The sequence below is a fragment of the Zea mays genome, chromosome 9 (assembly GCF_902167145.1).
Source record: "Zea mays cultivar B73 chromosome 9, Zm-B73-REFERENCE-NAM-5.0, whole genome shotgun sequence".
Lineage (NCBI taxonomy): Eukaryota > Viridiplantae > Streptophyta > Magnoliopsida > Poales > Poaceae > Zea > Zea mays.
In genome coordinates this window covers 81,628,307-81,700,395 of record NC_050104.1, presented here as the reverse complement: position 1 = coordinate 81,700,395, position 72,089 = coordinate 81,628,307, and the positions used below count along the sequence as shown (strand labels likewise).

General features: G+C 48.2%; 2 protein-coding genes across 4 annotated transcripts; one reads left to right on the top strand and one right to left on the bottom strand.

Moving 5' to 3' along the window:
• Positions 1–39,983: 39,983 nt before the first annotated feature.
• Positions 39,984–43,271, top strand: LOC100216929 (BES transcription factor). Its single transcript, NM_001143314.1, is given in 2 exon segments — positions 39,984–40,565; positions 42,038–43,271. Coding segments are annotated over 2 exon segments (1,068 nt in total). The 5' UTR covers positions 39,984–40,319; the 3' UTR covers positions 42,860–43,271.
• A 9,639-nt stretch (positions 43,272–52,910) lies between these two features.
• Positions 52,911–59,262, bottom strand: LOC100280689 (uncharacterized). 3 transcript variants are annotated; one of them, NM_001408123.1, is made up of 6 exons: positions 58,828–59,262; positions 57,262–58,128; positions 56,285–56,485; positions 56,020–56,215; positions 55,378–55,436; positions 52,911–53,320 (listed from the first exon to the last, which is right to left on the bottom strand). In NM_001408123.1, the coding sequence occupies exons 1-5, from the start codon at positions 58,987–58,989 to the stop codon at positions 55,381–55,383; spliced, it is 1,482 nt and encodes a 493-aa protein (NP_001395052.1). In that variant the 5' UTR covers positions 58,990–59,262; the 3' UTR covers positions 52,911–53,320; positions 55,378–55,380. The 3 variants fall into 3 exon arrangements, with proteins under 3 accessions (NP_001395052.1, NP_001147080.2, XP_008658543.1); NM_001153608.2 differs by lacking the exon at positions 55,378–55,436; XM_008660321.4 differs by lacking the exon at positions 52,911–53,320 and having other exon boundaries at positions 54,860–55,436; positions 58,828–59,217.
• Positions 59,263–72,089: the final 12,827 nt, after the last annotated feature.

The window sequence follows — 72,089 nt, the reverse complement described above, 5'->3', positions numbered from 1 at the left end:
GTGTGTCCTAAGGAATCCGAAGAGCCTCCAAATGCACAAGATCAACCATCTTCCTCCACACAAGCATCTCCACCAACTCAAGATGAGGATAAGGCTCAAGATGATGAAGGAGAAGATCAAGAAGATGAGCCACCTCAAGAGGAGGAAAATGATCAAGGGGGAGATGCCCATAATCAAGACAAGGAAGATGAACAAGTTCCAAGACCGTCACACCCAAGAGTCCACCAAGCAATCCAACGAGATCACCCCGTGAACACCATCCTCGGCGATATTCAAAAGGGGGTAACTACTCGATCTTGTGTTGCTCATTTTTGTGAACATTACTCTTTTGTTTCCTCTATTGAGCCACACAGGGTAGAGGAAGCACTTCAAGAATCGGATTGGGTGGGTGGCGATGCAAGAGGAGCTCAAAAATTTCACAAGGAATGAGGTATGTCATTTAGTTCCACGTCCTAACCAAAATGTTGTAGGAACCAAGTGGGTTTTCCGCAACAAGCAAGACGAGCATGGTGTGGTGACAAGGAACAAAGCCCAACTTGTGGCCAAGGGGTATTCACAAGTCGAAGGTTTGGATTTCGATGAAACCTATGCACCCATAGCTAGGCTTGAGTCAATTCGCATTTTACTTGCCTATGCTACTTACCATGGCTTTAAGCTTTACCAAATGGACGTGAAAAGTGCCTTCCTCAATGGACTAATCAAGGAAGAGGTCTATGTTGAGCAACCTCCCGGCTTTGAAGATAGTGAGTATCCTAATCACGTATATAAACTCTCTAAGGCACTTTATGGGCTCTAGCAAGCCCCAAGAGCATGGTATGAATGCCTAAGAGATTTTCTTATCACTAATGGCTTCAAAGTCGGAAAGGTCGATCCTACTTTATTTACTAAAACTCTTGTAAATGATTTGTTTTTATGCCAAATTTATGTTGATGATATAATATTTGGGTCTACTAACGAATCTACATGTGAGGAATTTAGTAGGATTATGACACAAAAATTTGAGATGTCTATGATGGGGGAGTTGAAGTACTTCTTGGGATTTCAAGTAAAGCAACTCCAAGAGGGCACCTTCATTAGCCAAACGAAGTACATTCAAGATATACTCAACAAATTTGGGATGAAGGATGCCAAGCCCATCAAAACACCCATGGGAACCAATGGGCATCTCGACCTCGACACGGGAGGTAAATCCGTAGATCAAAAGGTATACCGGTCGATGATAGGTTCTTTGCTTTATTTATGTGCATCTCGACCGGATATTATGCTTTCCATATGCATGTGTGCAATATTCCAAGCCGATCCTAAGGAAGCTCACCTTAGGGCCGTAAAACAAATCTTGAGATATTTAGTTTATACTCCTAAGTTTGGCCTTTGGTACCCTAGGGGATCCACATTTGATTTAATTGGTTATTCGGATGCCGATTGGGCAGGGTGTAAAATTAATAGAAAGAGCACATCAGGGACTTGCCAGTTCTTGGGAAGGTCCCTGGTGTCTTGGGCTTCAAAGAAGCAAAATTTTGTAGCTCTTTCTACCGTCGAAGCCGAGTATATTGCCGCAGGCCATTGTTGCGCGCAATTGCTTTGGATGAGGCAAACCCTTAGGGACTATGGTTACAAGTTAACCAAAGTTCCTCTTCTATGTGATAATGAGAGTGCAATCCGCATGGCGGATAATCCCGTTGAGCATAGCCGCACTAAACACATAGCCATTCGGTATCATTTTATAAGGGATCACCAACAAAAGGGGGATATCGAGATTGCATATATTAACACCAAAGAACAATTAGCCAATATCTTTACCAAGCCATTAGATGAACAAACTTTTAACAAACTTAGGCATGAGCTAAATATCCTTGATTCTCGGAATTTCTTTTGATGTTTTGCACACATAGCTCATTAATATACCTTTGATCATATCTCTTTCATATGCTATGACTAATGTGTTTTCAAGTGTATTTCAAACCAAGTCATAGATTGAAAGGGAAAAGGAGTCATCGGCGAAGACAAAGGCTTCCACTCCACTCCACTCCATCGAATTACTCATCCTTCGCCGTCACTCCGAGCAACTCTCCAACTTTGGTATAATCTTCACTCATATTTCGTTCGCCAAAGGGGGAGAAAGTAGTTAGGAAAGGGCTTATATTTCACTAAAGTGTCCGTTTTTGGCGATTCATGCCAAAGGGGGAGAAAGTATTATCCCAAAGCAAAAGGACCGCACCACCACCAATTTTCAAATTTGAGTTAAGAAAAGATTTTTGAAATGATAAAAATTTTCAATTGGTATCTAGAGTTTTAAATTGGATCACCCTCTTCAAAAACTAATATCTAAAACCCTCTTGAACACTAAGAGGAGGATTTTATTGAGGGGGAGTTTTGTTTAGTCAAAGGAAAAGCATTTCAAACAAGGGAGAAAACTTCAAATCTTGAAAATGCTTCTCAAAACTCTCATTCATTTACCTTTGACTATTTGCAAAATGACCTTGAAAAGATTTTCCAAAACATTTGCAAAACAAAACAAGTGGTGCAAGCGTGGTCCAAAATCTTAATATGAAAAGAAAGCTATCCATGCACGTCTAGTAGAAATATATATTGGTTTCATTCCAAGCAACCTTTGCACTTACAATTATGCAAACTAGTTCAATTATGCATTTCTATATTTGCCTTGGTTTGTGTTGGCATCAATCACCAAAAAGGGGGAGATTGAAAGGGAAATAGGCTTACACCTTTTCCTAAATTGATTTTGGTGGTTGAATTGCCCAACACAAATAAGTGGACTAACTAGTTTGCTCTAGTCTATAAGTTTTACAGGTGCCAAAGGTTCACAACAAGCCAATAAAAAGATCAAAGATGGGTTCAAATTAAGAGAGCTATAGACATCCCAAAGGCACCCTGGTTTGGCACACCGGACTGTCCGGTGTGCCACCGGACTGTGTCCGGTGCACCAGGGAACTTGACGCTGAACTCGCTACCTTCAGGAAAATGGGAGGCTGCTCCACTATAATTCACCGGACTGTCCGGTGAAGCACCGGACAGTGTCCGGTGTCACACCAGACTGTCAGGTGTGCCAGCGGAGCAACGGCTACTTCGCACACAACGGTCGACTGCAACGCATTTAATGCGCGCCTGCGCGCACAGAGGTCAGAGCACGCGCAGAAGGCGCACCGGACAGTCTACAGGACCTGTCCGGTGCACCACCGGACAGCCCAGAGGCCCCACCTGTCAGAGCTCCAACGGTCAGAACCCAACGGCCGGCTGACGTGGCTGGCGCACCGGACTGTCCGGTGCGCCATGCGACAGACAGCCTCCCAACGGCCACTTTTGGTGGTTGGAGCTATAAATACCCCAACCACCCCACATTCAATTGCATCCAAGTTTTCCACCTTCAACACATTACAAGAGCTATAACATTCAATTCTAGACACAACCAAAGAGATCAAATCCTCTCCCAAGTCCGGAATCACTCCAAATCAAATAGTGACTAGAGAGAGCGACATTTGTGTTCATTTGAGCTCTTGCGCTTGGATTGCTTCTTTTTTTCATTCTTTCTTGTGATCAACTCAATTGTAACCGAGGCAAGAGACACCAATTGTGTGGTGGTCCTTGCGGGGACTTTGTGTCCCGTTTGATTGAGAAGAGAAGCTCACTCGGTCTAAGTGACCGTTTGAGAGAGGGAAAGGGTTGAAAGAGACCCAGTCTTTGTGACCACCTCAACGGGGAGTAGGTTTGCAAGAACCGAACCTCGGTAACACAAATCATCGTGTCTCACTCTTTATTTGCCCGCGATTTGTTTTCACCCTCTCTCTCGGACTCGTTCATATTTCTAACGCTAACCCGGCTTGTAGTTGTGCTTAAGTTTATAAATTTCAGATTCGCTCTATTCACCCCCCCCTCTCTAGGCGACTTTCACTATCCACTAAAAAAATTTCAACATTTTTATTGATTGTCTCCGCTCTCCGTATAATATTTTTTTAATTTGGCTAACTGATGTTATTATTTACTCCATTCAATATGTCTTGGTACAACACGGCCAATGAAGTGAGCGATTAAAAAAGAGTTCACAACGATTGACTGAACGAACAAATATTATAAAATGACATAATTCCACCGTACAAAGACCAAATAAGAGAAAGTTTGTGAGCTCAAGTTTCTAAAATTAAGTCACATGAACTCAAACTTATAAAAAAGATAGATCGAAATATGAAGTGATTGCTAAAGTCAGGTATCAATAAAAACTGGATGTGCTCCATATAAATTATGCTACTTCGTAGCAATTACTAACGTTTAAAACCAACAAATAACCTTTCATTTTATTGTTAGTGTGACAAATTATTGTTGCTCCATCCAATGCAGCAACCTCAAACACCATTGAGTCCATTGCACCAATGTGTTCTCAGAAATAACCTAATGCTTGCAAGAGCCGAGAATGTCGTGTCGTGCTTGGTCTGTAGCCTGACCCATAGTGCTGGCCCGGCCCGACACAATTATATATTTTTTTATTTTAAAAACGTATATACATATATATAGAATTTATATTCAATATTAAAAACACCTGAGCATGATGTTTCTACTGGTTAGACAGCTTCATCCAGTGTCTCTCGCCCTTCATCCATCAGGGCATGGGTTCTCCTGCACCGTTTTTTAACATTTTGCGTTGATTTAATTAAATGGGCCGACGGGCTACCGAGCTGGCCCGACACAGTCAGCAGGTCGGCATGACGTGTCTGGGCCAGAGTTATAGGTGTACATTTGGGCCGGCCCAGGCACGGCACTGCACGAAATATTTTAGTGCCGGGCCGGCACGGCCCGATATATCGAGCCGGGTTTGGGCCGAGGTCGCGGCCCATACGCGGCAACGAGCACGGCGCGTTTAAGGCAGGCACGAAATGACCCATATACAGGCACAAAAAGGCCCATATATTTATTAAAATCACACTTCATTCCACACTTTCATGTACTTGATAAAGAACACAAAGATAGAGATAATGTTAGTTGGATATTTTTTTAGCTTTGAATTAGAGTATGTGATGTAATTTTATTTTTGTTATGAACATTACATAATGAACTGAACTTACGAACTTTATATAGAGCTGATTATACTTGTCGGGGACCATAATTAGGGGTACCCTCAAGACGCCTAATTCTCAGCTGGTAACCCCCATCAGCATAAAGCTGCAGAGGCCTGATGGGTGCGATTAAGTCAGGGATCAGTCCATACGAGTGACTCGATCACGCTTCACCCGAGCCTAGCCTCGGACTCGGGCAGCCGACCTCGAGGGACTTCCGTCCCGCCCGAGGCCCCCCTTTTAACGGCGGACACATCTCCGGCTCGCCCGAGGCCTTGGCTTCGCTAAGAAGCAACCCTGACTAAATCGCCGCACCGACTGACCAAGTTGCAGGAGCATTTAACGTAAAGGTGGCCTGACACCTTTATCCTGACGCGCGCCCCCGGCAGAGCCGAAGTGACCGCCGTCACTCAGCCGCTCCACTGACCGGTCTGACGGAAGGACAGCGCCGCCTGCGCCACTCCGACTGCAGTGCCACTCAACAGAGTGAGTCTGACAGGCAGTCAGACCTCGCCAGAGGCGCCATAGGAAACTCCGCTCCGCCCGACCCCAGGGCTCGGACTCGGGCTAAGACCCGGAAGACGGCGAACTCCGCTCCGCCCGACCCCAGGGCTCGGACTCGGGCTAAGACCCGGAAGACGGCGAACTCCGCTCCGCCCGACCCCAGGGCTCGGACTCGGACTAAGACCCGGAAGACGGCGAACTCCGCTCCGCCCGACCCCAGGGCTCGGACTCGGGCTAAGACCCAGAAGACGACGAACTCCGCTCCGCCCGACCCCAGGGCTCGGACTCGGGCTAAGACCCGGAAGACGGCGAACTCCGCTCCGCCCGACCCTAGGGCTCGGACTCGGGCTAAGACCCGGAAGACGACGAACTCAGCTCCGCCCGACCCCAGGGCTCGGACTCGGGCTCGGCCCCGGAAGACGACGAACTCCGCCTCACCCGACCCCAGGGCTCGGACTCCGCCCTGGCCTCTGCCGAACGACTTCCGCCTCGCCCGACCCAGGGGCTCGGGCTCGGCCTCGGCAACGAAAGACAGATTCGACCCCAGCTTCGGAGGAACGCCCACGTCGCCCGGCCTCGGACGCGGGCCCGCCACGTCAACAGGGAGCGCCATCATCGTCCTACCCCAAGCCGACTCGGGTCACAGAGAACAAGACCGGTGTCCCATCTGGCTAGCTCCGCCAGATAGGCAATGATGGCGCCCCACAAGCTCTGTGACGACGGCGGCTCTCAGCTCTCTTACGGAAGCGGGGGGACGTCAGCAAGGACTCGACCGCCCCGACAGCTGTCTCTCCGCCAGGCTCCGTTGCTCCTCCGACAGCCACGACATCACGCCAGCAGGGTGCCAAGATCTCTCCGGCTGCCACATTGGCATGTACTTAGGGCGCTAGCTCTCTCTCCGCTAGACACGTAGCACTCTGCTACACCCCCATTGTACACCTGGATCCTCTCCTTACGCCTATAAAAGGAAGGACCAGGGCCTTCTCAGAGAAGGTTGGCCGCGCGGGACCGAGGACGGGACAGGCGCTCTCTTGGGGCCACTCGCTTCCCTCACCCGCGTGGACGCTTGTAACCCCCCTACTGCAAGCGCACCCGACCTGGGCGCGGGACGAACACGAAGGCCGTGGGATTTCCACCTCTCTCACGCCCGTCTCCGGCCACCTCGCCTCTCCCCCCTTTGCGCTCGCCCACGCGCTCGACCCATCTGGGCTGGGGCACGCAGCACACTCACTCGTCGGCTTAGGGACCCCTCGGTCTCGAAACGCCGACAGTTGGCGCGCCAGGTAGGGGCCTGCTGCGTGCTGACGAACAGCTTCCCGTCAAGCTCCAGATGGGCAGTCTCCAGCAACCTCTCCGGCACGGGACGGTGCTCCGTTTCGGGAGTCTTGAGTTCATGTCCTTCGACGGCAGCTATGACATGATACTCATTCCACCGCCGCGCGACAACGACAATGGCGGCCGACAACCCGCCCGCCGGCGGCGGAATCGACGACATCTTCCCCGCGTGGTGGAAGAACAACATTCGAGCTCGCTCCGTCCTCTCCCCCGCCAACGGAGGAGGAGGCGGGGCAACCAAGGCCAAGCGGGAGGCCGCGCTTCGTCGGCCGTCGAGCGAATCGACGCCCCCGACGCCCCGACGGAAGGCACGCCGGGCGTCGACCTCGCGTTCAACACGAAGGCAAGCGCCGTCCCCCCGCGACACGCCGATCCCAAGCAAGAAGACGACGCCAGCGCGCTCGCGGAAAGCCTGCAGGACGTCGCCCTCGTACCTGGGATGACGGTGCAACCAGTCCCCGATGTGACTGCGTCGCTCCTCGTCGACCAGAAGGTACCGACTAACTCCCATCTTACGTCATTTCGACTCGGCCTCAACCCGCCTAGCAACCTTGCTTTGGCAGGCGCTCTCATTGAGGCGAGTGCAACCCCACTGGGGTTTCGTATGCGGTCGCCTTGGGACCGGTTGACGGACGTCTCGACCTACGGGCCCTCTGGGTCCGAGGAAGATGACGATCCCAGCATCTGTTGGGATTTCTCTGGACTTGGCAACCCCAGTGCCATGCGGGACTTCATGACCGCATGTGACTACTGCCTCTCCGACTGTTCCGACGGAAGCCGCAGCCTTGACAACGAGGACTGCGGCCCGAGCCGCGAATGTTTCCACGTCGAGCTAGGGGATCCCTCCGAAGGCAACCATCTCGGCATGCCGGAGGACGGTGACCTTCCTAGGCCGGTGCCTCGCGCCGACATCCTGCGGGAGCTAGCTGTGGTCCCCGCTCCGGCGGGGGGTTACGACCCACAACTCGAGCAAGTCCGCGAGGCGCAGGCCAGGCTCAACGAGGGAACAGGAGCGCTTGAGCCGATCCGTCGGGACGTCGGGCAGGCATGGGCGGGCCAACCCCCGGCCGGAGAAATACGTCACCTGCCCCAAGGTCTCCAGCACCGCGTCGCCAACGATGTCAGGGTCAGGCCGCCGCCCGCACCCAGCGGGGTTGGTCAGAACCTGGCAGCCGCAGCGATGCTCCTCCGCGCGATGCCGGAACCATCAACTACCGAGGGTCGGCGAATCCAGGGAGAGCTCAAGAATCTCCTGGAAGGCGCTGCGGCCCGACGGGCTGAGAGCACTGCCTCCCGAAGGCAGGGATACCCCTCGGAACCTCATGCCGCGACTTCCCGATTCATGCGGGAAGCCTCGGTCTACACCGGGCGCACGCGCAACACCGCGCCTGCGGCCCTAGGCCACCTCGGCAACGAGCACCATCGACGCGACCGTCGGGCCCACCTCGACGAAAGGGTGCGCCGAGGCTACCACCCCAGGCGTGGGGGGCGCTACGACAGCGGGGAGGATCGGAGTCCCTCGCCCGAACCACCCGGTCCGTAGGCCTTCAGTCGGGCCATCCGACGGGCGCCGTTCCCGACCCGGTTCCGACCCCCGACTACTATCACGAAGTACTCGGGGGAAACGAGACCGGAACTGTGGCTCGCGGACTACCGCCTGGCCTGCCAACTGGGTGGAACGGACGACGACAACCTCATCATCCGTAACCTCCCCCTGTTCCTCTCCGACACTGCTCGCGCCTGGTTGGAGCACCTGCCTCCGGGGCAGATCTCCAACTGGGACGACTTGGTCCAAGCCTTCGCCGGCAATTTCCAGGGCACATACGTGCGCCCCGGGAATTCCTGGGACCTTCGGAGCTGCCGGCAACAGCCGGGAGAGTCGCTCCGGGACTACATCCGGCGATTCTCGAAGCAGCGCACCGAGCTGCCCAACATCACCGACTTGGATGTCATCGGCGCGTTCCTTGCCGGCACTACCTGCCGTGACCTGGTGAGCAAGTTGGGTCGCAAAATCCCCACCAGGGCGAGCGAGCTGATGGACATCGCCACCAAGTTCGCCTCTGGCCAGGAGGCGGTCGAGGCTATCTTCCGAAAGGACAAGCAGCCCCAGGGCCGCCCATCGGAAGAGGCCCCCGAGGCGTCTACTCAGCGCGGCGCCAAGAAGATGGGCAAAAAGAAGTCGCAATCGAAACGCGACGCCGCCGACGCGGACCTTGTCGCCGTCGCCGAGTACAAGAACCCTCGGAAGCCCCCCGGAGGTGCAAACCTCTTCGACAAGATGCTCAAGGAGCCGTGCCCCTACCATCAGGGGCCCATCAAGCACGCTCTCGAGGAGTGCGTCATGCTTCGGCGCCACTTCCACAGGGCCGGGCCACCCGCGGAGGGTGGCAGGGCCCACGACGACGACAAGAAAGAAGATCACCAAGCAAGAGAGTACCCCGAGGTCCGCGACTGCTTCATGATCTACGGTGGGCATGCGGCGAATGCCTCGGCTCGGCATCGCAAACAAGAGCGCCGGGAGGTCTGCTCGGTGAAGGTGGCGGTGCCAGTCTACCTAGACTGGTCCGACAAGCCCATCACCTTCGACCAGGCTGACCACCCCGACCATGTGCCGAGCCCGGGGAAATACCCGCTCGTCGTCGACCCCATCGTCGGCAACGTCAGGCTCACCAAGGTCCTGATGGATGGGGGCAGCTGCCTCAACATCATCTACGCCGAGACCCTCAAGCTCATGCGCGTCGATCTGTCCTCCGTCCGAGCAGGCGCTGCGCCCTTCCACGGGATCATCCCTGGGAAGCGCGTCCAGCCCCTCGAACGACTCGACCTCCCCGTCTGCTTCAGGACGCCCTCCAACTTCCGAAGGGAGACCTTGACGTTCGAGGTGGTCGGGTTCCGAGGAACCTACCACGCGGTACTGGGAAGGCCATGCTACGCGAAGTTCATGGCCGTCCCCAACTACACCTACCTGAAGCTCAAGATGCCGGGCCCCAACGGGGTCATCACCGTCGGCCCCATGTACAAACACGCGTTCGAATGCGACGTGGAGTGCGTGGAGTACGCCGAGGCCCTCGCCGAGTCCGAGGCCCTCATCGCCGACCTGGAGAACCTCTCCAAAGAGGTGCCAGATGTGAAGCGTCATGCCGGCAACTTCGAGCCAGCGGAGACGGTTAAGGCCGTCCCACTCGACCCCAGTGGCGACACCTCCAAGCAGATCCGGATCGGTTCCGGGCTCGACCCCAAATAGGAAGCAGTGCTCGTCGACTTTCTCCGCGCAAACGCCGACGTCTTTGCGTGGAGTCCCTCGGACATGCCCGGCATACCGAGGGATGTCGCCGAGCACTCGCTGGATATTCGGGCCGGAGCCCGACCCGTCAGGCAGCCTCTGCGCCGATTCGACGAGGAGAAGCGCAGAGTGATTGGCGAAGAGATCCACAAGCTAATGGCAACCGGGTTCATCAAAGAGGTATTCCATCCCGAATGGCTTGCCAACCCTGTGCTTGTGAGGAAGAAAGGGGGGAAATGGCGGATGTGCGTGGACTACACTGGTCTCAACAAAGCATGTCCGAAGGTTCCCTACCCTCTGCCTCGCATCGATCAAATCGTGGATTCCACTGCTGGGTGCGAAACCCTGTCCTTCCTCGATGCCTACTCAGGGTATCACCAAATCCGGATGAAAGAGTCCGACCAGCTCGCGACTTCTTTCATCACGCCCTACGGCATGTACTGCTATGTCACCATGCCGTTCGGTTTGAGGAATGCGGGTGCGACGTACCAGCAGTGCATGAACCATGTGTTCGGCGAACACATCGGTCGCACAGTCGAGGCCTACGTCGATGACATCATAGTCAAGACAAGGAAGGCTTCCGACCTCCTCTCCGATCTTGAAGTGACATTCCGGTGTCTCAAGGCGAAAGGAGTCAAGCTCAATCCCGAGAAGTGTGTCTTCGGGGTGCCCCGAGGCATGCTCCTGGGGTTCATCGTCTCCGAGCGAGGCATCGAAGCCAACCCGGAGAAGATCGCAGCTATCACCAGCATGGGACCCATCAAGGACTTAAAAGGCGTACAGAGGGTCATGGGATGCCTCGCGGCCCTGAGCCGCTTCATCTCACGCCTCGGCGAAAGAGGCTTGCCTCTGTACCGCCTCTTAAGGAAGGCCGAGTGCTTCTCTTGGACCCCTGAGGCCGAGGAAGCCCTCGGGAACCTGAAGGCGCTCCTTACAAAGGCGCCTGTCTTGGTGCCCCCAGCAGATGGAGAAGCCCTCTTGGTCTACGTCGCCGCTACCACTCAGGTGGTTAGCGCCGCGATTGTGGTCGAGAGGCAAGAGGAAGGGCATGCACTGCCCGTTCAGAGGCCAGTCTACTTCGTCAGCGAAGTACTGTCTGAAACCAAGATCCGCTACCCACAAGTTCAGAAGCTGCTGTACGCTGTGATCCTGACAAGGCGGAAGTTACGACACTACTTCGAGTCTCATCCGGTAACTGTGGTGTCATCCTTCCCCCTGGGGGAGATCATCCAGTGCCGAGAGGCCTCGGGCAGGATCGCAAAGTGGGCAGTGGAAATCATGGGCGAAACAATCTCGTTCGCCCCTCGGAAGGCCATCAAGTCCCAGGTGTTGGCGGACTTCGTGGCCGAATGGGTCGACACCCAGCTGCCGACGGCTCCGATCCAACCGGAGCTCTGGACCATGTTTTTCGACGGGTCGCTGATGAAGACGGGAGCCGGCGCGGGCCTGCTCTTCATCTCGCCCCTCGGGAAGCACCTACGCTACGTGCTACGCCTCCACTTCCCGGCGTCCAACAATGTGGCTGAGTACGAGGCTCTGGTCAACGGGTTGCGGATCGCCATCGAGCTATGGGTCAGACGCCTCGACGCCCGCGGTGACTCGCAGCTCGTTATCGACCAAGTCATGAAGAACTCCCACTGCCACGACCCGAAGATGGAGGCCTACTGCGATGAGGTTCGACGCCTGGAAGACAAGTTCTACGGGCTCGAGCTCAACCACATCGCTCGGCGCTACAACGAGACTGCGGACGAGCTGGCTAAAATAGCCTCGGGGCGAACGACGGTTCCCCCGGACGTCTTCTCCCGGGATCTGCATCAACCCTCCGTCAAGATCGACGACGCTCCCAAGCCCGAGGCACCCTCGGCACAGCCCGAGGCACCCTCGGCATAGCCTGAGGCACCCTCGGCACAGCCCGAGGCACCCTCGGCTCAGCCCGAGGTACCCTCGGCCCCTGAGGGCGAGGCACTGGACGTCGAGGAGGGGCAGAGCGGGGCCATGCCTGATCGAGATTGGCAGGCCCCGTACCTGCAATATCTTCGCCGAGGAGAACTACCCCTCGACCAAGCCGAGGCTCGGCGGGTAGCGCGACGCGCCAAGTCGTTCGTCTTGCTGGGCGATGAGGAGGAGCTCTACCACCGCAGCCCCTCGGGCATCCTCCAGCGGTGCATCTCCATCGCCGAAGGTCAGGAACTCCTGCAAGAAATACGCTCGGGGGCTTGCGGCCATCACGCAGCGCCCCGAGCCCTTGTCGGGAATGCTTTCCGGCAAGGCTTCTACTGGCCAACGGCGGTGGCTGACGCCACTAGAATTGTCCGCACCTGCGAAGGGTGCCAATTCTATGCGAAGCAGACCCACCTGCCCGCTCAGGCTCTGCAGACGATACCCATCGCCTGGCCCTTTGCTGTATGGGGTCTGGACCTCGTCGGTCCCTTGCAGAAGGCGCCCGGGGGCTACACGCACCTGCTGGTCGCCATCGACAAATTCTCCAAGTGGATCGAGGTCCGACCCCTGAACAGCATCAGGTCCGAGCAGGCGGTGGCGTTCTTCACCAACATCATCCATCGCTTCGGGGTCCCAAACTCCATCATCACTGACAACGGCACCCAGTTCACCGGCAAAAAATTCTTGGATTTTTGCGAAGATCACCACATCCGGGTGGACTGGGCCGCCGTGGCTCATCCCATGACGAATGGGCAAGTGGAACGTGCCAACGGCATGATTCTACAAGGGCTCAAGCCTCGGATCTACAACGGCCTCAACAAGTTCGGCAAGCGATGGATGAAGGAACTCCCCTCGGTGGTCTGGAGCCTGAGGACAACGCCAAGCCGGGCCACGGGTTTCACGCCGTTCTTCCTGGTCTACGGGGTCGAGGCCATCTTGCCCACTGACCTGGAATACGGCTCCCCGAGGACGAGGGCCTACGACGATCAAAGCAACCAAGCTAGCCGAGAAGAATCGCTGGACCAGCTGGAAGAGGCTCGGGACAAGGCCTTACTACACTCGGCGCGGTACCAGCAGTCCCTGCGACGCTACCACGCCCGAGGGGTCCGGTCCCGAGACCTCCAGGTGGGCGATCTGGTGCTTCGGCTGCGGCAAGACGCCCGAGGGAGGCACAAGCTCACGCCCCCCTGGGAGGGGCCATTCGTCATCGCCAAAGTGCTGAAGCCCGGAACATACAAGCTGGCCAACAATCAAGGCGAGATCTACGACAACGCTTGGAACATCAAACAGCTACGTCGCTTCTACCCTTAAGATGTTTTCAAGTTGTTCATATACCTCGCACCCACGCAAAGTTTAGTCATCAAGGAAGGGTCGGCCTCGCCTCGGCAAAAGCCCGACCCTCCCTCGGGGGCTAAAAGGGGGGAGACCCCCTCTGCGTCGAATTTTTCCTCGAAAAAAGATCTCTTTTTAGCAGAATTTCTTTCGTGCTTCTTGACTACTTCGGAAAGCGGATCCTGGAAACGACGGAGTACACGTAAGCAGCCAAGGCTGACCGAGCCGAGGGACTCCTACGCCTCCGGGATACGGATACCTCACTCATCACCTTCTGCGATAAGTAACTCGCGTTCGGATAAAGCGACCCCGTGGACCGAACAAGTTTTCACGTTCGGAAGCTCTTCTGCCAAAGCGGTCCTTCAAGCTTTCTCGACTAAGTCGGGGACAGGGCCTCATGGACGGGCGAAAGTACGTGTAAGCGGCAAGGCCGACCGAGCCGAGGGACTCCCACGCCTCTGGGATACGGATACCTCACTCATCACCTTCCGCGAGAAGCAACTCTCGCCCACACAAACATCCCTGTTACCGACGGAAAGTCCAGATGCTCGAAACAAGAGGAAAAAAGACGCAGCTTCACAAGCGCAGCGAGGGTGTGTTTTCTGGCCTCGGCGGCCGCTGAAGGCACACGCTACAAGACAATCTGATTCTGCAGGCTCGGATCTTCACGCTGAAGGGGGCCGTAGCACCCTCGGCATCGACGACGTCTTCAGCAAGGTCCGACCTAGCCTCGGACGGCGACGCGGTCCAGGGACTTCTCCGGGAATCCGGCCCGAGCAGGCGGCTCGGCCGGTTACCCCTGGGGCCTCGGCCAACCGACTTCCAAGGGTGCCAGCCCGACCCGAGGCCTCGGCTGATCGACTCCGGTGTCGGCTCCGCTGACGGACGGCCCGGCTAGGCTCCGGCCAACCAGGTTCCCATTTTCGAGCCAACTCCGCCTCTGTTCGTACTGATATCGCTACCCCTGGCCTCGGCTCATCGAAGAGCGGCCGAGGGGTCTCTTTAACTAAGCTAGAGGAGCCTCAGACAACAAGGCCGATCGAGCCGAGGGATTCCTACGCCTCCGGGATACGGATACCTCACTCGTCACCTTGACACGGGGCGACTCATGCTTGGTGAAGCGGTTCAGATAATCAACAGGCGAGACTTAGTGCTCGAAAATGAGGAAAAAACGCGGCTCCGTGCCGAAATTACATACACGTTCAGGCCTCGACAGCCGCAATGAACAAAAAACACTGGCATTCGAAATGCCATTACAAATGGAACTCCGGTTCCCCCTCCGCAGGTACGAACAACCCCACTCCGAGGGGGAAGGCCTGCGGAGCAACAGAAGACTGACGAGCGGCTCGCCGCCGCCCGTTCTGACTACGACGACAACCACCCCCGCCCCGAGCAGCGAAGCGGCTTAGGCAGCAGCTTCGGGGCAGGTGTTACGACAGGAGGGCTCTCACCCGCAGAGGACGAGAACCAGCCATTCAGGCCGGGAGACGGAGACCCAGGGCTACTGGCGCCCTACCTATCCCGGCATGGCTGGAGGAAGTCCCCGTGGGACTCAAGGATGTCGTTCTCCCCCAGGCGCGGGGGGAAGAAAAAGGCAGCCGACCCATGCGGGGGCAGCCCCCCGACTCGCCTCATCTTCCATCTTGGCCTGGATGACGAAAATCCTTGAGGCCGAGGGAGGGGTAGAGGCCGCAGCCTGGCCGCTTTCCCCACCGTCGAACTGGAGGTCACCATCTTGGGTGACCGCCGGTGGAGGGGTGCGGCCAGGCTGCACGATGAAAATCCTTGAAGCCGAACGATGGCTGAAAGGTACCAACTCCCATGGAGTTGCGTTCCTCCAACGAGGAGGCGGAAAGACGGCGGATACCCCCCATCCGGGGGCTTGGAAGATGGAAAGACACGACGCATAAGGGAGGAAGAAGACATGGTTGCCTTCTGAAAGGAGTCTCCCTCCTTTTAAAGGCAACTCTCCCTACGTGCGCCCCCAAACGCCACGGGCTGAGTCTTCTCCAACACGCTCCAAGGCCCTCCCCTGCGACTCGGGGGCTGGGTCCCGCATGTCAGGCAAACCGGCTCAGAGCAGAAGAAGCCAAACCGCCGCGCGTGGTGCGCACAACCGCCCAGCGGTTACAAGCGACCCCCCACTTTTGCCCAGACCAACGGGCGGAAGGGGCGGGCAGCCATGCAGGCGGCATGCAGCCGCGCCAGGTGGACGCGCTTCTCCGACTTCTGACACGCCAGCTTGGAGGCCCAGGCCCACGCGTCATGCAACCGGCGCGCCAGTCACTGCATGCAAGCAACCGCGCCACCACTTGTGCCACTGTCGCGCCTCTTCGGTTGCGGAGCCTATGCCGCGACTCGAGGCGACCCAGCGCACGACCCAGCGGCGCCAGCCTGGCGCGACGGTCAATGCGGCCGAAAGTGGGCCGGCAGTAATGACGGTGGCAGGCGGGCGAGAGCAGCAGTCACGTCGTCAGCCAGGCTCACGTCCCGTCCAGGGACAGCAAGAGAGCCTCCTCCCACGGCGTGAAGACGGTGTGCCCGTGATCCGTCCCTCGAACGGCTCGCGCATGCGCAACGGCCGCCCCGCCAACCACTCGCCCCGTCGCATTAACTCCGCGGCGGGACAGGCGGCGCTTCCGGCAGGAGAAGCGGGCGACGCTTCGCCTTCGCCATAATAACTGTTGGGTCTATGCTTCGTCGCCGAAGGTCTTCAAGGGAGAAGCGGCTTAAAATGTGTGAGCAGGTATCTTCGGACTCGTATCAGAAAGCAAAAAGCTACAAAGGTTGACACAGCGCCGAAGCTGTGAAGCAGGAAAGCTTCGGCATGTTCGCAGAGAAGGGAACCGACTTAAAGATGAAAAGACCATTTAGACTTCAATAGAGTGCTATAGAATTATCACCAAATGTAAAGGGCATGTATGTAATTTTGTATGGGTTGTACCTCGTGCCTATAAATAGGTGAACAGTACCCCCGTACTGTTCACGTTGACTTGGCATTTGCTTTTGCGTCACACTTGTATTTTCATCTCCTTCCAAACCGAAGGTACATTTACAATTCGATATTGTCTCTATTTCTCTATGATGATATAATAAAGTTAAATGAATGATGTTATATGATTATTCATGCTATCTTTTATTTTTCATATGCTTCGTCTTTCATTAATATATACTGTGCTGATGAAGGTTCGTCCTTCATGACCTTCGTCCGGAGATCGTTATATCCTAAGGGAAATAATGCCTCAAAGGACGAAGGACTTTATCGTTTAACATTCTCTGTGTTGCCTTGTTCTTAATTCATAGCATTTGAGAACAAGTCCCCAACATTGGCGCCCACCTCCGGTGAACTCACTTCCACTTTTTGAGCTGATGGCTTCGTTCAGCGACCAAGCTGGAGCTGCTTCGGATCCGAAGCTGGTACTCCCGATCACAGGTGGCTCGTCCTCAGAGCCAGCTAACAAGAAACAGAAGAAGGAAGCACAGAGAAGGGTACAGCATGTTGGGGTGCAAGGACCCTTCATCAAGTCAAGATGGTCTCACATTCCTATTACCTTCTCCCAAGAGGACCTTCAGCTCAAAGATTACCCACACAACGATGCCATGGTTATCTCTTGTGTTATCAAAGGATTTCTGGTCCACAATGTCTTGGTTGACACAGGCAGTGCAGCTGACATCATATTTGCTAAGGCCTTCAGACAAATGCAAGAGCCAGAAGATAAGATTCATGATGCTACACATCCTCTCTGTGGCTTCGGAGGAAGACAGATTGTAGCATTGGGCAAGATCACCATGTCAGTGACCTTCGGGTTCATCAACAACACTAGAACTGAGCAAGTTGTGTTTGACATTGTCGACATGGAATACCCTTACAATGCAATTATTGGTCGTGGTACTCTCAATGCCTTCGAAGCAATCCTTCATCCTGCCTATCTTTGCATGAAGATACCTTCGGATCAGGGACCCATCGCTATCCATGGAAGTCAGGAAGCTGCAAGAAGGGCCGAAGGTAATTGGACTGACTCAAAAGCAATCCATAACATCGATGGAGCTGAAGCTTGTGAACAGTACAAATTCAGAAGGGAGAAAGCAGCTTCAGCAGACCAGCCGAAGCCTATGCTCTTATGTGAGGACATAGCAGAGCAGAAGGTGCTGTTAGGCTCTCAGTTATCCGAAGAGCAGGAGAAAACCTTGATAAGGTTTTTGTTCAATAACAAGGATGTTTTTGCATGGTCAGCCAATGATCTTTGCGGAGTTAATAGAGATGTTATCGAGCACTCACTCAATGTCGATCCATCCTTCAGACCCAGAAAGCAAAGGCTTCGGAAAATGTCAGATGATAAGGCCGAAGGCGCTCGCAACGAAGTCAAAAGACTCCTTAGTGCAGGAGTTATCAGAGAAGTGAAGTACCCAGAATGGCTAGCTAACACTGTTATGGTAAAAAAGGCCAATGGCAAGTGGCGAATGTGCATCGATTTTACAGATCTTAACAAAGCTTGCCCGAAGGATGAATTCCCACTACCAAGGATAGATTCTTTAGTTGATGCAGCAGCTTCTTCAGAGCTCATGAGTCTGTTAGACTGTTATTCAGGCTATCACCAAATTTGGATGAAGAAGGAAGATGAGCCGAAGACTAGCTTCATAACTCCAAGTGGCACATATTGCTATCTTCGGATGCCTGAGGGGCTCAAAAACGCTGGAGGAAGTTTCAGCCGAATGACTGCGAAGGTTCTCCAATCTCAAATAGGCAGAAACATGCTAACTTATGTTGATGACATCATTGTCAAAAGCACGAAGCAGGAGAATCATATTGCTGATCTGCAGGAGACCTTCGCCAGTTTCAGGCAAGCTGGCTTGAAGTTAAATCCAGAAAAATGCGTCTTCGGAGTGAAGAAGGGGAAATTTCTTGGATGCTTGGTTTCAACAAAGGGGATTGAAGCTAATCCAAGTAAAATTGAAGCTATACTTCGGATGGAGCCACCAACTACAAAGAAGGGGGCTCAAAGATTGACAGGAAGATTGGCATCTCTCAATAGATTCATATCCAGATCAGCAGAGAGAAACTTACCATTCTTCGAAGTGCTGAAGTCAGCCGAAGTCTTTCAATGGGGACCAATCCAACAGAAGGCCTTTGAAGAGCTAAAACAGTATTTAATAAATCTAACAACATTGACTCCACCAATGCCAGGGGCTCCTTTGTTATTATATGTGGCAGCTTCGCACTCAGCGGTAAGTGCAGCGCTTGTCCAGGAAAAGCTTGATGGTCAAGTCAAGAGGCAGGCCCCAATATATTTTGTATCCGAGGTTCTTAGTTTGTCAAAGAAAAATTATACAGAACTGGAGAAGGTATTGTATGCTGTCTTGATGGCCTCCAGGAAGCTTCGACACTATTTCCAAGCTTACAACATAATTGTTCCTTCATCGCAACCTCTGAAGGATATTATGAGGAATCGAGAAGCTACTGGAAGGATTGGAAAATGGGCTGCAGAGCTCAATGAATTTTGTATTGAATATGTTCATAGATCTTCGATTCAGTCACAGGCGCTGGCAGACTTTATTGCTGATTGGACGCCAGGGGTTCAGGAGGAGGAAACGAATAAAGACAACGAAGCCTGGACAGTGTTTTGTGATGGATCTTGGGGAACCTTCGGAGCAGGAGCGGCTGCTGTGTTGGTTTCACCTTCCAAAGTCAAAATTTGTTATGCGGCAAAACTTGATTTTAATTGCACAAATAACATTGCTGAGTACGAAGCATTGGTTCTAGGTCTTCGGAAGTTAAAAGCAATGGGAGTCAGAAGGGCCATACTTAAAACTGATTCCCAGGTTGTTTCGGGTCATATTGACAAAAGTTGTAAGGCTAAGGATCCGAAGCTTGAAAAATATCTGGATATGGTTCGAAGAGTCGAAGCTTCCTTCGAAGGGTTTTCTGTCAAGAATATTCCTCGAGGACAAAATGAGCATGCTGATCTGCTAGCCAAGTCAGCAGCACAGGGGCTGCCTTTACCTTCGGATGTGTTCTTCGAAACAATAAAAGCACCTTCGGTGGAACTTCTTGAAAGAGCAGTTCTTAATATATCTCCTGTTTTTAGCGAAGATTGGAGAACCGAGATCATCTCTTACCTTCAGGGTAAATTTCTTTCAGATGACGAAGCTTATAACAAGAGGATAGAAGCAAGAGCTCGTCCATATGTCATGATAGAAGGGGAGTTGTACAAACATGGAGTTTGTGCTCCGCTGCTCAAATGCTTATCCAGAACCGAAGGTATAGAGTTAATGAAAGAAATACATGCAGGCCTGTGTGGATCTCACATCGGATCTAGGCCGTTACTCGGAAAAATTTTCCGTCAAGGGTTTTATTGGCCGAAGGCAGCTTCGGATGCAGCAGAATTGGTTCAAAAGTGCGAAGGTTGTCAGAAATGTGCAAGAGATCAAAAACAACCTTCGTCCTTAACACAGCTCATACAACCCACTTGGCCATTGCAAAGGTGGGGCCTTGACTTGTTAGGTCCGTTACCACCGGCCCAAGGAAACCTGAGATATGTTGTAGTAGCTGTGGAATATTTTTCTAAATGGATTGAGGCGAAGCCTTTAGCAACAATAACTTCGGCCACCGTCCAAAAGTTTTTCTGGCAGAATATTGTTTGTCGTTTCGGGGTGCCAAAGGCCATCACTGTGGACAATGGGACACAGTTTGACTCCGAAGCTTTCAGGGATTTCTGTGACCAAATTGGTACGAAGATCCATTTTGCATCAGTTAGGCACCCGGAGTCAAATGGACTCGTTGAAAGAGCCAACGGCATTATAATGACAGGAATAATGAAGTTAATCTTCAATCAACCCAGAGGAAAATGGCCAGATCAGTTAATCAAAGTGGTGTGGAGCCACAACACGACAACATCAAGGTCTACAGGCTTCACTCCATTCAAGTTGTTATTCGGTGATGAAGCAATAACTCCAGAGGAAGCTAAAGCCGGATCAATAAGGATAGTAGCTTCGGCAGAATCAGATTCCGAAGCTGCTTATTCTATAGAAAAAGATGCTTTAGAAGGGATCAGACTGCAAGCCGTGGAGAATATCAATAAATATCAAGCTGAAACAGTTAAATGGCGGGATAGAAAGGTTCGGCAAAAAAATATTGGGCCAGGGCACTTGGTGCTTCGGAGGGTGGCCAACTCGGAAACAGTGGGCAAATTGCAGTTGAAATGGGACGGGCCTTTCTTAGTAGCATCTTCGTCAAGACCCGGTTCATACAGATTGAAAGATATGGACGGCAATGACATTCCTAGATCTTGGAATGCGGATGAGCTTCGGCGATATTATGTTTAATTCGATGTAATTTTTCATATTTTTTATTTTTTAGTTCTTCTTTCATGGCACCCTTTTCCTTTTCGAAGGGGGAGAAAGGTTTTTAATGGGGCCATCACGTGTAATTTTCTTTTTTAGTTCTATAAGAACAAAATCCCCCAAAGAATGTAAATGTAAAAGCTGAGAATGCACCATCGAGTGCCAAAAAGAAAAAAAAAGAAGCTCCAAAGACGTTCCTAAGGGAATGCAGAGCTTACAGCGAAAAGTCAACGCTGATTCCGCCAAAAGTAAAGGCGAAGAAGTTCCAAAGACGTTCCTAAGGGAATGCAGAGCTTACAGCGAAAAGTCAACGCTGATTCCGCCAAAAGTAAAGGCGAAGAAGCTCCAAAGTCGTTCCTAAGGGAATGCAGAGCTGAGGTGTGATTGTTTTTAAGAAAATAATGGCTATGAATATGGCTTCGGATACGTGTTTGGCCATTCATTTGCACATCACATTACATCATAGCATTTGCATTCATAAACATTCATCTAGGCATATGTAGGATAATCATCTTCATCGCATAAAATGGTTGCTTCGGCAAGAAGAGAAAAAAGAAAGGGAAAAACTTCTATGAAGGAGAGCTTCGGAGAAAAGGAAAATGTTGTTTTCTATGAAGAAGAGCTTCGGAAAAAAGGAAAATGTTGTTTTCTATGCTTCGTTGCGTACGAAAAGAAGGGAAGGTGTTTTTTCGCCTTCGGCTCAAAAAAGGAAATTTCGTCCACACCAAAGCATTTCTCATACATCAGTGAAAGGTTAAGAATATATTACAAGGTATGAACAGCATACATTAAAAACAAGTTTTTGTTTACATTTGCAAAAGTTATCTCAAAAGTTTTTCAAGTACTGTCTGCAGTCTGCTATCTAAATCTCCAAGGAGCTTCGGCTTCGGCGTTATTTTTGATCATCAGCTTCGGCTTCGTCATCCTACATGAATAAGGTCGTTGGAAGTCAGAATCAAGTTTACAGGAAAAGGTAAGCACAAGGTATGATTTCTTACTGGATCAAGGTGGCTACGAGCTTCGTCTCCCGCTTTCTCTCGACCACCTTTTGTCCATATCATTTTTACAAATCGATTCGAGATGCTTCGGGCGAGATCAGGGATGTCATCCAGGATTGATGGTGACAAAGTAAAATTTGGCCTATAAACAATTTTCCCATGATCACAGCCAGCCTTCATGAAGGCTGCAGCAGTCCCTCGAGAAGCCACCCAGGCACAGAAGTCACCATGCCCAGCTATGACTTCGTCGAGCTCGTCAATTTCCCCCTCAATGTGTTCGAAGGTTTTTGGTAGATCTTCAGCTGAGGGGGTAAATTTTTCGCTGCTAGCTCCAACCGAGTAAAAAATCTTTCTTAGTCGTTGAATGCACTTGTTGCCAAATTCCAGGCATTTTTCTTGAAGATTTGTCAGTAGTTTTCTCAAATCCGAATTTTGCTGAGCTTCGGCATCAAGTTTTGCATTGAGATCTTGTTTTTCTCGTTCGAACTGCTCAGACTGGCGGAGAAGCTTCGAGTTCAGTTCTGATATTTTTGCTTCAGCTTCCGCCAGTAAGCCTTCGGCTGCCTGGAGCTCAAAATTCTTTTTCTCAAAAGCATCTGATTGCTCCTTTATTTTGTTTTCCAAATTTCCGATTATAATTTCATGCTTTTTATCTTCAAGATCTTGCTGCATTTGCAAGGCTTTGCTCAATAACATACTCTACACAAACACAACCTTCGTCAGACGTGTTTTTATTAGAAGCAATAAAGGTTAAGGGACAAGTCATTCACCTTGAAGTTGGAGTAAAATAAACTACCAACGACATGTTGTCGTCGGTAGCGGCTGATGTCTGCTTCTAGCTTCGGGAATCCAATACTCTTGGACAGAGTACTGATAACTTTGGCCCCTGTTTGGTCCCGAATACACTCTAATTTCTCGTCATCAACGCCTCCGAAGAGGAGTGCCCCAGGTTTGTATCCACAGGATTGGGCATACTCTTTAAGCTCTTCTATTTCAGCTTTTGTTAGATGTTCTCCAACTAAGTTTTGGAACGCGAAGGCTTCGATTTCTGAAGCTTCATCAGCAATTTCTTTTCCTTTCTGTGACGCTGCGGTCACAGTCTCTTCGGCAGCAGTGGCAGCTTCTTCTGCAGCCATGTCTAGCAGCATTTGGTCAATATGTTCAATTGTGCTCTCTAAATTCAAATCTTCAGCTGAGGTAACTTCGGCGGCTGCGGCCTCCGAAGGTGCAATTTCAATATCTGCCCCCTCTAAAGTTGCTCGAGTTTTTTGGGCCGAAGCTCTTGGCGGCGTTTTGTCAATTACCTCTGTCACGGTAATGATTCTTTGTTTCCTTGCCTTGATTGTTTTCTTCGATTTCTCGGGCTCCTTGTCCTTCTGAAAAAACTTTGTCAGTTGAGGACCCAGTGGACTTAGCTTCGCAGGTAAGGATTCAGTCATTACCTTCAGAATTTCCTCAACAACAGCAGCAGAAGGTGATGCGGGAGTTTCTTCTGCTTCGGATATTTGTTGCTTCGGAGAAGAAGCTTTCCTTTTCTTCGGAATTTTCTTCGTTACTGGCTCTTTTTCGCCTTCATCTAAGGTTTCAGTTACCCTTTTCCTTTTTTGGCCTCCGGCACCTCTGTTCAGATTTTCGTAGTCTGGGTATTCGAAATCCAAGGCGTCCAACACTCGATTTAGCCTTCGTTTCGGACGAGTGCCGAAGGCTGCGGTCATCAATTGATCTTCTTTTTTGGAATAATTGCCAAGTATTTCATTACACATTGCTTCAATCGTATCTAGCCACTCTTGGCAAGGTGCTTTAAAGTACTTTTTAAACTTGAAATAGTAAGGTAAACGTACGAGTTCACCTTCTTTCTTTTCCCCCTGTAGCTTCGGCATTTCCCATTCTCTCAAACTGGGAAAAACTTTGAATGCTAAAAACTCTTGAACCAGGTCCCTTGTGCTGATATGCTCTGCAATAATTTTGAATTCACTCATTGCTTGTTGTGTTGGACCTTTGGGTGTCATATTGCAGCGAGGTCGGGTTTCTCCGAAGATTAATTCCAGCGGGCTTTGAACAAGCTTTTCCTTGTCGTCATCAACCTTGACATAGAACCACTTTGATTTCCAGCCTGCTGCCCACTTGCTTCGGTAGCTAATTACAGGGAACTTTGTAGTTTTCCGATAGGCAAAGTTATAGCAACCAAAATTATCGTGTAATCCATCTTTTCTAGCCTTTGTTTGATAATGTAGCTCGTGAACCCGGCAGAAGCTGTCTGCAAATGGTTCCACTGCTTGGCTTCGGAGTGCCCAGATATAAACAATAAGCCTAACGATAGCGTTAGGGGTCAGCTGATGAAAATAGATACCGAATCTCTTCAGTACCTCTCCAATAATCCCATGCAGGGGGAACCTTAATCCAGCCTTTAGAAAACTTTTAAAAATAACAATCTCATCCTTCTCTGGCTTCGGGGTAGTCTCTTCTCCACCGAAGCGCAACAGCTTCTTCTGATTTTCAGTGAAAAAGCCCGATTTTACCATCTTGGATAGATCAGTCTTCGACACAGTAGATTTTCCGAAGTCCAAGTGGCTCGGCTTGCTTGGCATGGCAATGCGGTAATCATCTTCGGAATCAGTTTCCTCAATATCTTCTTCCTCTGCTTCAGCGATTGCTTGTTCTGCTTGTTTTGCATCATCATGAGGGATCTTTTCTGAAGTCACTAGACCCGATCGTTGCATGGCTTCGGAGATGGGAAGAGTCTCCGAAGCTTCAGTTTCCTCCCCCTCGCGCTCAACCCTGGCGGTAGAACGGACTCTGGCCATTCAATTATGAACTTGTGAAACTTTAAAATTTTCTTCCTCCGAAGCAGGTTTCAAACTGGAGCTTCGTTCGTTTCTAACAGACAAGCTTCGGCGATGGTTAAAAATTTTGGCAGGAAAACAGTGCAAATAGCAATGAATGCTGTGGTAACTTCACACCTACTCGTCTGTTTATATAGTGCTGCAGGTAAGAAGGCGAAGCGCCAGAGTTTTTACACCAGGCGCGCACCCGCTTGCGCTCGCTGCGCAGTGGACCGCAGGGACGAACAGTAAACTCTGCAAGGTGGGACCGCTGCGTGCTGGGAAATTAAATCGTTTCTCGGCAACGAGCTCAGGGAAGGTGTTTTTTGGACCTTCGGCTCCCCGAAGCTTAAGAGACTTTTTTCACGGATCAAGCTCGTTACGAAAAACGATCTAGCACCGCGAAAGGGGCTACTATTGGGTCTATGCTTCGTCGCCGAAGGTCTTCAAGGGAGAAGCGGCTTAAAATGTGTGAGCAGGTATCTTCGGACTCGTATCAGAAAGCAAAAAGCTACAAAGGTTGACACAGCGCCGAAGCTGTGAAGCAGGAAAGCTTCGGCATGTTCGCAGAGAAGGGAATCGACTTAAAGATGAAAAGACCATTTAGACTTCAATAGAGTGCTATAGAATTATCACCAAATGTAAAGGGCATGTATGTAATTTTGTATGGGTTGTACCTCGTGCCTATAAATAGGTGAACAGTACCCCCGTACTGTTCACGTTGACTTGGCATTTGCTTTTGCGTCACACTTGTATTTTCATCTCCTTCCAAACCGAAGGTACATTTACAATTCGATATTGTCTCTATTTCTCTATGATGATATAATAAAGTTAAATGAATGATGTTATATGATTATTCATGCTATCTTTTATTTTTCATATGCTTCGTCTTTCATTAATATATACTGTGCTGATGAAGGTTCGTCCTTCATGACCTTCGTCCGGAGATCGTTATATCCTAAGGGAAATAATGCCTCAAAGGACGAAGGACTTTATCGTTTAACATTCTCTGTGTTGCCTTGTTCTTAATTCATAGCATTTGAGAACAAGTCCCCAACAATAACCGCGCCAAAAAAGGTACGCCACGTCGTTCGATTTCGTATCCTTTTCCCTTTTTCCTCTTTTTCTATCTCTTGCAACAGGGACCGGGAAAGGGGGATACCCCGAAAAGGATCCTTCCCTGTGAAGGAACCGGGCTCCGAGCCCCCCCTACTGATCAGAGGTTCGAAGGCTGGCCCTCCGAAGGGTTCAACAGTCGCCTCAGATCGCGTGGGCCCGACACCCACTACTGGTCAGGGGTTCGAAGGCCGGCCCCCGAAGGGCTCCATGGCCGCCTCAGGCTACTCGGGCTCCGCGCCCATTACTGATCAGGGGTTCGAAGGCTGGCCCCCGAAGGGTTCACAGTCGCCTCAGACGCCGAGCGAGGGATGACCAGGGGTACGTTCGATACATAACCGAGGCTCGGGCTGCGCTCCCGAGGTACCCTAGGACATTTCCGAGACCAGCGGGAGCGATCTTGTAACGGAATCCCATCGGAGGGAGGCATCGAGCCCTCGGACCCCGTCGCCAGGGGACCGGGTCCGGCAGATCACCCGCAGGTACTTTTGGGCGTGCCTCTGGGCCCCTAGCCGACCCCCAACGAACGGGGCACGGACGTCCACTCGGATTACCCGCTTGCAGCTCACCGGAGACACCATGTTCGGTGCCCATCGAGGGTAACATGGCGCACTCCCCCCCTCCTCCTTGCGGAAAGGCGACGTAGGGGCGTATGTAAAAAAGTCGAGTCTGTCCCTGATCGTCCCCTCGCCCTGTGCGGAGGCTCGGGGGCTGCTCTCGCAAACCCGGCTCCGGCCGAACCGTTGACAGCGTCAACATACCAGGCCGAGAGCTTGGGTCCCGACCGTGCACCCGGGCTACGGCCAGTTCGCATGAGGGAACGACCAGACCAGCCGAAGCGTTACGCAAGGCATTAAGACCTCGAAGGAGTGAAACCACTCCTCCGAGGCCTCGGGGGCTACACCCGGCGGGTGCGCTCGCGCGCACCCACCGGAACAAAATGCTACCGAGAAAGGCTGGTCCCCCTTGCAAACAAGTGCGACGAAAGCCTCCAAGCGAGTGCTAACACTCCCTTCGAGGCTCGGGGGCTACTGTCGGGGACCATAATTAGGGGTACCCTCAAGACGCCTAATTCTCAGCTGGTAACCCCCATCAGCATAAAGCTGCAGAGGCCTGATGGGTGCGATTAAGTCAGGGATCAGTCCATACGAGTGACTCGATCACGCTTCACCCGAGCCTAGCCTCGGACTCGGGCAGCCGACCTCGAGGGACTTCCGTCCCGCCCGAGGCCCCCCTTTTAACGGCGGACACATCTCCGGCTCGCCCGAGGCCTTGGCTTCGCTAAGAAGCAACCCTGACTAAATCGTCGCACCGACTGACCAAGTTGCAGGAGCATTTAACGTAAAGGTGGCCTGACACCTTTATCCTGACGCGCGCCCCCGGCAGAGCCGAATGACCGCCGTCACTCAGCCGCTCCACTGACCGGTCTGACGAAAGGACAGCGTCGCCTGCGCCACTCCGACTGCAGTGCCACTCAACAGAGTGAGTCTGACAGGCAGTCAGACCTCGCCAGAGGCGCCATAGGAAACTCCGCTCCGCCTGACCCCAGGGCTCGGACTCGGGCTAAGACCCGGAAGATGGCGAACTCCGCTCCGCCCGACCCCAGGGCTCGGACTCGGGCTAAGACCCGGAAGACGGCGAACTCCGCTCCGCCCGACCCCAGGGCTCGGACTCGGGCTAAGACCCGGAAGACGGCGAACTCCGCTCCGCCCGACCCCAGGGCTCGGACTCGGGCTAAGACCCGGAAGACGGCGAACTCCGCTCCGCCCGACCCCAGGGCTCGGACTCGGGCTAAGACCCGGAAGACGACGAACTCAGCTCCGCCCGACCCCAGGGCTCGGACTCGGGCTCGGCCCCGGAAGACGACGAACTCCGCCTCGCCCGACCCCAGGGCTCGGACTCCGCCCTGGCCTCTGCCGAACGACTTCCGCCTCGCCCGACCCAGGGGCTCGGGCTCGGCCTCGGCAACGGAAGACAGATTCGACCCCAGCTTCGGAGGAACGCCCACGTCGCCCGGCCTCGGACGCGGGCCCGCCACGTCAACAGGGAGCGCCATCATCGTCCTACCCCAAGCCGACTCGGGTCACAGAGAACAAGACCGGTGTCCCATCTAGCTAGCTCCGCCAGATAGGCAATGATGGCGCCCCACAAGCTCTGTGACGACGGCGGCTCTCAGCTCTCTTACGGAAGCGGTGGGACGTCAGCAAGGACTCGACCGCCCCGACAGCTGTCTCTCCGCCAGGCTCCGTTGCTCCTCCGACAGCCACGACATCACGCCAGCAGGGTGCCAAGATCTCTCCGGCTGCCACATTGGCATGTACTTAGGGCGCTAGCTCTCTCTCCGCTAGACACGTAGCACTCTGCTACACCCCCATTGTACACCTGGATCCTCTCCTTACGCCTATAAAAGGAAGGACCAGGGCCTTCTCAGAGAAGGTTGGCCGCGCGGGACCGAGGACGGGACAGGCGCTCTCTTGGGGCCACTCGCTTCCCTCACCCGCGTGGACGCTTGTAACCCCCCTACTGCAAGCGCACCCGACCTGGGCGCGGGACGAACACGAAGGCCGCGTGATTTCCACCTCTCTCACGCCCGTCTCCGGCCACCTCGCCTCTCCCCCCTTTGCGCTCGCCCACGCGCTCGACCCATCTGGGCTGGGGCACGCAGCACACTCACTCGTCGGCTTAGGGACCCCCCGGTCTCGAAACGCCGACAATACTCTTTTTCTTTCTAACAAAATGATTTGTAAACGAGGTAGGCATTACATAGCTCTAGTAACTTAATACAAATATTAAGTTTGCTTTTGGTCAAATTTATTTGTCTTATCTTTTATTTGTTTTATTAAATGTGTTTTGAATTTCATGCTCTGATGTGAATTTCGGGCCAAAAACTGAATTTCGGGCCAAAAATTGAATTTTGGGCCCTAATGTGAATTTCGGACTTTTATAATTTCGGACCGCCCGAAATGAGCCCGGCACGTTTAAGCAATTTTGGGCCAGGCCGTGGGCTGGCCCGGCACGACCCGAAATTCAAACGGGCCGGGCGGCCCGAATGTACACCTATAGCCAGAGTTGTGGCCCGTGCCGGGCCACCGTTTGGCCATCTATAGGCGTGCATCGGGTTAATTTGAAAGAGCTATGAGGGGTTATTTGTAAAAAAATGACACGGGACGACCGTTGAAACTGGTGCTTTAAGTATAGTATAGATATGGGTCTTTTTGTGCCTCTATATAAGTCATTTCGTGCCTGTCTTAAACGGGTCGTGCTCGTACCTGCCCATGGGCCGCGACCTCGGCCCAAACCCGACCCGGCACTAAAATATTTCGTGTCGTGTCATGTCTGAACCGTGCTTTTTTCGTGCTTCGGACCGGTCCATCAGGCCCTACCCAAATGTACAACTATAGCCGCGCCTCTTAACCGTGTTGTGTAGCTCTCACGCGATCCCTACCCTCGCGCTTTTGTGTTTTGTGCTCGCACCTCCACCCCAACTATCGCAAAGCGAATATGATTTTCAATCGGTTGTTTATAAAATTTATATCTATTAAGCTAGTACATATTATTTTTTATATGGTTAATTTAGTAGTTAGTGTAAACATTTAGTATATTAGTATTGTAAACCTAATTACAATTAAAATATAAAATGGCTAGTTTTTTAAGTTAATTAGATTGAATATTTTACTACTAATTGGTATAAGTATTAAAACAAAGGGAAATTTGGATCTATACCATTAAAAGATCACCACTTTGGATCCATACCATTACTATCTCACTTACATGTGGGTCCACATGAGTCAATGACATGTGGAGTCCATGGTATATATCTAAAGTTTGGATCTTTTAATGGTATAGATCCAATTGTTCCTAAAACAAAATATGTTAGTATAAAATAATTTAATTCAAAACAACCGCACGTAATTTCTGTCAGGTTTTATTTTAAAAAATATTGAGATTAGTGTTATGATTCGTATATCTTAAAGAGGAAAGAGGCAAAGCAACTATGTCACGGGCTCCTATGCAACACACATATTATATTGCGCCGCCACGAACAGTCACATGCATGGGCATGTGCCACACCACACCTATTCTAATTTCTGTGTGTTCGAACCCAAAAATGACCGTGCGGACGGTCCGGCCCGGAGGCCGGACGGTCCGCGGTCCGGACCGTCCGCGGTGGTGGCGCGGACGGTCCGCGCGTGCGCAGAGTCAGTTAGGGTTCCTAGTTTCTCGCGGGATTTGTTACCTAAAACCGCGGGATTAACTCGGAAATCAGTTGGAAGCGGATCCAGACCTCCCCCTTTATATAGATGAAGGGCTACGGCCGATTAAACCCCCAACAATCGAACAAATCAAGTCTATTACTCGCTTTTACCTTATGCATTAGGAGTAGTTCTAGTCTAGTTCTAGTTTAGCCCTAGTTTAGTATTCCAATCCCCAAATTATCCGCCTCTCCTCGACTCTACGTCGATTAGAGGAGTCTAGGTCGGCCTGCCCGAGCCTAGACAACTCCTAGGATCTCTCCTCCCCGACGGGGTCCCTCCCGGGAGCGAGATCCAGGCGCCGTCGGCGATCTACCGCCGCCCTGCGCACGCGCGGACCGTCCGGCCTCAGGGCGCGGACCGTCCGGACGTCAGGCAGGGAACCCGGGCTCCTGCACCAGGTCGCGGACCGTCCGGCCCTGTGCCGCGGACCGTCCGCGCCTGACCAGAGAGCGCCGTCGCCTCGCACCAGGCCGCGGACCGTCCGGCCCCTGCGCGCGGACCGTCCGTCCCTGTGCAGAGGGCACCGCCGCCGGTTCTTCTTGAGTGATTGGCGCTCCGAAAAAGCGTCAACATACTTTTTGGCGACTCCGCTGGGGAATAGGTGTCTAGATCTGCTAAAAATTGGCCCATAAATGGCCGGTTCTAAGGATCACACCAAGATCTCCACTACCAACATCATCAAGCCGGCCATGGAGGCGCTCCCGGCTGAGGACCAAAGGCCCTTTGAAGACCTCGTAATGCACGATGAGAAGGAGGTGATGCGGCAATGGAACGAACAACGTGACAAGGAAGAGGCGGAACTACTGCATAAACTCTCCGAACGGCGCAAGGAGGCGGCGGACAAGTACTTGTCACACTTCACGGTGGATCGCCACCAAAAGATCGTCCGTCAAGGGGAGATCGATATGGAATCTCTCCTACCTCCACTGCAGGGTCCCGCTGTAAGTACTCCAGATCTATCCCTTACGACTTTTATGGATCAACGAGGAGATCAGTTAAAGCGATATGTAGATGAATCTATTAAAATGCATTTACGTGCATACGAGAAATCAGCTGCTCCTAATTTTCCATCGCGAGAGTCTAATACAGTGCCACCCACGTCAAACACATCGGCTATAAACGGGTCACCTTTGACCCAGCCATCATATGGTATGCCGATGCACACTTTCGTGTCACCATCACAGCCGCAACCACTAGGCACGCGGCAGGTACTGGACGCGACCGGACCGTCCGAGCATCATCTCAGACAGTCCGGTTATACCGCGGACCGTCCGGCGTATTTCGCCGGACCGTCCGACCAGATACAGGCCCGCACACAAAACACTCAGGTCGCACCGTACATGGCCGGAACATCAGGATACAACCCTGAACACTTCGGCCCCATCACGGACCATCCGGTGCATCACGCCGGACCGTCCGGATATGGCATGAACCGGCCGACGTATTACGCTGGACCATCCGACTCTACACGGGCCCATGCGCAGACTGCCCAAGTCACGCCATATATGGCCGATCCATCCGGGTACAGCCTTGGACCATTCGGCCCGATCGCGGACCGTCCAGTTCTTTACGACAGATGGTCTGGGTACGAGACTACCCACGTAGCACCATATACAGCTGGACAATCTGGATATACCTTCAGACCATTTGGCCAGGTCGCGGACCATTCGGCCTCTTACGCCGGACCGTCCGGATATGCATACGCAGAGCCGAGAGCTGCGCAATACGCATAGTTCCCACATTCATCGCAGCAACATTATGGTGCCCCACCAGCAACACATTATAATCATGCCATACCACCTCATGGACATAGGGCTGAATATTATTCGGCCACAAGAGAGCCTGAGGGGTATAGGGCAGGAGCTGGTGACATTAATAGGACACCTAACACACACCTCAAACATACCTGGGAGGAAAGCCGACAGAGTAATGTCAGGCAACCTGAAATCTCCACCCACAAACTCAATGGATGGTCGCCAGACATGGCAGAGAGGGTCAGAGACGAGGTAGCCGAGATGTTCAGGGACAAACTCGGTGTTAGTGTGTCAGGTACAGGGCAATCGTATCGGAAGCCTTATAGCCACCGATTCGACACCGTGCCATACCCACAGGGAACTAGAATACCAGACTTCTCTAAGTTTTCTGGTGAAAGTGGGAAAAGCACACACGAACATATAAGCCAATTCATAGCACACTTGGGAGAATTAGCTGATGGGGAAGCCTACCGCGTTCGTTTATTCTCGTTGTCCCTTACTGATACTGCATTTGCATGGTACGCTGCTTTGCCACCAAATTCTATTAACTCTTGGGAAGAATTAGAGCAGAAATTTCATGAGCACTTCTTCTCAGGAGAACATGAGTTAGAATTGGCTGACTTAGCTTCAGTCCGACAGGGGCCTGAAGAATCGGTTAATGACTATATCCGGAGATTCCGGGACACTAGAAACCGATGCTTTCAGATTCATGTCGCGGAAAAACAACTAACAGGGCTAGCTTTCAATGGGTTGCGACCCTACTTAAAAGAAAAATTAGATGGCACTCAATTCTTTTCGCTAGTGCACTTGCACCAGCGGGCTATGACATGTGAAAGCCGAAGTAAGGAAACATCAAAATCGGCTAGCCATAAGATGCATCTAGTGGGATACGATAACTCGGACGATGAATCCACGGATGTATACACCGCCGAACTGGTTTGGCCAGGGCAGGCTAAACCTTCACCATGTTCTGCTTTACAGTCGATTCGAAAGAATCGACAAGAAGAAGTTAAGTTTACGTTTAATGTTGCCAAATGCGATAAAATATTTGACGAGTTACTGAAAAACGGCAACATTAAATTAACTCATACTATTCCTCCTCCTGATGAATTAAAGAGGCGTGCTTATTGTAAGTGGCATAATTCCTTTTCTCATGCCACCAATGATTGTAATGTTTTTCGTCGACAGATACAATCGGCCATAAATGAGGGTCGATTGGCTTTTCAGGAGATGCAAGTAGACACACAACCCTTTCCTGTTAATACAATAGAACTCACATGCAAAAAGGTCTTGGTTCGGCCCGAAATGGCCGATAAAGGCAAAGGCAAGGGTATCGTCATTTGCGATCCCCGCATGTCAGATATATCACAAAAGGAGATTGCTCGAAAGGCGTCGGACTAGAAAGCTAAAAAGTCCGAAGACACTGGGGGGCAGGCACAGTTAATGAACCAAACACATCAGCCTAGCCCGAACATCGTAGATGGTCCGGCACCTACGTGCGGACGATCCGGTGCTCAGACAAACGGTCCGGCTAACTCAGCCGGACAGTCCCCCTATGACCAAAGGCGTCAACCTCTACATAAAGCAAGAAAAAAGACGCAAGGTCAAAGCACATATAATCGGCTGATCAAAGCCGATCCTACTTTTGATCAGTTGCTCTCCAAAAATGCTAGCAAAAAGACTGTTCCACGTGATCGGTCAACAAAGAAACCCTGGCCACCTGCTAAAACAAAACGGTTAAACAAAACGGCCCAAAAGGCGACACAACAAGCATCGCCTATTCATTCTATGAGACCAGGGTACTTTCCACCTATTTACTCATCGTCGGTATATTATCCTGTTCAAACATGGAATGGCACGATGATGAATCCATGGTACATGTATAATCCCTTCGTCTATCCAGACTGGGGGGCACCTCCATTCTATTCCTTTTGATCCATTGATCAAATGGTCATGGCCGAGAAAGATACAATCCGAAACGGCCTTTATATTGGTGCTTTATTGAATAATCTCCATATCGAAAAGCCGGTGACTTACATCAGGTTTAGTTCATATGCTTTTGGTTCGTCAAACTTCACCAAAAGGCAGGGGGGCATATGTTCGAACCCAAAAATGACCGTGCGGACGGTCCGGCCCGGAGGCCGGACGGTCCGCGGTCCGGACCGTCCGCGGTGGTGGCGCGGACGGTCCGCGCGTGCGCAGAGTCAGTTAGGGTTCCTAGTTTCTCGCGGGATTTGTTACCTAAAACCGCGGGATTAACTCGGAAATCAGTTGGAAGCGGATCCAGACCTCCCTCTTTATATAGATGAAGGGCTACGGCCGATTAAACCCCCAACAATCGAACAAATCAAGTCTATTACTCGCTTTTACCTTATGCATTAGGAGTAGTTCTAGTCTAGTTCTAGTTTAGCCCTAGTTTAGTATTCCAATCCCCAAATTATCCGCCTCTCCTCGACTCTACGTCGATTAGAGGAGTCTAGGTCGGCCTGCCCGAGCCTAGACAACTCCTAGGATCTCTCCTCCCCGACGGGGTCCCTCCCGGGAGCGAGATCCAGGCGCCGTCGGCGATCTACCGCCGCCCTGCGCACGCGCGGACCGTCCGGCCTCAGGGCGCGGACCGTCCGGACGTCAGGCAGGGAACCCGGGCTCCTGCACCAGGTCGCGGACCGTCCGGCCCTGTGCCGCGGACCGTCCGCGCCTGACCAGAGAGCGCCGTCGCCTCGCACCAGGCCGCGGACCGTCCGGCCCCTGCGCGCGGACCGTCCGTCCCTGTGCAGAGGGCACCGCCGCCGGTTCTTCTTGAGTGATTGGCGCTCCGAAAAAGCGTCAACACTGTGCACAGTACCCGGCCGGAGGAGGAGGAAGTGCATTCTAGTACGTGGTGGGGCTCTCATGGAACGGAGGTTATCTCTAGGCCGTCGTCTGTAGCAGCGCATGCAGTCGGGTGTGAGGGAACAAAATGCTCTTCAGAAAACTATTTCTGCTTGTCCAGTGTCGTCTTAAACTAGCGACCATCGACCAACGCCCTTTGGGCAACCACGAACGCTAGATTAAGCTGTGTGTTATGGTGTGTCCAAACAAGAAGAGACAGGACAATTAAGAAGATGCTGGCATGTGTGGTCGATCGACCAGAACGCGTGGCAGCCACGAACAACAAGTCGATCGGCTTCTTCCTGGCTCAGCACAAGTGGCCGGGGTAGTCGGGCAAGTTTTGGTGGCTGGCCGCGCCGGCACCAGCAACGCACACCTTAATTACTTATTGCAGGCTATGCACTGTCATGTCGACGCACCATTTTGCAAGCTCACTAGTATATTATTATCAGTTGCCATATATGTCTTGTGTTTCAGTTGCTGGCCCGTATGTTTGACCGGCACCAGATCCTTTTGTGGCTGCCTCTGGCTGCTGGTGCTACCGCCCTGCATGTGCGCTCTAGGTAGTAGCCCAACATGTGGAGTGCAAATGATGATGTGCTGCATGCATGCTCGCTCCATCTATGCCTGCTGGCCTTGTTGCGTTGCGGTAGCCACCACTACTATCTCAGGGTCATGATTGATTGGGGGCGGGCGGGTACCTAGCTATAAAAGATCCATGGATATGCTATTGTGTGGTCGATGCCATTGCCATCCATCCGTATAATGCATACAGTATGCGATGCATGCACCGTATATCATCGTAAAATACTTTGGGCATAGCACGTACGTACATTCGGAACCATTTGATGTGTATAGGTTATCGATCGCTTTTGATTTGATCAGGCAAGAGCAAATGCAAATTAATTACGAACACAGAGAGCAAACTAACTGTGCCATGCATGCATGCATGCGTCTTTCAAGCGTGATGAGCTACCGGCTAGGAATATATAAAGGCAACAGTGTGACAGTGACGACTGTACTCACGAGTAGTGTGCTGCCACACCCAGCAGGTCGATACCGTACGTAGAGAGAGGCACGCCCTGTCCTCCCTCCTCCCTCCCTTTCGCTCCATCCCCCCTCGTGATCTGTTCCTCACCTGCTGCCTGCTGTGTGCGACGACCTCACCTACCAGATGAAGCCGACGGCAGCAGTCAGCAACAGAGAAAAAAAAAAGAGGAATGGTCACGGCACATCCTCACAAGACGACCCACCACCGGCCGGCCCCTGGTGTGCCCTGACCGGCTGACCCTGAGATAGAGAGACGAACGGCATTGCATGCCATGTTCATTGTTCCATGGCTTGGCGCGTCTCAAGGGATCGGAGCGAGAGCACTGGACCACGGCACGAAAACGATGTTTCCATGCGCAGACAGGGCAGTCAATCGTCGAGCTCACGACCTGGTGCTATGAACATGCTTCGGCAATTATACCTCGCGTCGTCGCTCACCAAACTCCGGTCCATGCATGGCATCAAGCCAACTATCCATCACCTAGCGTGATAGAATCAATATAGTCCATCAACATTCAGATCCAACTGAGCCACTTGTATTGAACCGGGCTTCCAACCAAGAACATCAATACCGGTTGCTTTTGAACCGGTACCGGCTCCAGCGTCTTAACTTTCGCGCTTTCTCGTGTAAGACATTTAAGGCCTGTTTGGTGTGGCGCCTCGACCGTCACACCGCGTGTAACTTGGCGGCGGTCAAATTGACCGCCACAACTACGGCGGTTGAAGTGCGGCGGGTTGTGCCTTTAGTACCACCATGTGTCTCCAAACCGGTACTAATAATATTAAGTAATCAACACCATTTCAAGACACTGGCCGGTACTTATATATACACTTCGAGCTGGCACCAAACAAAAAAGGGAGAAATATTTCGTACCGGTTCTAGCAAAACAAATATGATCGGGTTACAGTCCAATACATAAACAAAAATATGTATTTCAAAATGTAAAAAAAGGGATTTTTGTCTTAAGCACACAAAAAATATTTTATGGATAACACACTACAAAACTTGCTTTATCCTAGTGAACACCTTAAAATATGTATTTATGTATAGGGCTTCATATCAATTTAAAACTCTTTTTTCTGCATTTAGGAGAGAGAGCATGTCTGTTAAAAACGTTAAAATGCCCCTAGTACTGATTCACCCATGAACCACTTATGTGTCGTGTGGTACACTATTAATATGCATCATATAAAATTTGTATTATTATTTTTAACATTTTAACTAACTCAAAAGTTGTAGATCTCATCGATAGCTATAGTTTTGTTGCAAAAGCTCTCCTCATTTGTCACCGTAAAGATTAAAGAAACACACGATATTTGTGATGTGGCAAGACCTCATACGTAATTAATTAATATATTGCTAAAATTTATATTGTTTTTAGCATTTTTAATGGCCTCAACCGAGAGGTACATATTTTGTTTATAAAGTTTTCGATGCCATTAAGAGTTACAACGTTCATATAAAAATATCTCCATTTGGCATTGTATAAGAAAAACATTGTTTTTCTATGATCAACATATGCTTGTACGCGATTATTATGCCGCTAAAAACGTTATATTAGTCTTTCGAGCATCTCAATGGTCATAAAAAACTTAAAACTAGAAAGTTACATATCTAACCGAGATATATAATTTTCATATAAAAATTATCTCCATACAATGTCGTATTTGGAAACAAATGATTTTTTTCCTAAACGTCATGATTATTCTCCACACCTAACACTTCTTCTGTTCTTTTTTTATTTATCGCATTTTAGTTCAAAAATAAACTAGATAACGATAAATATTCAAGAACAGAGGTAATATAATTAATTTTAGATTAAACATATATTTATTAATTAACATGTATATGTGTATCTACATTTATCATTATTCTGATGGAAAAAGAGGGCTAGAAAGGAACACATGAATTTTATAGGAATTTCATAGGAATTAGTTAAAAACACAGAAAAAGTGTAGGATTCAGAAAATTTTCCTTTGTTCCAAAAGAGCTCTATATTTTGGAACTGACGGAGTACATTTGTACGACAAGGTTTATCACGTAACAATCACCACCTAACGTAGCAGGCGTTGATACGTCGATATATTTTTAATGTCAGAAATAAGCCTTATGTTGTCGGGCATATATTATTTTCGATGGATTAGACTTTATTCCGATAGTTTAGACTTTATTTTTAACGGCATGAGTCAGCTTCCTCGTCATTTAGTTTTTCCACAATGCACTCCCGGCAACAGTCAACTTTCTCTTCATTTATTTCCTCCACAATGCCGTTCCATATATTCAGTAACTTCCGACGATAAGGTTCTAAGCCGTCGAACATAAACTTATGTTTGATGGTCTGCTCTAATGGACGCTGCATACACTCGGAAATAAGCCTATATCCATTGGCTCAGACATAAGCTGACCATCAAACTTTTGTCTGTTTCATGTTGTGTACATGTAATATAGGGATGGGAAAAGCTTGGCTCGGCTCGTCCATTCCGCGAGCTGGAGAAAGAGGCTCGGCTCACGAGCCATATCCTAATACTTATTATTGCATTATTTAGTGAATTAACATTATATAAATTTAAAATATAGAATCGTCATTCAATATTATGAGTAATTTAAATTATAAACTATAATATATTCATCATCAAAGACTAAAAAACAGGCTCATGAGCTGGAACGAGCCGGCTCGGCTCGCTGCGAAAATGAGCTAAAACAACAGGCTTGGCTCGTTCGAGGCTCGTGAGCTCGAGCCGGCTTTCAAGCCTGGAACTTATTTTTCAGCCCTAATGTAATGCGACAACGTGATTTTGCCGCACCAAATCCCAAATCCGTTTAAGCAACAAAACAGTAACAAACATAAAAAATTTAAAAGTGGAGCTATTTTAAAATAAAAGTTGTTGAAAATAAAAAAATATATGTGGCAAAGTAGCGGGCATGCAAGACCGTGTGCAAAGTGGCAGACAAGTTTGACGCCGAGCTTTGCCGTATACACAGACACCCGCGGGCGACACATTGCATTTTGCGAGATATGCAACGACGAATCTATACCTATGTGCCAAAAAAATTGCGCAATTTTTTGCCAAAAATTCCTCTAGAAAGCTATTTGGTTGTATACCTATGGTGTCAAAAATTGCCACAGAATTTTATGCCACACTTGTCTAAGGTGTTTAAGGTTAGGCGTTTAAATTCTGGGCCACAATTTTTCACGCGCTAAGATAATCTTGCCACACTTTTTACCCGTCATTAACGACTAACGAGTAGGACCTACGTAGCAGGAGAAAAATCTTGCCATAAAAATAGAAACTAAAATAAAATAAAATATAGTAACTAAAAATAGTCCATAAAAATTAAACACCCACTAAATCGACTAGTGTAACGTGATGCACACAAAAATCATCGTTTCCTTAGACAAATATCTAAAAAACCATGGAGATAGAAGAAAACGTCATCCGAGGAGTACATTCACCGTCACGCTGACGCAGATGCTTCCATCAAAAAGTCAAAGGCTAGCGCTAGCTATCGAGTGAGGCCACCGTGTCTTTTTTTTTTGGTAACGCAAATCCGGGAAGAAAGTTTTATTTATATACTCGTAGCAGTACGCGATGCACACGCTAGACAATGTACCACACACATGCATCATCGAGCTGGCCGCTGCCGCCGCGGCCCCCGGATTCACGCACGAAACGCCCGGAAACACACCCGGCAAAGCCGGGCGAACGTACGCGCGAGCAAAAGACGGACACGGGACTACGGGAGCAAACGATGCGGTGCAAACAAGGCGACCGAGCGGCCACCGGCAGGCGCAGCGCCGCTGGAGTCAGGGCTTGGGAGTTGGGAGTGTATCCCCCAGGCCACAGCGGCGTCGTTACGTGGCGAGCGTGAGCAGCAACGTGCCGTAGGCCTCCCGCCCGCCGCGGATCCCGAGGCCGTTTCCCACACTCACCCGCCGCGCGGGGTCCCTCCTCTGGCACGCGCCAAAGCCACGCCACCGTCCCGGCCCCCGGGTGAGCTCGGCCGCGGTCCGCCGGTCCGGCTCGCGCGAACCACCCGCTTGGGCGTGATGATTGCGCTCTGACGAGACGGCGGCTGTCGAGGCCCCCCACCACCACTCATCCCGTTTGACCACGAAACCGCCGTGGCGCATGGGCCCCGCGCGTCAGGGAGCGACGTCGTACTTTGCAAAAGCTGGTCCCTCACGTTTTTTAACCGTTCCCCTGCCCGGGCTGAGGGGAATACCGCTTCTGCCCCTGGTAGTTTGGCGCTTCCACCGGGGGCCGCTGGTAAAAGAGTGAGCCGGGTAACTCCTGGAGCTTGGCATCAGGCATCAGCACAGCTCCGCCAGCCTCGGCCACGGCCAGCCTCGCTCCTCACTCACTCCCCCAGCCAGCGTTACAATAGGAAGGAGGGAGGAGCAACCTAGCGGCAGCCACAGCAGCAGCGTAGCTGTAGCCACAGCAGAGCAGCGGCGGCTGCGTTCAGACGACCACTACTTGTTCCTCCTCCTCCTCCTGCTCCTTCCCCCAAATTCCACCCCCCTCAAATAATAAACAAATCAAAGCAAGCGAGGAGGTGAGCAGCGTCCGCAAGGGAACAGGGACCGCGGGGGTTGCAGGCTTGCAGCCGTGGGGGAGGGGAGCAGATCCGCGAGATCCGGCGCGCCGCCGATGACGAGCGGCGCCGGGGGAGCCGCGGCCGGGATCGGGGGCACCAGGGTGCCCACGTGGAGGGAGCGCGAGAACAACCGCCGCAGGGAGCGCCGGCGCCGCGCGATCGCCGCCAAGATCTTCGCCGGCCTCAGGGCCTACGGCAACTACAACCTGCCCAAGCACTGCGACAACAACGAGGTGCTCAAGGCGCTCTGCAACGAGGCCGGCTGGACCGTCGAGCCCGACGGCACCACCTACCGCAAGGTACCCGCCGCCGATCCATCCCCCCCCCCCCCCTCCCCCCCCTGCCTCAGGCCTCTCGACGGCTTAGCTTAGCTTCGATCCCGTTCCTGCTCCGCGCTTTCAAAAAGAAGCTTGCTTTCGCTTTGATTGCTCCGTAGACTTTTGCAGCGCCAGTAGTCGTGCTTGGTGGTTTCGGTTAGAATTACACAAATCTAGCAGGAGACTCATCTTCGCTTTTGTTGGGACTTGGAGCGTCTCTGTAGAACTACTGAGGCTGGGGACAGCGCACTCCTTCGTTTTAGCCACTCGGGACGCAATGTAGCGGTTTCGTTGGTTCGGTGGGCCGCCGATCTTTGGATGCTCCTATATGCCGTTGGATTTGGAGCTGTCCTTCCTTGCTTTGAGCTCCGTTTTCGTCTTGGGTCACCCATTGCTATGCTTGGCGGGTGGCTCTGTTTTAGGCTCGTCTGTTGTCGGGCCAGGGAAACGGAAGCTTGATTTACCGCAAACGGGGAAATGCTGCTTTCCTTTTCGGCATTCGCTGAAGGCACTTCTTTTGGGGATGCCATGCTTTCTTCTTCCCAATGGTGCTTTTGTAGTTCCTTCCTAGCCATGACCAAAAGAAAATTTTCAACAGCTCATCTGAAGATTTTTTTTTGTCCGCTACCACATTTCTCTTGGTCCTCCTCAGCTGAGGGAAGGTGGTTCAGTCTAGGTAGTGATTCAATTCCGTAAAAATTGCACGCTGCCACTGCTGAAAAAGCAGTGCTTATCAGAAAAGCACAAAGCATAGCTCAACATGTTTTTTTCCCAGCCATGTGCACATGCTGCCACTGCTCTGATAAACCAAAAGCAGTAGTTCATTACTTTGCCTTTGAGGCTTGCGCCAAACTGGTTCGTAACCAGAGGCTTTCGAATTTCCACACCGTGGTTTGGTTCGTTGGTTGCCTTTGTTGTATGCGGTATGCAGCACTTGTGTTCACTCGTTCTTCAGTAGCCAATGGTGAGGTGTACTCTGCTCATCTGCTGTAGTGAGTACATTAGCTTCGGCTGTAGCTAGTACTGCTTTGAAGTTGGTTTTACATGCTTTTGTGTTACTTATGTCACTTTGTTGCAGCCAGTTGGACAATTGGAGGAGTTTTGGTTGGTTTATTACATATAGAGGAAAGTAATTTGCATTTGTAGGTTGGCATCTAAGAATTTGAACTGCAGAGCGTTTCAATTGATTCATCCAAATCTTCCAAAAAAGAATTGAACTTGCTAGCTTCCGTGTAGCATTTCGTTTACAAAAAAGGTGAACAGGCAATTAACTGGTTTCATGGACAGTTATCATGTTCTTGTGGTTTATTGAACTTGTCATGCTTTTTGTTCAATGTCTGCTCTAGTTTTTCTTTTGCTTTACAACAATTCTCAGCGCGCTCCATTTTTTTGATGGAAAAAAACATGCACAGTTGATCGATTGTTGCTAAGTAATGAATATTTTCATGATCCAGGGATGTAAACCTCTGGCAACAGAGCGTCCAGATCCAATTGGGAGGTCTGCATCACCAAGCCCCTGCTCTTCATATCAACCAAGTCCGCGAGCCTCATACAACCCAAGCGCGGCATCCTCCTCGTTCCCAAGCTCTGGGTCCTCCTCCCACATTACTCTTGGCGGGAGCAACTTCATGGGAGGCGTCGAGGGCAGCTCCCTTATCCCGTGGCTAAAGAACCTCTCGTCGAGCTCCTCGTTCGCCTCCTCCTCCAAGTTCCCGCAGCTTCACCACCTCTACTTCAACGGCGGTTCCATCAGCGCGCCGGTGACGCCTCCATCCAGCTCTCCAACCCGCACGCCTCGCATCAAGACTGACTGGGAGAACCCGAGTGTTCAGCCACCGTGGGCTGGGGCGAACTACGCGTCTCTTCCCAACTCCCAGCCGCCGAGCCCTGGGCACCAGGTTGCTCCGGACCCGGCGTGGCTAGCCGGGTTCCAGATTTCGTCTGCTGGCCCTTCGTCTCCAACTTACAGCCTTGTGGCTCCGAATCCGTTTGGTATCTTCAAGGAGACCATCGTCAGCACCTCAAGAATGTGCACCCCTGGGCAGAGTGGAACGTGCTCTCCTGTAATGGGCGGTGCGCCGATCCATCACGATGTCCAGATGGCTGATGGTGCCCCAGATGACTTCGCCTTCGGGAGCAGCAGCAACGGCAACAACGAGTCGCCTGGTCTCGTGAAGGCATGGGAGGGGGAACGGATACACGAGGAGTGCGCCTCGGACGAGCATGAGCTGGAGCTCACCCTTGGGAGCTCAAAGACTCGTGCAGATCCTTCCTGATCATGCTGCAAGAGACAAGTCTTCACCTGTTTTTTTTTTTTACTTTCATCTTTATTCGGACGGTGCTCCTCTGCTTTATGAGTTCAATGTTTGTAGAAAGAGGGAAGGGATTCAGAGACCTTATCCTGCTCCTCTGGAGATGATATCCATCCTCTTTCAAGGATATGAACTTTATTCTAGCTTAAGCAAATTGTTAACTTATTTATTTCATTTTTTCTTCATATCCTTTTTTTTTGTCTCCCTCAAGAAACGAAAAGGAAAAAAATGCAAGGGAAAAGAGTGCTTGCAGGAACCTTTTAGACAAGTCGCAGAACTTGTCATCTGTCAGCAGTAGCTGAGATTCCTGTGGCATTCCTGTGGCCTTGTAAAAATTAGCTCCAGTTGTCATTGATATGACTATTATCGTTGTACTTGTGTCGAAAGTGTGTACATTGTATGGATCATTTAGGTCTTGTTGTCATTGATATGACTATTATCGTTGTACTTGTGTCGAAAGTGTGTACATTGTATGGATCATTTAGGTCTTTCGATTGCATCTGAATCGAACCGGCTTAGGCCTTGTTCGTTTACATCGGATTAGGCCTTGTTCGTTTACATCGGATTGTACCCGGAATCGTTCCGACTAATCAAAGTTTATATAAATTAGAGAAGCAATCCGGCTCGGAATCGTTCCGACCCACCAATCCGATACAAACGAACAAGGCCTAATCAAAGTTTATATAAATTAGAGAAGCAATCCGGCTCGGAATCGTTCCGACCCACCAATCCGATACAAACGAACAAGGCCTTAAGGGAATTAAATCCACTTCTCTTCAATTTTAACTTAGAGCTCATTTGGTGATCAGAGATTCCGAGGGAATTTATGGGGAAAAATTCCCTTACTATTTAAATTTAAATAACAAGTGTATCATTCCTCCATGGATCATCTGGGCATTCATGATCACCAAATCAGCCTTTAGGGATGGGTTTAATCCTCTCCAATAACATTCGATGCAGTCACACCCGAACAAGCTATCACTGGTTATGTCGTGCCTTTGCTAAAGTGTTTAGTTAAGTGGTTTCAGTTTTTAGGATATAAGGATGTCACTTGCATTCCATTACATTGTTTTTCTTGTCATGGCAAAATTGCAGGGGTGATTCTTCGCATGTAATAACAATGTGTGGCTATGGCAAGTAGATCGTGCAAATTGCACTGTAGACCGTATTGTTTGCAGAGTGAAGATTAAAATAAGAGATATGGATAAGTAAGCTATTGGAGATAGCCTAAACATGCGATTGCTTCTGTGGTGAGTTGGATACACATTTTGCTGCACAATTGTTTTTTAATCAAAGGTACCCTAGATTTATTAAGCTAGGCTCGATATTAGATGCTGACACGGGTTGGCCAGTAGTCGATACTGATTCGGATAGTCCCAACGACGATCGTTTAGACTAGTTGGACGATAAGGCTATTGACTAGTTGGTTCGATCGGTACCGACTGTTGCATCGGAGAATCGATCAGTTGCCACCAGAACTGGTTGGTACTAGCAGCCACGTGTCGCCTTCTGATTGGTCCACACTGTTTTAACTTTTTAAAGTTAAAAAGTCACAATCCGCCCTATAAATAGAGGGGAGGATGTTTGGATCCCTTCACATTTCTTATCCATCAATTCACTCATGTTCCTTCATATTATAGCCTCTCACTCTCTATTATAATATGGATATAAAGTGAAGTCCAATCATTCAATCCGAATCTCACATGATCAAAGACCAATCTCCACAACGTCTCGTCAACCCTATCGGTGTGGTGCAGATCTTCTTCGACGTCATTTCTCCCATACATCCTCATCGGAAGGATGTTTCTACTCATCCTCGTTCCCTAAATCCACATCCTCTGTTTGCATACTCTTATCCTCTCCTCCCCCAATAAAAATCCTACCACAATCGATGCTCCCACTCCTACCACCGATGGTCCTCATTCATCTTTCACTTATCCATACCCTCCTCCATACCCATATGGATATCCATATGGATTGTATGGTGCTCTTCTTTCATATGGTGCTCTCCACTATTCTCTCTCTATTTCTTGATACTCTCCCATATGATGCTCGTCCTCTGTTTTATCCTCCCACAACCGCGTTTGTGTCACGGTCACCACCGTGTACCAGAGGCAATGAGGCCCGCGACGTTTCGGCCAGAAGCTCGTTAGTGGAGACAACGGGGAGCGTCCGAGAGGAGCTTGTATAAGAAAAAAATTTAATAATAATAAAATAAACATATGAAGGAATAAAATAGCAAAGTCAGTGATCTCAAATTATACTTGAGTGTTGAAATTTGAGGACTGAATTCTTAAACAAGGAATTATTTTAGAAAGGAAATAATAGAAAAGTTTTCTATTCAACTAAATGATTATGCATATCATTAAATGATGCACCATAAGCATTTATTTACATAAATATTTAATTTTGAGGTAACTTCTACTTCTTATCCTATATTCAAAGTACTATTTTTCTAAAAAGAAAGAAAACAATATGAGTATTTTTCATATATCAAACATCTATCAACAAATAAATTAATTAAAATAAATATATATCTATTGCATCATAAATGTTTTTGAGTATGTATTAAAAATGTGAATTCGTAAACTTTATCTTGGAATTTGGATTTTTGCAAATAAAAAAGGGGATAATATGGGAATATCTCATTTGACTAAGTAAATAATGGATATATAGAATAAAATAAACCATATATAACAAATTGGAGTTTTTGTTTGAGCACTTAAATATACTGTAAATTTGAACTCTGTTTACATTTAATTCAAAATAGAAATACAAAATATGAAAGGAATTGAAAATAGAGAAGGAAGGAGAGAAATATTATTCAATATAAAATAATATTAAAATTAAATAACTTCACCACATGATGGTGTGACCAAATTGCATAGTTAACATGTACTTGAATTTACACTTAAGTTGAATTCAAAAATTTAAATTCAAATGAATTAGGAATAAAAGAAAACGAAAAAGAATAAAAACAAAAGGAAAAAAAGAAACTGCGCAGTGGGCCGCCATCTTCACTGCCTTGGCCCACCTTCACTCTCCTCACCGCGCGCATGGCCCAAATAAGCGGTCGGTCGTACGGGGCCCACTCGTCGGTCTCCCCGCGGGCGCGCGCGATTGTCTTTCGCTGGCATGTGGGGCCATCGAGTCAGCGCGTTTTTCTCCCCCACGCGCTCCTGCTCCTGGGCGGGCCGCGCAACTCTTCCGCCGAGGATCTCGCCGGTCGATTCACTCGCCTTGGACTCGGTCGCGCATGCAGGTGTCCACTCACGGACGGTACGAGCTCGCTGACTTGAGCCATTCTACCTCGCGCACGCCCGTCATCCCGTCACCACGGCCAGCGAATGGGTAGCGGGTTTGTTGGAGATGGCCGGATTGCCACCAAGATCGCCGCGCGCCAGCTCGATCTTTGCTCAGATTGTTACACCAGCTCCGGGGGTATAATACCAGTGCGCCGGGACCTTGTTCTCCTCTCCCCATCCTGCCGCGACCACTGACCACAGAATAGGGGGGAAGAAACACAGGAGAGCCGCCCGCCACCGGTGTTTCTCATCGGCGACGGGATTCGTGCTACAACGCAGTTACCTGGGCGTTGGTTAGGACCTGTGGAAGCTCTGCAGAGGGTTAATTGGTGGGTGGCCAGCTGAAGCTCTAGGAATTTCTCATCGGAGTTTTGGGGGCGCCAGTGATCCGCAGGGCGCCGTGGTCGTCGTCCTTCCACCACTTTTATCGCCGGTACGTCGACGTTGCCAAGTTGCCTTGTCCTCCTCATTGCGTAGCACTCGTTAGTCATGGATTTGGGCATCGGGGCATCTGCTGGGGCGCTAGCCGTCGGTAAGTTGCGCCGCCGTGGGGAATCGGTGGCGCCGCCCTGGGTTGGCAGGTTGGGGAAGATGCGGCCTGGCCGTTGATCTGCCGCCGAACGGCCCTGATTAGATAGGAAATACCCCTTCGCGCGATTGAATACGGGTCATGGATTTGAGATCGGGCGATTAGGATTCAAGGGTAGTCGTTTTAGATCGGGATCATTGGATCGGAATCCGACGACTATCGTAGTGTACCGATTCACATGATGTGTGGATCTAATCCTATGCGTCGATCTCTAATCGGACGATCCCTGGCGCTTCATACCCCTTCGGCCGACAGCTTTACAAAAGAGCCCCTCTGTTTCCTCAGTATCAACCCGCAGTCCCAAGCAGTTGAAAGAACCTTACACTGAGGCCCTAAAATTTTTAGATAGCACCATGCAGTTCTTTGTATTATTGCGCGCAGTCCAGACAGCAAATAAAATCAGAGAAATTCATTCTAAATTCATTTTTAATACAAAAATAATGGTAGAAACTTGTATAAATCATAGAAAATTCATATTAAATCCTTTTTAGTCCATTCCAGTTCCTATAATTTTGTAATATTATTGTTCATCATTTAGTACCACTGTTTTGACATGAAAACCATGTTAAAATGTATCTCTTAATCAATCTTGTATCAAATACATAAAACATTTAGAAATTCATAACTTAAAATCTATAACTCTAAATTTAATGATTCATGTTCCTAGGATCTTATTTTAATGTGTAGATTTTTATTGTATATTTTGTTTACATGTTTGGTGTGATGTTAATTTCACCTTTATACTATGTTTGTTTGTATTGCTATGACTAGCGCGAGGTCACGAGGATCTGAAGAATCACCCTGGTACCTAGTATCTCAAGTGCCAGGCAAGTTGTGCCCTTGACCACATTTATTACCCAATACTGTTCTTTAATATAACTTATTCATGCATAGGTTTAATTTTGATGGGACCTAATAGGTCACCCTAGTCTGTTTATCCTTTTTACCTTGTTCACCCCTGAATCACTTGGGTAGTTTTGCTATTGCTTTATATGGTCTTGGGTTAATATTTCATTACATCCATGTTCTAATTATTCCGTTGTGTTATTTATGTTCATGATAAAATCATTATGTTAATGGGAACATGGAGAACCACCCGGGAAAACGTGCCACCACAAGGGAGGAATGGGACCCCTTGGCTAACTAATTAGGAAAGCTAGTGAGACTACCTTACCCGAAAGGGGCAGGGGCAGTAGGGGAGTTGCATGCAAGGAGGTTCTCGGGTTGATTTTGCTGCGATGGCGGTCAGACGGGGATTCTTGCAAGTGCTCTTCCCATAAACTGTAGCAGGTTTTCGGAAGCTAGTGGAACTTTGTAAAGGCCTCGTAGTGGATCCCTAGCCATTCACCTCGGTAGTGTCTAAGGGCCTTGCAAACCCTGGCGACATGGGATACACGACTTGTGGGTACAGGGTACAACCTCTGCAGAGTGTAAACTGGTATACTAGCCGTGCTCACGGTCATGAGCGACTCGGACACTCACATGATTAATTTATGTAACTTAAATTCAATTTGTCATTTGCATTTGCATGGGATTATTTATTAATTTTGTTCTATTATTCTTATTATGGTTTGGTATTTACTTATATTTAGTAACTGCTAATAAAATTTGACCAACTTATTAAAAGCAATGCTCAGCTTTAACCCCTATTGTTGATCAGCCTTACACATCACATGAACTTTCACCTTTGGAGAGTTCATGCACATTATTCTCCATAACTTGTTGAGCGATGAACATGTGTGAGCTCACCCTTGCTGTCTCACACCCCCATAGGAGAAGAAAAGGTGGTTCAAGAGGAGCCACACAATGAGGAGTTTGACTTGATCTAGGTGGTGTCTCCCAGTTGACTTTATGGCGCCAAGGATGTACTTTAGTTCATTTTATATTTATCTTTTATTTTGTAAGACTTTCGCCATGTAATAAGTACTTTGATTATATTGTGACATTTATCTCTATACACTCTGTTATTATATATGTTGTCTTCTTTGGCGCATATATGAGATGCACCCAGCTTTATCCCTTAAATCCGGATGTGACAGAGCCAGAAGCGGAGCACCATTTGCGTGTGGAGAAGGCCCATGACTCTCTACGAAGTTACTTGACCGAGATGCTTGGCCCTCGCGTGGGCTACCCTTTGTGTAGGGGCACCAACGAGGATTAGTCGGAACCTTGCGTGGTTCCGGATAACTTAGTAAAAATACCGGCATCATCCACGAGAGTTTGCATCTCTACCTTATTCTTTACCTTCCGCATTTATATTAAGCATTTAAGTGTCAATCTTGTCTTTCTAGTTAGATTATTTAGGATTGAAACTTAGGATTTGTGGTAGAGATAGCAACACTTAGACAAAACCTAGTTTGCACATTTTAGTTTGATTATTTGCATAGGTTTTGCTCTAGGGTGTAGGAAACGTAGAGGCCGAGGCCATTTCGTCATGCCTTGTATCCAAGGATCAAGGATGAAATTCACCAGTTGTTGGAAGCTAATTTCATTAGACCCTGTAGGTACAATAATTGAGTCTCAAACATTGTGCCAGTGGAAAAGAAAGACTCCAACAAGCTTAGGGTATGTATTGATTTCTATAATTTAAATTGAGCAACCCCTAAAGATGAATATCATATGCCTATGGCTGACATATTAATCAATGATGCATCTGGAAATAGGGTTATTAGTTTTTTGATGATAATGTCGAATATAATCAAATCTTTATGGTCGAAGAGGATACGTCTAAAAGAGCCTTTGTACATCTAGGTTTCATTGGTTTATTTGAGTGGGTCATCATGCATTTTTGGCTAAAGAATGAGGGTGATACTTATCAGAGGGCTATGAATTTTATTTTGCATAAATTTTGAGGGTGAATCGTGGAAGTCTACATTGATAGTAGTCAAGTCAGTTGAATTTGATTCTCATCTAGTCGATTTATGTAAATCCTTTGAGAAGATACATCGATATGGTTTAAAAATGAATCCATACAAATGTGTCTTTGGAGTGTCGTCAGAAAGTTTTAGGCTTTATAATTCATGAGTTGGCATAGAAGTCGATCCCGACCAAAATAAAGTTCTTCGAATTGCGGGTGCTCCTACTTGTAACCTCGAGATGCAGAAGTTTCTCGACAAAGTAAATTATTTGCGAAGGTTTATTTCTAATCTCGCTGAGATGGTTGATGCTTTTACTCCTATTCTTTGGGTTAAGAACAATGTCAATTTTACTTGGGGGAAGAATAACAACACACTTTTGATCGAATTAAGGAATACTTATCTTCGGTCCTTGTACTTAAGGGCCAAAAAGTGGAGTTCCTTTTAGACTATGTAACGATCGAAGGTAAAGTCATTGGTGTTGTTTTGACTTAGGAGACCAAGGGAAAGGAATATGTTATAGCATATTTAAGTTTTCGGCTGGTGGACGCTAAAACAATGAATACTTTTATTGAGAATTTGTGTTTATGTTTGTTTTATGCATGCACCAAGCTCAAGTATCATCTACTATCTAGCTCTTGTATTGTTACTTGTCAAGCCGACATGATTAAGTGTATGTTGTATAACCCCATTATGAGTGGTAGGATTGGTAAATGGGCTTATGCACTTATAAAATATAACTTGTTCTATGAGTCTTTGAAATCTATAAAAGGCCAGATATTAGTTGATTTTATTGTAGAGTATTGGATTAATGATTCTTGCGAGCTATATGTATTCTTTATCACTGTCACTCCTTGCACACTCTATTTTGAAGGATAGGTCTGCAAGGAAGGACAAGACATTGTCATGGTGCTTGTTTAACCAAGAGGTGCCGCCTTTGATTTCTCTAGCCGATTGGAGTTTTGTTGCACTAATAATCAAACCGAATATGAGGCATTGTTATTCAGTTTGGAGCTCGTACAACATATGGGAATAAGGCATGTGAAAGTTTTTGGTGATTCTCAGTTAGTAGTCCAGTAAGTTTCGGAAGAGTGTCAATGTTTGGATGTTACTTTAAACAACTTTCTTGAAAGGTGTTGGGACATAATATGTTCTTTTGATGAACTTGATGTTCATCATATATTTAGAACCGAGAATTTTAGAGCTAATGGGTTGGCACAAAAAGCTTCAGTGTATTGGATAACCATAGGAAAGTTCCATATCTAAAAACCTGATGCTCAAAACTGTCAGTGTGCTACGTCTTCATGTACCGGATTGTCAGACAAGGTTCTCCAGACTCTCTGGTGTTGACAGACCATCATGGTGATGGCTTTAGTCATATATTTGTGTGATCAAAATGCTAGAACAGATAGGAATATTCGACAGATGACTTTTAAGTATGTTCTCATTTATGATGAACTTTATTGTCGAGCTCTTAGTGATATTATCTTAAATGCTTAGGCCCTGATAATGCTATGTTAGCTATAGCCAAAGTGCATGAAGGTATTTGTGGTACTCATCAATCAACTTCAAAGATGAAGTGACTTTTGAGAAGGGCCAGGTTTTATTAGCATAATATGATTGTTGATTGTTTTATGTTGGCGTCTTTCCAGGCCAAAAACTAACGGTCCCTAGGGCATGCATGCGGCGTGCAGGACCTTGTGGCCTCTCTACTAATTCACGGACCGTTCGACCTTGATGGCCAGGCTACTATCCGCATTGAGACGGCGGGCCATTCGTGACTGCGCAGAGATCTCTAGGAAGAACCTAGATCCCACCTCCCGGGAGGGACCCGAGTGAGGAGGGATTCTAGAGTTCCTTTGGAGTCGGCAAACCAACAAAAGCGCCACACGTCGATGTAAAGCCAAAGAGAGGTGAAGATTAGGGTCAGAAACTACAACTAGGGCAAAAACTAGATCTAATCTAACGATAAAGAAGAACATAAAGTATAAATGATTTTTTGGATCGATTGGTTCTCTTCCAATCGGTCGTACCCCTTTATATTTATTGGGTGAGGTCTGGACCCTTTCCAAGGCGAAGTCCAACAAAATCTGACAGGAAATCCAGAGAATCACGCAAAAAATCAGGACTCCAACCTAAACTGATCTAATCAACTATATAGGCGAACACACCGGACTGTCCAGGGGGCGGACGGTCTGGGATACTATGCCGGGTGTTCAACATTGGCATTCAAACATATAATGTGGCATAGACTAAACTTTAGTAACGGGAACTAATCACCCTTTACACGTGATTAGCCCGTATATCAAAAGCCCCTAAAATACCCTAGCCTCTTTCATACCGGTCCTTTACTGCACGAAGGCCTTGCAGAAATTGGGAACCTCTACACACTGCTTTGGCTGAAACCTTGACCTCTTCTCCACTCTCGTACACATACTCTCTTGTCCACTCTCCAACCTGCAGATCCACTTACATGATAAGCTGTATTCATAGCCCTTGTATCAAATTTATACAGAATCACGATGGACTAAACTATTTATATTGTCATTACATGCCGTGCCGTGTTTTAGTGATGATGGGCTTGTTTTTAGTATGGCAAATCACGATCTAAATTGAACTAGAAAAAATTCAGGATCTGAGTTGCAGGGCCTTTAATATCTGAAGCTCAGGCCCTGTTTGGTTAGAGGGATTAATCTTTAGTCTCTGGTTTTAAGTTCTGTTTAGTCTCTATTTTACCAAACGGAAGGACTAAAGTATGGACTAATTGGTTTTAGTCTCTAGTCCCTCACATGGGTGCTAAAAGAAACTAAAGGACAACATTTACTTCAATTGCTCTTGTCTAGAAAACTGACGTAAAACAAGAAAAAAGTATTTAGGTCTTTATATGTTGCATTTAATGTATTTAGAATTTGTTTATCCTCTACAACCAAACATAGTAGGGAACTAAACTTTAGTCCTAAGACTAATAGAATCAAATGAGGTCTTAGTTGAACAGTGGCTCCATTTCAGTTTCTAACAAGAATACTTTGTTTTTTTTTTCGCAAACAAATGGGTTCGAATGTTCGATAGTTTTTAGAGAGCGGTGTAATTCAACATATTAGAAAAATATTCTCCTTTTTCAAGCCGCTCTCTTCAGGCTTATCTCAATCAAACACTACAAAGCTAGAACGGAGGCCTCCAATCCATTGTACCTTGCTCCCGGAGTAAACGCTACCTAAGACCATAGAGCCGAGGCTTCGAACAAGAGAAAAAAACTTCGATAACAGTTGAAAAAATGGTTTCCTTTTCATTTCTAACGAGAATTGTCTACAAAATTTACAGAGTGGTTTGTGGTTCCAAATACCTCAGTTTGATGGAAAACAGTGGATCGTCAGGTGTACACTTGCATCATCACCAACTAGGATAAGGTAAATAGAGCGAACCAATGACCCATAAATAATTCAATTCACCATGCTACCCTGCGTGTCGCAAACTAAAGAGAAGGATCAGGAGATTCACTTCTCGATCTTATCAAATAATACAGATAAAGCCTTGTATAGAGTTGCGGCAGCAGGCGGTTTTGGCAGCGACCCAAGAAGGATTTCTGAGGCCTTAATCGGACCACCGTAAAACCGGGCATTTACCGAGTCTCGAGTGGACACCACACTTCCATTGAGCGCACAGCCCACAAAGGCACCTGCCAGAGAAACAAAGAGCAGATAGTGACAAAAGGCAAAGCTAATGAAACATCAATGTCAGATCAGCACTGGACTGACATCAACAGTACACATGTAGAAATTAAAACAAAAGCTGAAAAAACATGTGCTGCGCTCAACTCTAGATAATATAATTAATTAATGAAACCCATATAAACTGTATAACGTTGCAAGAACGAACATGACAAATGATGCTGAGTTTTGATCCACTGTAGCATTCACTATATACAGCCTATACTCGTGTGATTCAACTGACTGACAGCAGCAAACGTTGGTTTTTTTAGATTATCTGAATGTACTACCTTGTAACAGCTAGCTGCGATACCAGACCATCATGTTTCATTTTATTCAGCTCAACTCACTGAAAGTTTAGTACAATGTCTTTTTAGCTACCATAAGCGACAGAGACCACTTGTCTCAAGGTTGAACTATATTCCCCCAGAAATTGAATTCTGGTCTACAGTACAAGTGATATAGAAAGCTGTAGTCTTCACAAACGTTGGAAATATTTGCTTAAGAGCATTCACAAACTACATCTAGTACAACAGTAGATATTTATGGCTGAAATCCAATTATAATATCCAAATTCTGTGAGCGCACAGGATTTGACCCATAATGTTTCTTTGTTTTGTGAAAACTGGACCAAAGCAGTTCTCTGCCAGAAACATGTTGCTTGGACAAAAACATACCACTGAACAGATAGAGCTGGTTGGAAGATAAATGAAATTATCGCAACCTGCAACTCTTTTAACCTTTTCTTACTAAAGTGTTTGATAGTTTGATGACAAGAGGTTCACTGCTAGAAACGTGCTGCTTGGGATAAAAATCTCACCAGCAAACAAACAAAGCTGGTTCGAAAATAACGAAAATAGTGCAACTAGTAACTCTTAACTTTTCGTTCACCATTGTGAAGTAACTACAAATATGCACAGATTAATGTGTCAACCAATGACCTGGAAACTTTTCAGTAGCGACCAAACTAGCTGGTATTCAGTATCCTGTCATGTTTCTTTTAATTGCTGACTAGACAACAGTTTCAGGAACCATAGAAGAGTGCTTTTGTCATGGGCATCATAGGGAGCGAGAGGCAACAGCCAGGCTGGGATAAGGCTAGAGAATAAGATTGAGATGAGCTGGGATAAGGCTAGAGAATAAGATTGAGATTAGAGAATTGTGGAGAGTTGGTTAGCAGCAGATAAGTCCAAGAAAGTAGGAGTTAGTTGAGAGTTTGTAGGAGAAGTTAGTTAGCCATAGGGCTATTTATAAGCCGCATGGCAGCAGAGAATAAATCAAGCAAAATCATTATCAAACCAATCTCTCCCTTGCAATGACCCTCTCAAGCGCCTAGGGCTGCTACCCTAGAACCAAGCCTGCGGCAGAGGGGTATAACCTCGCCGGAGAAGACAGCTATCCCATGGACCGAAGGTCCATGACACCTGGTATCGGCTCCAGGTTATCCTCACCACCACCAGCCGCCCATCCCTCACCACCACCAGCCGCCGCAACGCCCTCCCACCCGCCCTCTCCAACTCCAGATGCATTCACTCGGCTCGAAGAGAGTTTTGGCCGGCTCGAAGAGAAGTGGGATCAGTTCGTTGTGATGTTCCACCGCTACAAGGAGAAGACAGAGAAGGAACTCCAAGCAGCGGTGCGGCTTCAGGCGGCAGCGCGAGGGTTCCTGGCACGCCGCCAGGTACAGTCCCTTCGTGGGGAGAAGCACCTTGTTGTGGCCTCCAGGGCCACCCCATGGCCGTCATCACATGAGCAGGCCGTGGTGCGCCTGCAAGCCGCAGTGCGCGGCTTCCTTGTTAGGCGGGCGGTGCGGAAGCTACACTTGCTGATCAGCTCATCGCTGCACCAACTCGCAGCTTGCGCGCCCAATCACCAGGTCTCGTCTATACTTTTTGAACCCCCTACAGAAGTCGAGATCTGGGTATGCAGCCCCCCTGCACGGCCCAAGAGGGTCGTCTCCTTCATTCGGGCAACTACCTTGGTGCTGGACAGACCCAACATAAGAACGGGCTGGTTCCTCCTTCACCTTTCATCCAACGTGAAGTCCGCAGTTCAGCTCTTCCCTTGGGATCCAGGAGGACATAGCTGCAGTTCAAATTTATATTTTAGTTCCACAATTATTTTGTATTTTCGTCTTAAATAATAAAGGTAAGCCGAGATGTAAAAGGCTTAACCTTAAGTCGTGTCAGGTATGACAGCTCGAGGACGAGCTGGTCCTCAAGGGAGGGGGAGATGTCATGGGCATCATAGGGAGCGAGAGGCAACAGCCAGGCTGGGATAAGGCTAGAGAATAAGATTGAGATGAGCTGGGATAAGGCTAGAGAATAAGATTGAGATTAGAGAATTGTGGAGAGTTGGTTAGCAACAGATAAGTCCAAGAAAGTAGGAGTTAGTTGAGAGTTTGTAGGAGAAGTTAGTTAGCCATAGAGCTATTTATAAGCCGCATGACAGCAGAGAATAAATCAAGCAAAATCATTATCAAACCAATCTCTCACTTGCAATGATCCTCTCAAGCGCCTAGGGCTGCTACCCTAGAACCAAGCCTGCGGCAGAGGGGTATAACCTCGCCGGAGAAGACAGCTATCCCATGGACCGAAGGTCCATGACAGCTTTCCATAGAGCAATGTGGCCAAATCATAAAAAATGTGGAAAATTCATTAGGCTATACCTTTGCTACAACTGTATGTGTAACAGGCAGCATAACCACCATCACCAGCACGGAAATCAGCCTCTGCCACTCGTCCAAAATGACCAGCAGAAGCACTAACACCAGCCCCAATTGACATATGTGCATTTCCACTAAAAGTTTTGATGGCATCTTTGTTCCTAAGAACAATGATGTAGTCAGCCAACTCACCTCCAGCCTGGCAGGTAAAAAATACAGTTAGAAGGCCTTAGTTATAACAAAAACACAAGCTTGATGGAAAGATTACCTGAACTCCATATCCAAGACCACAAGTAGAGATGGCTGAAGGAGGGGACCAAGAACCATCACCTCTCCGAGCAACAACCAATCCAGTACCGATTTTGTATGTAAGCATCACTCCAACCTTTACCTCAGTGATGATTGCAAGCCCTTTTGCTTGTCTGAGAATTGAATCAGGGATCGACTTCTCAGGTTTCAGCTCTCCCACCTGAATATTGCAAGCATAGAACATTCTGTGATTATGTCCTTATTAACAGCAAAGGATTAACTGAACATGAAGCATGTGGCTAAAAAAAGAACAGGAAATAATTGGAAGAGTAAACTTTATGTGGTCCCCATATTTTGAAAAGCATATGAATATACGATTAATTTATAAACAGAACCGAAAATTGTAAAGGTGGTACAAAAATATCTATGCAAATGCTTCAGCTATGCAGTACCGCACCAAGTGTATTACAAATAGGAAATTAGAATTTAAATGGCCTAATCATGGTGTTGACAAATGCCGAAAAATAACCAGTCCATTTCTGAGGCAGTTTGCACGCTATGTTACACAGGTCAGCGAGCAACAACCTTACCTGCCTTAAAGACAATTGATGAACAATAATGTTTAACATTTGGAATAACTTCTCACATATATACAAGGTGCCTTGGTAAGCTAGGGACTGTGCTACAAGTTTGTAGAGAAAATGATTTGTCAAATATATGTGACAAGCACGAAGGCCACAATCTAATTATACTTTTTTTGTGAAACATGAATGCCACAAGTTATAATTCATGCAGCAGCACAATTTTAGTTTGGATCTGGTAGACTAGTAAATTACTTCAAGAGTTTAAGCCAATTGATGCTTGTAGCATTGGATAACCATTGGTTGAGCAGAAAATGTGTTTTTAGAAAGAATCAAGGAACATGAACAAACACTTTATAGGAAAATATTGAAATGATTAACAACAGGAGGCATTAGAAGTGTTGGATATGAATACCTTACAATAGCCATGTATGGAATTTGCCGCTTTGTAGATCTCATACTCCATTCTGACTGCCCATGGGGTGTTTATCCATGACCTCAAGGTGCTTAGGTCAGTCAAGTCTTGAGTTGGAAGTTGACAAGCACGACTGAATCGATTCATCAAATAAGGTTGTATACACTCAAGACGCACTCCACAAACATCACAGACCCTTTGAGGATCTGAGTTCATGAACTTTGGGGGCATCAAGCTTCTACCCTTTGAACAGCCACCACAAAATATCCCACCACAAAATCGGCAATGATGGCGAGCACAAATTATTGGATGAAAACGTGCTCCACAAAGCATACAGGAAGTTGAAGCACTATCAGGCAACCACTTTGTTAGTTCTGTCTCAAGGAGAGCATGTTCAGAACCAGCACTGACATCTTTAAGTGTTTGGGCCTTATCCTTCAAAGTCTCTTCAAGGCAAAAATCTGAAATCATAGACGTGCCATACATTCCTAAATCAAATGATGCAATGGATAATATTTTATCCTTTCCTGCAACAACCATCTCAGAGAGCACATCCCACATTGTCATCTCCAAATTTTCTTCGTCAATATCCCACTTATATTCTTCCTCTGGGAAGCACGGACTATTGTAACCAAAGCCCTTTTGCCACTCATCGTGATCATGTTTTGGCATAGGTGGAACAGAGGGAGGCACCCATATGATGCCTGTTTGTTCACAAGAAGGGAAACTGTCATAGTTGTTTTCTCCGAATTCCTTCTCAGTCGCCATCTCATCGCTGAACTCTGAATAATGGACAACATCAAGCCTTTCTTCCTTGAAAACTTTAGGAGGAGGATCCCTAGTGCCCTTCTCAAATATGATGGGGGCCTGATTTTACCATAACCATAAATAATTTGGATGATGTCACATACATGCATATGGACGTTACAATAAATTATATAATCTAAGCTAACTGAACACTCACTCTATTTTACCATATTTGACAATTTAGATGTTTACATACTAAGGAAAGGTGCAAGATGGCCAAATCCTACTGTTAAAGTTGTCTATTGCTATTTTCTAGGTCATCAAATATTTTGGTTTACTAGATCAACCATTCTGATAATAATGAATGTAAAAAGAGCTCTAGTTTTGTAGCATTACAAGCTAAATGAGGTAGGGGACACATTTGGAAGATATAGGTATTTCTGAAACTCACGTTTCCATGCAAAAACATCAAAACAGAAAGTGCAGAGGTAGTCCAGACACTGATCCCGTCAGGACATAGGAATGCAGTGCTTGGCAACATTTATTTTGCGTATCAAGGAAGAGCGAATTAGAACGGTAATAATCTCTTGCTTAACACACATAAACCCGTAAGGTCCTCCTTTTCCACCACGTGCTCTGCACCTGAACCCTAAGCGCCCAGCACGACAACCTCACAAAATTGAATCACACATCAACGCTACTGCCAATGTAGCCAGCAGAACGCTTCGCCAGTCTACGAATAGATCATCTACTGGATATTCTAATCTACCGGGAGGCAAATTCAGTATCAGATGAATCGAGGAGGGAGTGTTCGATTACCGCTTCATGGGAGGGACACGCGTCGGATTCGTCGTCCCACATCACCAGTGCGTCGCAAACCCCGGCCTCCTCCTCGCCGCTGCCCCCGGCGGAGGCTGGGACCTGCGGGGGCTCCAGGTCATACGTCCCAATTTCAGGGTAGAGGCGATCAGTTCCCGCCATGTCAGCAGTAAACGGCTCCAATTCAGATCGCTCCAATCCACGGGAGAAATTGTGGAGGATCAGCAATCAGGAATTGCTTCAATACTGTCGTGATTCGTGAAGGGGACGAGACAGAACAGAAGAGGGAGAGAAGCAACAAGTTAAAATTTCGTGGTATGCAGGCAGACTTGGCTCTTATCTTATAAGGACCCAAACTTTAGCACATTAGCGAGACACAAACTGAAGTAGCATTGTTGTTTTGTGGTGTGTTGTTCTCTACAACAAGAGAACCCACACGACTTATATTACACAATATACAAATAGGTCTTTTGTATTTGATCTATTTACATCAACACTCACTTTTAAGATGGGCTAAATATAAACATTCTCATCGTGTTACATACCAATTCATTATTCTTAGGACCTAAACTTTCGTGAGACTATCTACTAACTGATTACGAGACTTGACATACTTCAACTTCAAAGCCCTAGTATCAATCTTCTCTTTGATAAAGAACCTATCAATCTCCACATGTTTCATGCGGTCAAACTAGACTGGATTATTTGCTATGTTGATTGCAACCACATTATCACAATGAAGTAACATAGTCGCATTCTTCAACACTCTTTGGAAGACCTTTCAACCACACCATCGCACATAAGGCTAAAGCCATTGCTCTATGTTCAGCCTCCGCAGTAGATCGAGACACCACTGCTTGCTTCTTGCTTCTCAACGAAACTAGATTACCACCCACAAAAACACAATATCCAGATGTGGATCTCTGATCATCCCTACTGCTTGCCCACTCAGTATCGCAATACACTTCCAGGTACATGTGTTGGTTTGCCCTAAACCACAAACCCTTGCGAGGGGTTCCCTTCAGGTATCTCAGGATTTAATAAATTACTCTCATATGCCCAGCTCTAGGATCATGCATGTATCTACTCACCATACTCACTGCATAAGCAATGTTCGGTCTTGTGTGACAGAGGTATATCAATCGAACAACTATCCTCTGATATCTTTCCCGATCCACGGGGTCACCTAACTCAGCACAAGTTGGTGATTCTTATCAATGGGTGAGTCACATGGACGACACCCAAGCATTCCTGTTTCTGCCAATAAATCAAGGACATACTTCTGTTGTGAGAGATAACAATTCCCTTAGATAACCTAGCAATCTCAATCTCAAGGAAGTATCGAAGTGGTCCAAGATCTTTTACCTCAAAGGCTCTACCTAGCCTTTCCTTTAGTTTCTTGATCTCCTCCACATCATCCCAGTGATCACTATTTCATCAACATAAACAGCCAAAATAGTGATACAAGAACCCAGATGTTTATAGAAGACCGTGTGATCTTCATTGCATTGATAATAGTCCATATCACATATTGCTCGCCTGAATCTATCAAACCATGCACGTGGTGACTACTTTAGGACATAGAATGACTTCTTAAGTCTGCACACTTTCCCAATAGTCTGTTCATTTGCAAACCTAGGTGAATTTCCATATAGACCTCTTCTTGTAAGTCACCATGAAGAAATGCATTTTTCATATCCAGTTGATGAAGTGTCCAACCAAAATTGACCGCACATGAGATTAAGGTCCTCATCGTGCCTATTTTTGCCACAGGTACAAAGATCTCATCATATTCAATTCCATATGTCTAACTATATCCCTTCTCCACCAGTCTTGCTTTGTACTTGTCAACCTTTCCTTCAGGGGGTGTGCTTTACTGTGAAGACCAACTTGCACCCTACCTTTTGCTTTTGTTGGGGGCCTTCATTTTCCGAAGGTCCTCAAAAACACGACTAACATGCTTTCTAGTATAATATACTGTCACAGGAAGCTTCGACTTTGAGGTGAAGGTGTTCATGGTATGAAAGACGCGATCTGGAAGAAGGATGAACCAGTTCCGAAGCTGTGGATGAAGAAGCTTCGGCTTAGCACAAGGACGGTGGTGGAGAATGAAACCGACCTAAAGGAGAAAAGGTTGTTTAGTCCTCGACAACCTACCTTTTAGCTAATAGTAAATGTCAGGGACATGAATGTAATTTTCCCCAGGCTTCGTCCTGTGCCTATAAATAGATGAACAGTAACACCGTATTGTTCACGCTAACTTGTAATCACTTGCACGCCACTCTTGGATTTTTACCTTCTGTCAAGCCGAAGGTACATATGTAATTTAATATCATTGATGTTTGTTTATAGATATATAATGATAATATGAATAATCTAATGATATAAAATGACTATTCATACCTTCTCTATGTTTCATACAACCATGTTTATATCTCTGTATATTGCAATGAAGAAGGTATGTCCTTCATGACCTTCGTCCGAAGATCATTATATCCTAAGGGAGATAATGTAATGAAGGACGAAGGTCTTTAACCATTAACATTTGTGTTGCCTTGTTCTTGATTCATAGCTTTTGGGAACAAGTGACCAACAACTTTCCTTCTAGAAGGTGAACAAGTTCCCATGTCTTGTTCTTTTGAAGGGTAACCAACTCTTCTTTCATGGCATCCTTCCACTTTGTGTCCTATTTAGCACACCTCCAATCCTTTGGAATAGATATTGTTTGTAGAGATGTAACAAATGTTCTATATGCAGGAGAGACACTAGAGTACGAGGCATACTTAGCAATGTCATGTTCATAACCATAACGAGAAGGGGGTTTTGCAGCATTGACTTTAGGATCTCTTCTTTGTGCAAGAGGTAATTCTACACGTTCAGAGGGAGAAGCAACATTACCAACTGGAACTAGAGAGGAGTTTGACAAGAGGTATGGGACTGGAGCTTCAACTTGTTCAGGTTGTGTTTGTTCAGGTAGAGGTTGCTCCCCTACTTCTTAGCCTGTCTTCGATAGTACATTATAGGTCATTGCTCCCCTTGCTTCTTATTCACCTCTACCCTAATAGAACACATAATTGTCCCAAAAATCATAGCTTCATCATCCTATGTCTCCTCTTGACTATTGATAGTTGGATCATCATGATCCCCACCACCACTTCTTTCATCATTACTCACTATCTCTATAGTAATCAGTTCCCTCATTTCTGGTGGAACCATACCTCCAATAATCAACCCTCTTGATTTCCTACTAACCAAATCACTACCTTGGCCACAATCACCCTAGACACTATCATTCTCCCCTCTCTCCGGTCACTTTCATTGACTAGAGAGAAGTCCTCCAGAAAATTGTCTAGGTCAACCTTTCTTGTGTAGTATGGTTCTTCCTCATGGAATGTCACATCCATACTCAGAAATAATCTCCTACCAATAGGACCCCAACACTTGTATCCTTTCTTAGTAGTGGCATAACCCACGAAAATGCATTTGATAGCTTGAGGATCCAACTTGCTCACCATAGGTATCCAACTTGCTCACCATAGGTTGATGATCTTTCACAAAGCAAACATAACCAAAGACCTTGGGTGGAACTCTAAAGTTCTGGTTTCCCAATAGGAGCTCAGCAAGTGATTTGAAATCAAGTATCCTTGAGGGCATCCAGTTGATGAGGTATGTGGCTATCATCACTTCTTCACTCCACAAGTATTTGGTACATTCATTTGAAACATGGGAGACCTTGCTACCTCCAACAAATGGTGGTTTTCCCGCTCAGCTACACCATTCTAAGGTGGAGTACTAGGACAAGTTATTTGATGAATGATTCCTTGATCTGAAATATATGATCTAAACTCATTATTCACATACTCTGTTCCATTATATATCCTAATGATGCAAACCCTTGCATTAAACTGATTTGTAACCAATTTATGAAAGTATTGAAAGCACCGGAACACCTCATTTTTATGCTTAAGAATATAGATCCAAGTCATACGAGTGTAGCAATCAATAAAGGTGACAAACCACTTTGCACCATTCACAGAAGTAACAGAGCAAGGACCCCAAACATCTAAGTGTATCAGGATAAATGGTTCACAAATGCGAAGGCCAATACTAGGATAGATGGATCTACTATGCTTGCCAAGCTCACAATGCATCACATACAAGTCTACTTTTGTCCACTCCCTTAAACATAGCAGGGTACAACCATCTTAAGGTCTCAAAAGATATATGTCCTAACTGATAATTAAGTCGCAGAATTTCTTTCACATTCCTTTCAGCAACTGCTCTCAATGCTGATTCTTCATGACCCATGAACCACAACCCATCACGTCTGACTCTAGTCCCAATCCTTTTCTCAGTCCCCTTCTCTTGAAAGACACAAGTGTTTCCATCAAACATTAATGTACACTTGAATTGATCCATGATTGAACTTACAGAAACGAGATTGACCGGAAAAGATGGGACATGCAGGACTGAGGATAAGCTAAGAGATGGTGTACACTCTAAGGACCTTACACTGGCCCATGGATTCATTGGGAAGTGCCATTAGCAATTTCAACAAACTCAGAATGTGTATGTGGGATGTAAATGCTCATGAATCTATGACCCACTCTTTGTGATGCATACATGAGTATGTAAGTGAAAGGGAAATGGGCTTGAAACATTTCCTATAACCGATTTTGGTGTTTGACGTCCATCACAAACCACGTGGACTAACTAGTTTTCATTTATCTCAGGTGCATTAAGTTCAACATAAACCAAGAAAGAAATTAAGTTGGGGACTCAACATAGATTGGAGCAAAGACTAGAAAGGGTGCTGCCATTGGCGCACCGGACATTGTCTGGTGCCCAGGCCGAGCACCTTCCGAACTGCACACTCTCGGGTTTCTCAGGGATACGCTCCGCTATGTGCACCAGACATGTCCGGTGAGCCAACGGAGCAACGGTTAGATGCGCCAACGGTCGACTGCGTGAACAGTAAGGCACACAGTACAGAAGTCAGAAGTCAGAGCTGTGAAGTCAGAACGCACCGGACATGTACGGTGTGCCACCGGACTGTCTGGTGTAGCTAGAAGACAAATAACTTTAACGGTCAACTGCTCCAAACCCCAAAGGTCTACTGACATGGTAGGCACCGGACAGTGAACAGTACCCTGTCCGGTGCACCACCGGACTGTCCGGTGCGCCCATTGACAGCAAAAACAGCCAACGACTAGGAAGTGGTTGGAGGCTATAAATACCTCCCAACCACCTCCATTCAAGCCATCCAAGTTTTCTAAACTTCACATTCAATACAAGAGCAAAGGCAATACTCCAAAGACACAATCAAAGATTCAATTCCCTCCAAGCTCCAAAATCAACTCTATTGCTTAGAGACTTGAGAGAGGATCATTTGTGTTTCTTTTGTTGCTCTTATTGCTTGGATTGCTTTCTCCTTCTCATTCTTATTCTTCTAAGTGCTTTGTAAAGCTAGCGAGAGACACCTAAGTGTGTGATGATCCTTGTGGGGTCTTAGTGACCCAAGTGATTAAGGAGAAGTCTCGACCGGTCTGTGTGACCGATTGAGAGAGGGAAAGGGTTGGAATAGACCCAGCCTTTGTGGCCTCCTCAACGGGGACTAGGTTCTTGGGAACCGAACCTCAGTAAACAAATCATCATGTTCATTTGTGTTGATCTCCACTTGATTTGTTTCCCACTCTCTAAAAGTTCCCTTGCTCATTGATTTGAGTTTGCTCCAAAAGTTATCCACATTGATTGAGCAACTCATAGCAAGGAGAACTATCTTCCACACTCCGAATTATTTCTAACGCTAACCCCGAGCATAGTGCGTGTTTAAAGTTTATAAATTCAGGTTTCGCCTATTCACCCCCCACTAGGTGACTATCAGTAAGAGTTTGTTCTTAAGTACCTTTGCCCATGTGAGCATAGTTAGCAAAGTAGGCTGGCTTCAACTTCCTGATGTCACCATCCCTTTCACCGCTACATTTCTGTAGCTCCTCAATTTTCAACCTCAACCTCGCTACTTCAACCTTCTCAACATCAAGAGCCTTAGCAACACCCTCTTTCTCTTTGGATACCATTTGAATCACCTCCTCGACAGCCACCAATTTCTTCTCAAGTTCACCCTTCTCACTAAACAACTCATAGTTCCTACACTCCAACTCCGCCACCACCGCCTCCAATCTCCAAACCTTAATGGACATGAGAGAAACCTCTAATGCCTTGAGGTCTAGTTCTATGGACTGCACACCTTTCATATTAAGAATCCTCTTCCAGATCCCCTCGGCATAGGCCTTGCAGTGCATGTGTACCTTCAGCACCATGACGATCAGCGGCGGCTCCTTCTGCATGCACTCCACCTTCATGGAGCCGGTGGCCTCCTCCAGGCTATGCTCCAGCAGCTCTAGTGACGACATCGTGTACTGCTCCGCGTCGTTCACTGTCATGAACCGTAGCTCCGTCTCCATGAGCTCGCACATCTGCTTAGCCATCTCTAGACCTCCTTTGTTAGCTCTGGGACACGACTGGTTCGAGCTGCCTCCATATCGCTCCAACCTTGGGCCACCAGTCTGGCAGCATCACTTGTGAGTACCCCACTATACCTCCTTTGCTCTTCTCACAACTCCATCAACAGAAGTAGCACACGACCACTGTCATCCTGTGTGAGCCCTGCTCCCATGCCAGATGTGCCGCATACAGCTGAAGAAAAGATGGCTCAACCTGCATAAGAGGAAGCCCAACGTCCGACTCGTCCATGTCGCCAACACTGTGCCAATACTCGGGTCCACGGTCAGGAGTGGGTGTAAGGTGTGTGTTGTATAAATGGTAGTGTGTGTCTTTGTATCGGGATTAAGCAAAAAACTGAGAAAAACTCTAATAGAACTACTCCCAGCTTCCTCCCCGTCGCTCCTGCTGTTCCTATCTTCCTTCCGTCTCCTCCCTTTTCTAACAATTAGTATCAGATTCACCGTTCCTCGGACAGCTTCCCATGGCATCTTCCACCCCAACCGAAGGCTTAACCCTAGCCCTCGAGAACCAGACCCGAGCTCTCCTCTCCGAGTTGGACAAGCGGTTCCTGGCGATGGACACCAAATGGAATTCTTGAATCGTCGATCTGGAGTCTCGGGTGTCCGCATCCGAGAGATCCATGTCAGATTTCTCTTCTGGACTTCGTTCCGATGTCGAAGCCCACCTCACCGCAGCGGATGCAGCTGTGGATGCCAAACTCGTCCAGATCGAGGCGGACACTCAGTCTCGGGTGTCGGTGCTCGAATCGGTGGTGTACTCCTTCGAGATCTGGCGCCCACGCATCGATTCCTCGGTCGAATCGTTGCAAGCGACCGTCGGGTGGCTGCGATATGAAGCTCCACGACGCGACGTCCAGTGGCTTCGCGACGCCCGCGTCGACAACTCCATTCCTGTAGCCACCGGTGGAGGACAAGGCTCGGTGTTGGGGCGCCCACCTTCCCCGACCCTGGTCACCGACGGCCCCCAAATTGGCCACCACAACAACAATTTTCACCGGGAAAGTGGTTTCGGTCACTCCAGTGCCTAATTCCACTACCCGGTCACGGGTATGTGGCACCACCACTCTTCCCCGCAGTTTGCGTTTCCTCATCCTGGTGATTTCGTCCATAGAGATTATACACCCCGAAACCTGGGAGGGTTGCCAAAGTTGAACTTCCCCACATTTGATGGCTCTAGCCCCAAACTGTGGCAAAAGCGTTGCGAAGATTATTTTGACATGTACGCTACTGAAGAGCGAATGTGGGTGAAGGTCGCTACCATGCATTTTGCTGGTGTAGCGGGTCGTTGGCTACAATCCATTGAACCACAACTTCCACAACTATCTTGGCACCAATTCTGTCGAGCCATACACGACCGATTTGGTCGAGAACAGCATGAGATTGTTATCCGCAAACTTTTTCACGTTAAACAAACATTCACTGTCCAAGATTATGTGGATCATTTTTGTGAATTAGTTGATTTGCTTGTTACTTATGAACACACCACAGGCCCTCTTTACTTTACCATGAGATTCATTGATGGTTTGCGTCATGACATTAAATCAGTTATACTTGTACAACGGCCGAGAGATTTGGATATTGCCTGTGCGTTGGCCTTATTGCAGGAGGAGGCATACTCTTCGCGTCACCACGAGGCTGTCCAAAGTGTGGTGCCATTCGATGAACGATCAACACTGAAGCCTCCTCATCGTCCTGACAAATCCCTGACGGCCAACCAGAAGAATCATATTACCACACCAACATCCTCCATGGATAGCAAAGTGGCATCCCTACGGGCTTACCGTCGCGCACGCGGTCTCTGCCAGTACTGTGCCGAGAAGTGGTCCAAGGAACACAAGTGCAACACTCATGTGCAACTGCATGCTGTTCAGGAGTTGTGGGACATGCTGGGTACTGAACATCATGATTCTGAAGGTGAATATGAAGACTCAGCAAAGCAATTTTCTATTTTATTATCCCAAGAAGCAGTGTTCAGCAAATCACATTCCAAAGCATTCAGATTTCAAGGCTAGTTGCAGGGCATTGAGTTACTCATTTTATTGGATTCTGGCAGTTCCCATTCATTTTTAAATGCCAAACATGAAGCTGTTGTGTCAGGATTGGTCAAGCTGGAGTGTCCACTGTCTGTGAAGGTTACCAATGGGAGTCAATTACAGTGCACCACCGAATTACCTCAAACTGACTGGACTCTCCAAGGGTTGTCTTTTTGCTCTACATTCAAAATCTTGCCCCTGCCATTTTATGACCTCATATTGGGAATGGATTGGCTTGAAATGTTTAGCCCCATGTTTGTCGACTAGAAGAACAAGTGGTTATCCTTTTCTTATATGGGTCAGTCAGTGGTGTTGCGCGGCTGTTCATCAAGCTTACCTGCTGGGACACTGTTGGAAGTCAGACAAATGGCAACTGAGTTACCACCTTCAGCTCAAGTTTGGGTACTAGAAAATATATCTGCACCTGCACCTGTACTCAAACTTCTCCAACAATATTCAGAGCTATTCCAACCCCCTACCTCCCTACCACCCAGTCGTTTCTATGATCACTCGATCCCACTAGTGGAGGGAGCAAGGCCAGTGTCAATCCGCCCCTATCGATTCTCTACAGCCATGAAGGATGAGATCGAGTCTCAAGTCCAAGAAATGCTAAGCAATGGTGTTATACAACACAACAACAGTGCTTTTTCCTCCCCCATGCTGTTAGTCAAAAAGAAAGACCAGTCCTGGCGGTTTTGCGTGGATTACCGGCATCTTAATGCTCTCACCCTTAAATCCAAATACCCAGTTCCAGTCATTGATGAACTATTGGATGAGTTATATGGTGCTTCTTGGTTCTCTATTCTGGACCTTCGTGTTGAATTCCATCAAATCCTGTTGAAGGAGGGTGAAGAATATAATACTGTGTTCCAGACACATGTTGGCCACTATGAGTTCAGGGTTATGGCCTTTGGCCTCACTGGAGCTCCCGGAACATTCCAACGAGCAATGAATAATACAATGTCTCCCTTACTACGCAAATGTGCTATTGTGTTTTTTGACGACATTCTGGTCTACAACACCTCCTTGGAGTCCCATGTGTGTCACTTACGTCAAGTGCTGGACTTGCTGGTCCATGACAACTGGAAGATAAAGTTGTCTAAATGTTCATATGCTACAAATCAGGTCACATATTTGGGGCATGTGGTCAATTCCCAAGGCATTGTGACCGACCCAACAAAAATTCAGGCAATAGCTCAGTGGCCAGTTCCTTCATCTCTCAAAGAATTACGCAGCTTCCTCGGGTTGGCTGGTTACTATAGAAAGTTCATCCGCCATTTTGGGATTATTTGTCAACCACTAAAGCCCTGTTAAAGAAACATGCCATTTTTGTGTGGACCAGTGAACATGACACGTCATTTCAGACATTGAAAAAGGCACTCACTTCAGGTCCTGTATTATGTTTGCCAGACTTCATGTCTCCTTTTCTTATTGAGACCGATGCCAGTGACTTGGGTGTAGGCGCAGTCCTGATGCAAAAAGGTCACCCAATTGCCTTTCTCAGTCGAGCATTGGGCATCAAATCCCACGACCTTTCCACTTATGAGAAGGAGTACATGGCCATAATACTTGCAGTCCAACAATGGCGGGCTTACCTTCAACACACCGAATTTGTTATCCTTATGGACCATAAAAGTTTGGGACAACTCAATGAACAAAGGCTTCACACTCCATGGCAGCACAAAGTTTTTACCAAATTACTCGAATTGCAATACAGGATTCAGTATCGCCCAGGCTTAGAGAACCGTGTGGCCGACGCCTTGTCCCGTTGTGCCCCAGCTGAAGTCCATGCTGTCTCAGTCGTGGTACCACAATGGTTGCTGGACATCCAAAACAACTACAACCATGACCCAATAGCTCAATATATGTTGGCTAAGCTTGCCATCGATCCATCCGCTGTTTCCAATTTTACTCTGACCGAAGGCATCCTCAGATACAAAGGTCGTATTTGGGTGGGAGACGACACAACCATTCAGTCCGCATTGTGTCAGCATTGCATTCTTCAGCGGTAGGGGGTCACTCCGGGGTTCCAGTAACTTACAGCCATGTCAAGGGATTATTCGCATGGACCAATATGAAGTCATTCGTCAAGAACTTTGTGCAACAATGTTAAATCTGCTTGCAGGCTAAGCCCGACAGAGCTGCTTACCCCGGCAAGTTGCAGCCCCTACCAGTACCGTCTTCTGCGTGGCACACTGTGTCAATGGACTTCGTTGAAGGCCTTCCTCAGTCTAGATCCTTCGACTGTATTTTAGTGGTCGTGGACAAGTTTACAAAGTTTGGTCACTTCATTCCACTTTCACACCCTTACACTGCCAGTTCAGTTGCCAAGCTGTTTATGAATCATGTCTACAAACTCCATGGGTTTCCAGTGGCAATCATTTTAGATCGGGCCCGGTGTTTACAAGCACATTTTGGCAACACCTATTCAAGTCTGTTGGTGCTGAGCTGAAATTGAGTTCTTCATATCACCCGCAAACCGACGGGCAAACCAAACGGGTAAACCAATGCTTAGAGACATTTCTTCGCTGTTTTGTCAACGCTTGCCCAAAGAAATGGATTGATTGGCTACCAGCGGCTGAATATTGGTACAACACAAGCCTACACTCTTAGGATGTTCACCTTTTGAGGTTCTCTACGGTCGTCAACCAAGATCCTTGGGCATTTCTTCAGACAGTGCCATCCCAGAGTCTATTTCGGACTGGCTCCAGGAGCGCTCCCACATGCAGGACCTCATCCATCAGCACCTCTTGCGTGCTCAGGCTCGCATGCAGCGCCAAGCGGACAAACACAGGTCTGAACGCTCCTTTGCTATTGATGACTGGGTCTACATGAAACTCCAACCATATGTGCAATCTTCTGTGCTGCCCCGCGCCCATCACAAGCTCAGTTTTAAATATTTTGGTCCCTACCGTGTGTTGGCCCGTGTTGGCAAGGTAGCTTATCGCCTGGACTTACCTGCTTCCAGTCGTATTCACCCTATTGTGCATGTTTCTCAGCTGAAGCTAGCTAAAGGGTTCAAGGGCACTGCTTCTACTTCCTTGCCTTCGTCGCTACCAGAATCCAGTTCCCTGCCAACATCCAGCAAACTCGGGGCATCACCAAGGGAACTCGCCTTGTACAACAGGTACTGGTGGAATGGGCCGGTCTGCCTCGCGATTTAGCTACCTGGGAAGACAAGGAAGCGCTCCAGCAGTGTTATCCTGGTGCACCTGCTTAGGGTCAAACAGGACTTCAAGGGATGGGGAATGTGAGCCCTGCTCCCATGCCAGATGTGCCGCATACAGCTGAAGAGGAGATGACTCAACCTGCACAAGAGAAAGCCCAGCGTCCGACTCGTCCACGTCGCCAACGCCGCGCCAATACTCGGGTTCACGGTCCAGAGTGGGTGTAAGGTGTGTGTGGTATAAATGGTAGTGTGTGTCTTTGTATCCGGATTAAGCAAAAAAACTGAGAAAAACTCTAATAGAACTACTCCGAGCTTCCTCCCCGTCGCTCCTGATGTTCCTATCTTCCTTCCGTCTCCTCCCTCTTCTAACATCCTGCCAGGCCCGGTGCCCTGCCCAAGGCGCCAGAAGACAGGCTCTGTGCTGTGCTTAGGGGCGACGAGATGAGGTCGCCCACGGACGAGCGGCCTGATTTCTTGGTCACCTCCCGCTCATATGCGCTAAGGAGCTCAGCGCAAGCTGCTTCCCCTCCGCGTCAGTCTTCACCGCTAGCTGCCACTCCTTCACGACCGCGTCGGCCGGTGCGACCACAAGACGGAGCGCGAAGCACACGGCGGTGGCGGCAGGTCCCGGGCTCCACCTCGGCATTGTGGTGTGTTTTTCTCTACAACCAGAGAACCCACGCAACTTATATTACACAATATACATGTAGATCCTTTACATTGAATCTATTTACACCAACAAGCATTGTAGCTATCGAAGGCATAGTGTTTGGGGTTGCAAAAAGCCTATCGGATAGCTAGGACATGTCCCATTTACTGTCGACCCATTTAGCCTAATATCAAGCACAAATAGCTCATTAGCCTGAGCACAGCTCAACACGATACATTTTTGGTTCGACCTTACTCGCCTTAGGGTGTGTTTGGTTTGACTTTTGGCTTTTGGCTTTTGCCCCCTAAAAGCCAAAAGCCAACCAAAGGGCTGGATCCAGGAAGCAGCTTTTTCTAAAAGCTGACTTTCTCACAGTGCAAATCTGAAAGCACCCCTGTACCTGCTTTTAGTGGCTTTTCGGATGAAACTATGAAAACATATATCGAATAACTTTTAACGATTTTTAGTGGTTTCTACCAAACGATTTTTAGCTTTTTAATTGCTCACAGCCTACAGCAGCTTTTTCCACAACTCACAGCCCACAACAACTTTTTTCACAGCCACAGCCCAACCAAACAGACCCTTAGTATAGTCTACCATATATATATATATATATCTATAACCGACCCGATCCTTATTTACGAGCTATTTTCAAGCTATGTTACAAAAAATAAGAAAAGTAAGCTATAAAAATAAAGAAAAATAAGCTATTTTCGAGTTCTGTTTCAAGGCGGGCCTAAACCACTCGGCACGATAGCACGACACCGCACAATGAGCGTTTAAAACTACTCGGACTGTGCTTGAGCTCAGACTTAAGCTCCAAGCGGGCACGATATAACCCACCATGTATCCATGCTATGATGCAGCCCTGACTAAATCGGCCTAGC

What these genes read in the sequence shown, in the direction of transcription:
- LOC100280689 (NM_001153608.2), bottom strand. Translation starts at nt 58,989, where the DNA reads ATGGCGGGAACTGATCGCCTCTACCCTGAAATTGGGACGTATGACCTG. An exon ending in CGTGTCCCTCCCATGAAGCG is followed by an intron (nt 58,129 to 58,827) that starts GTAATCGAACAC and finishes TGGTAAAATCAG; the next exon opens with GCCCCCATCATATTTGAGAA. An exon ending in CCATACATGGCTATTGTAAG is followed by an intron (nt 56,486 to 57,261) that starts GTATTCATATCC and finishes TGCAATATTCAG; the next exon opens with GTGGGAGAGCTGAAACCTGA.